The sequence below is a fragment of the Zingiber officinale genome, chromosome 6B, assembly GCF_018446385.1.
Source record: "Zingiber officinale cultivar Zhangliang chromosome 6B, Zo_v1.1, whole genome shotgun sequence".
Lineage (NCBI taxonomy): Eukaryota > Viridiplantae > Streptophyta > Magnoliopsida > Zingiberales > Zingiberaceae > Zingiber > Zingiber officinale.
Window position 1 is genome coordinate 20,693,394 of NC_055996.1, and position 70,693 is coordinate 20,764,086.

The 70,693-nt window shown below is 39.2% G+C and overlaps 5 protein-coding genes across 11 annotated transcripts; 2 read left to right on the forward strand and 3 right to left on the reverse strand.

Annotated features, from left to right (window-relative positions):
* Positions 1-4,509: 4,509 nt before the first annotated feature.
* Positions 4,510-6,100, reverse strand: LOC121989984 (NAC domain-containing protein 104-like). 3 transcript variants are annotated; one of them, XM_042544273.1, is made up of 4 exons: positions 5,971-6,100; positions 5,385-5,870; positions 5,009-5,295; positions 4,510-4,919 (listed from the first exon to the last, which is right to left on the reverse strand). In XM_042544273.1, the coding sequence occupies exons 2-4, from the start codon at positions 5,533-5,535 to the stop codon at positions 4,791-4,793; spliced, it is 567 nt and encodes a 188-aa protein (XP_042400207.1). In that variant the 5' UTR covers positions 5,536-5,870; positions 5,971-6,100; the 3' UTR covers positions 4,510-4,790. The 3 variants fall into 3 exon arrangements, with proteins under 3 accessions (XP_042400207.1, XP_042400204.1, XP_042400206.1); XM_042544270.1 differs by having other exon boundaries at positions 5,385-5,856; positions 5,936-6,088; XM_042544272.1 differs by having other exon boundaries at positions 5,936-6,054.
* Positions 6,101-9,048: 2,948 nt separating this feature from the next.
* Positions 9,049-10,875, reverse strand: LOC121992204 (pentatricopeptide repeat-containing protein At1g52640, mitochondrial-like). Its single transcript, XM_042546409.1, has one exon. It carries the CDS (start codon positions 10,854-10,856, stop codon positions 9,123-9,125), a length of 1,734 nt encoding a protein of 577 aa, XP_042402343.1. The 5' UTR covers positions 10,857-10,875; the 3' UTR covers positions 9,049-9,122.
* Positions 10,876-11,207: 332 nt separating this feature from the next.
* On the forward strand, positions 11,208-21,159 carry LOC121992205. 2 transcript variants are annotated; one of them, XM_042546411.1, is made up of 10 exons: positions 11,208-11,553; positions 11,629-11,741; positions 15,649-15,856; positions 15,932-16,490; positions 16,565-16,816; positions 16,926-17,117; positions 17,201-17,275; positions 17,396-19,831; positions 20,517-20,828; positions 20,921-21,159. In XM_042546411.1, exons 1-9 carry the CDS (start codon positions 11,405-11,407, stop codon positions 20,790-20,792), a joined length of 4,260 nt encoding a protein of 1,419 aa, XP_042402345.1. In that variant the 5' UTR covers positions 11,208-11,404; the 3' UTR covers positions 20,793-20,828; positions 20,921-21,159. The 2 variants fall into 2 exon arrangements, with proteins under 2 accessions (XP_042402345.1, XP_042402346.1); XM_042546412.1 differs by lacking the exons at positions 20,517-20,828; positions 20,921-21,159 and adding an exon at positions 19,945-20,401.
* Positions 21,160-22,725: 1,566 nt separating this feature from the next.
* LOC121992206 (filament-like plant protein) lies at positions 22,726-27,053 on the forward strand. Of its 3 annotated transcripts, none has more exons than XM_042546414.1 (5): positions 22,726-22,868; positions 22,967-23,087; positions 23,804-23,924; positions 24,687-26,512; positions 26,630-27,053. In XM_042546414.1, exons 2-5 carry the CDS (start codon positions 23,043-23,045, stop codon positions 26,903-26,905), a joined length of 2,268 nt encoding a protein of 755 aa, XP_042402348.1. In that variant the 5' UTR covers positions 22,726-22,868; positions 22,967-23,042; the 3' UTR covers positions 26,906-27,053. The 3 variants fall into 3 exon arrangements, with proteins under 3 accessions (XP_042402348.1, XP_042402349.1, XP_042402347.1); XM_042546415.1 differs by having other exon boundaries at positions 22,728-22,868; positions 26,633-27,048; XM_042546413.1 differs by having other exon boundaries at positions 22,787-23,087.
* A 23,863-nt stretch (positions 27,054-50,916) lies between these two features.
* On the reverse strand, positions 50,917-59,323 carry LOC121992207. 2 transcript variants are annotated; one of them, XM_042546417.1, is made up of 11 exons: positions 58,896-59,323; positions 58,667-58,787; positions 57,467-57,552; positions 55,941-56,349; positions 55,761-55,861; positions 55,353-55,419; positions 52,925-53,152; positions 52,105-52,554; positions 51,784-51,856; positions 51,305-51,571; positions 50,917-51,210 (listed from the first exon to the last, which is right to left on the reverse strand). In XM_042546417.1, exons 1-10 carry the CDS (start codon positions 59,294-59,296, stop codon positions 51,324-51,326), a joined length of 2,184 nt encoding a protein of 727 aa, XP_042402351.1. In that variant the 5' UTR covers positions 59,297-59,323; the 3' UTR covers positions 50,917-51,210; positions 51,305-51,323. The 2 variants fall into 2 exon arrangements, with proteins under 2 accessions (XP_042402351.1, XP_042402352.1); XM_042546418.1 differs by having other exon boundaries at positions 50,917-51,224.
* Positions 59,324-70,693: the final 11,370 nt, after the last annotated feature.

Consider the following 70,693-nt stretch of genomic DNA (forward strand, 5'->3'; position numbering starts at 1 on the left):
ATCTTGATTCAGACATGGGAGCCCCGACTTTCTTCATTAGAGGTCAATATTCCATCCACATTTCTCGATTGGACCATGACTCTTGTGCACAGTAGTGGTTAGTTCTTCTAGCAGTCCGGGCTTTGATATCAATTGTTAGGACTAAAAGAATTAAGATATTTTCAAAATAGTATGATATTGTCCACTTTGGATCTAAGCTCTCATGGTTTTATTTTTTAGCTCTATCAAAAAGACCTTATACCAATAGAGATATCTTTCCCTTATAAGTCCATGATCATTTTCATGTATTTTCAATGTGAGACTTTGTTTGCAACTATTGCAACCCAACACTATGTAGGATGATCAAGTTTAAAATATCCAAATAGATATGCATGATCTTTTGGTTTATAGAAAACCTATTTTACATCTCACAAGACCATAAGATAACTTATTTGTGTATTAAGGCATATTAGACACAAGTGAGATATTAGGACGATGAACGAAATTTAAGATGCAATTGATGTATCAAAATGAGCTTTAGGTTCATCAAATCAAATAGATTTTGTGAAGGTCAATTATGGGGGTATTTATCCCATAGATCATGGTTGAAACTTAGTTTTGTCCCCTCGGATGTGTCTAGTGGCTAGCGCATGAGGTGTTGTCATCATGAGGTCTAGGGTTCGAATCTCGACAAAGCTGAGGTAAATGTCTCCTTTATGTGCTAGTCACTATTTCAAAGGCTAGTAGCTGTCCGTGATTTACCTCCTCCATGTTGACCTTGGGATGGGTTGGCGGGGGTGCTGGGGGCGAGCGTATTCACCTTTTTTGCCATCATAGTTGAAGATGAAGTCTATTTGTTGAGCTCGATATTTAATTATAAGTTCAAGATCGAATATTTTTTTTAATTATTTTTAATAAATAATTAGTATATTATATATTATATATTATTACTAACTCGTTTGGCTCGAGGAGTTACCAAGTCAGTAATAATTAGACTCGAGCTCGGCTCGATTTCTATCAAGCCGACTCGAGCTCAGCTCAAGCTCAACTTGAGTTTGGTCAACTTATAGCTTGAGTCGAATTTTGACCGAGTCATTCATGAACAACTTATGAATATTTTGATGCATTTACACCCCTATTTATCATATCTATATTTCATTATTCTTTTTTAAGCTCAAAATTTGTCAAATATATTTTATTTTTTTCTTAATGAAATGAGATAAAATATATTTAGCCTGTCACAAGTAAAACATGCATTCTCATCGTGAAGAAAAAACATAGGTATCTAAATCTTACCATTATTAATTCTGAGATAGACTAGTTAAACCGTGTATTCTGCCACCAAGTAAATTCAAGTTTGGGCACATTCAGTGTCATTGACATGTTAGTGATTGCAAGTTTTGATTCATAAATTAATTGGATGACTCTTTCATTAATCAATTATGATTGAAAAATTAATGTGCTTTTGTAAAAGAGTAATATATTAGAGCCAATCTGATAGGGAAGTGTGATAGTTAAGGTATTGGATGTTGTTATATGAAGTTTTGGAGTCGAAATGTAATGTCTTTGAGTATGTTCTCCCTTAAATATTAGCTACTTGCATTAATGACTAGTAGTCACCCCTGATTTACCTCCTCCATATTAGCGTAGGGACGGATTGGTGGGGGCAAGCGAATCATCTTTTACCGTATGATATAAAATTAGTCTCCGAGGTTATGTTACTACAGTAAGATATTCAGATTATCACTCAGTCATCCGTGGTTTAATTCTTAGCTATGACATATTTGTAAGAATTTATCCTTCAAATGGGGAGCGCAATCAAAGGATACTGAATTTCTGGGCTGACTGTCATGCGCATTTCTCAATTTACCCTAGTGGTCGATGGAAAACTTATAAAGTCACATTGATCATCAAGGGATAGTTAATGAGGCTAATTGAGTTTTATTATTTTTTAATATAAAATTAAATTCTACTCCAATAATATAAAGTTAAATTTATTGTGATAATTTTATTATAATATAAAAAGATTAAAATAATTCTTATTTTTATTTATTAGCCAGTAAATTACCTTAATAAAAAGGTTTTAATATTGTATCCACTGAGTGGTCATTTGGGCTGGGCCAAGACCTGATATCCTCGTTAAGGACTGCTCCTAGGTGCGGCCCAATGTTTTGAGTTTTCGTTTTAATTAATTAAAGTGGATTAATTAAAATACAAAGATAACCCAATCCATGAAATTTCCATCAATATTAAATCTTAATAAAGATTAAATCACATTGAGTCAATTATATATAATCTCAACACTTTACATTTTACAAGAAATTATTTTCATGATTCTAACTGGTGACCTCAAATTTACATGCAGTAACTTTATCTTAATGCTCCTCTTCATTAATTAAAATGCATTGAGTCAAATTTAAAAATTATAGAGTTAAAGGGAAAAATTGATCTTATCTAATGAGATAAGACTTGATTGTTGTAGAATTACAAGGAAAAATTTTAAGAATGAAATTATAACTGGAGTGCAAAAGAGTGATATTGCTTAGGGGGTGAAATTAAATATTTTGATAAATTCAGGGGACAAGTGCAAAAGTGAATTTATAGAAATTGGAAACTTTAATTTAACAATTCAAAATTGATAAATGAAATGACCTTGTAAACTTTGCAGTGTAATCATGAAATTCTCCATGATTATACCAAACTTTCATCAATAACACCTAATTAAAAGCATGTAAGCACAAATTAATTAGCATATTTAAGCCCAAAGAAAGGAGTGATTTAGCTCGTAAGGTGGCATCATCATGTCTACGTACAAAAGTAAATGATTAGGAGTTAGACAAGAGTTACCAATCAATTAAGAAATAATCCACTATTTTTCAAAAAAAAGATGCATGCAAGTAATTTTAAATTATTTTTACAATGATTAGATGTGGACTTTATAAGTTAGGCCTAAGCCAAAGCAAAGATGAAGACTTTAACAAGTTTGGCACAAGTCACTTCCATAAACATGCCAATGAATAAGAGGGGAGTCACTTCGATTGTGATATCACAACACATTTTGTGGAGGAGAAATGATATTGACAACAACAATAGTAGGCTTTAATTAAATTGTTTATTTCCTAAGGCCATTTTGTTTCAATTTTAATTTGTTTCTCAATTTAATTCTTGAAGATAAGAACAATGTATGTTCTTATGATGATACCTTAGCTTCTCAAATATTGAGAAAAAAAGGCAAAATTTGAAAATAAATGATCTCACTTTTATATATATATATATATATATATATATATATATATATATATATATATATATATATATATATATATACTTACCTGAAAATAAACATTCTAATTAAAAAATATTAATGCGGTGATGGTGAGAGGTTCCATCCCGCTGTCATGGCGGAGGTTAAATTCAAGACGATCAACAGGTGGACGGTGTTGACCGGTCGGACGAGGCATACTCCGACCGGGGCTCAAGCACCAACCCATCGTCTTCGACACAGAATAATCAAACCGACGCTCAAGGGACGCACAGAAGTCGAGCCGAGCAGTTCCTCCGCTCGGCCTAGCTGCAGACTCGACATCAGCTGAGCACGCAGACAGTGAACTACCCGCCGAGCGGCTATCCCGCTCGGCCCAACAATCGAGCATGTGGACAGTGGACTTCCTACCGAGCGGCTATCCCGCTCGGCCCGGCAACAGACAACACTTGGATAGTGGGCTTCCAACCGAGCGGCTATCCCGCTCAGCGCGACAGTGGACTTTCTTAGTGTAATACCAGAATTCCGACCGAGCTGTCATTCTGCTCGGCCAAGCAACAGACACAGCAAAATATCTTTCGACATCCTTTTAGGAGCTAGTGCCGCTGACAGGCGACATGATCAGGCAGAAGATCGTACGACGGAAGCTTCCACTATCACTTCAGAGATATACTCAGCCCGTTAAGATACTGTATCAAAGATACTTTACTGACATGTCTTTTCAGAAAAAGCTTTGAGATACGTGCTCGTCTTGGGAAGCGTGCACGCGCACTTCCGGAGCTCTATATAAAAGGGGTCTAAACATCGGCGGAGGTATGCCTTACACGTGATTTCTATTATTGCGCTACAGTTCTCGTCACTTCTTGTTTCTTCTTACTTTGCGGGAGACTGACTTGAGCGTCGGAGGACCATCGTCGAGAACCCCTTCCCTGACTCGACACTAACGCTGCTTGTGTTGCAGGTGAGAGTGAAGTTCACAGGAGATCAGCAAGAGCGTCACGTCCCAACATCCGTCTCATCGACTTTCGGACAGGATCAAATATTAATATAAATATTAATTATTAAATGATAAAATATTTTATCAGGAATGCACAAAATCATCTTAATTTTTTTTTCCCCAAAACAAAACTATTGCTTTTTTTTTTAAAGACTATTTGTTTCCTCACAACTCATTTTTATTTTCTAATAATTATAATAGCCAATTTAATTGACAACCAATTCATTATCATGACTTAATTGTAATTGTAATATAATTAATCACGTAGTGCTTAAGAAATAATAATCACGTTTAAACTGCACCTTTAAGACAATACTGAAAGCAGAACAAAATTACTTCATATATAAATATATTTATAATATAGTACATTTAAATTGTTCTAGCTATCTTTAATTAAACCTTATTCTAATTCAAACAACTGTCATACGATCGATAGCTTTACACCCCTACAATTACAAATTCAAAAGACCATCTGCAAATTCTTGATTTCTTCGCCACGAGTGTTCAGTTCTTGGTGTTCTAGTAATGAACAAGATTGATCGACAACTCATCCTACTTGGGCATGCTGATTTCTTCCAGATCGTCCAACGATAAGAACACCTCGTCCAAGCACGAAAGCTCGTTCTCCTCCACATGGAAGAAGCTCGCCTCGTACACTCGACAGACCACCAAGTTGAGATCCTATAATACATAACAAACACAAGCATCAGTACTATCGCTAGTTCGATCAGCCCATGGATTGCTAAAACCAAAAAATTTCCTTAGCTTACTCTTCTCTTCTTGCTTCCTCTCTTCATGGATGAGCTGCTCTTGCCGTTGGGCGCGGTGGCGCCATCTATCAGTTGGTATTCATCCATCAACCAATTGGTTTTTATGCCCTCGGGGACTCGGCCTGCGTAGAAGACGAGAGTAGTCTTCATGCCCACAGCCCTGCCTCCACTGGTTACCGTCTCTTTGGCTCCGACCGGCATCCAATACCCGCTCGGAGAGATCCGATTCGGGGCCGCTGCATGGCTGAAGAAGTACCATTGGCAATTACCTCCTTGCAGGGCTTTACCTGAAGAGACATGTATATATATGGTCACAATCGCGAATTGTGAGTTATGACCAGAAGAATTTATTTTAAGAATGAGATGGAGGGCACACCATTTAGTTCCCATGGATCGAAGAGGCGTCGATCGAGGTTGGGAATGATGTCAGGGTGGCACGGGAGGCATGAGGCCTTGCGATGGAGGAAGTGGACGACGAGCTCTTCATCAGTGGGGAAGAACCGGAAACCGGGAGGGAGATCACTCATATCTCTCTAGCTAGCTCTAAGCAAGGAAAGATATCAATGAATGCAAATGCAAAGTATAGTAATGCTGTTGTGGACTCATGAGTTTATATATAATGCAAACTAGGATTATATGGTGCTGCTAGCAGACGTGATACACAAGGCTGCTGATGATCGAAAATGGAGGAGTCAGGCCTCAATGCAAAGTTGGAGGTGGTGGAGGGGGCCGAGGCCGATCGACATGGGCAAGTAAGAGGAGTTGGCAATGGTTTTGTGGGCCAATTATACGCCTAAAGCTAATCACAAATCCATCGCTTTCCAGATCCCATGCTACTTTGACTGCCGCTGCAATTGTGAACCTATTAAACAATTAGGGGAGAGTTGTTGCATTTGTTAGTTGAGAGTCGAGAGAAAAAGTAGCAACCTCGGGCCTTATCCATGACTACGCCAGTTGCTCACCTCCCTTCTCTATCCAAATCTCCGTGAAGTAATTCTTTATCCGCCATTTCTCTCCACCTTCGCCTGTCCACCTTTCTTGTGGGTGGACGAGTGCAGTTCCACTCGATCTGCACATTAAAAATAGCCATTCGGATACAGTAGTCACACCACAAGTAGTATTGTAGTATAGATGCCGAGATGATTTAACAAATTGCCTGTTGATTTCGTGTGCGAGATCAATAATTGCGAGGCTTGTTAAAGTGGAAGGAAGCAGCATGGTCTATTAAGTAACCGTGGATCTAGAGCAAAAGGTGCAAAGTAATGAAATGACAGCAATGCTTTACTCTTTTCTGAGTAATGTCCCATCGTACATGATAGGACAGAGAGCATCAAAGAGGGCTCCTTCTAATCCTAGATGTTCACTATGTGAAAAGCAAATTCATGTTTAACGTAACAAAGCAAATCAGAAGACCACCTACGGTTTTTATACTGACAGACAGTAACCATGTCGGCTATCATCAGCATACCTCATGTCAATGTAATAAGGACGTCAGCCGTGATGCCTTTGCTCCCTGATATATTATAGAATGGCCACGAAGGCTCCCAGAAAAAAGGGTTGGTGGTGACAAACTTGAACGGGAAGCCATGATGCAGAATATGATAGTCTTGCCTTCTGCTGGTGTCAAACCAGGGGAATCATTGCTGCAGCTAATAGTCATCAAACGTAGAAATGGATACACTTTTGGAGGGTCACCTGCAAATTGACATGGTGACAAAAGTGAAGAAAAAACTATGGGCATCGAGGCATTCTTGTGAGAAATGGGAAAAAAAAGAAGAAGCATACTGTGGGCATCCTGCGAAGGGGAAGCTGTTCCTCCACTGATCTGTTGACGTAAGTCTGATGCAAGGAACCAAAGTCCACTGTTGTTGAGCCTTGGCAGGCTCAGGACCACCCTCTCTCTATGGAATGAATGTCTGTTCTTCTTTTCATCAAATGTGAACAATTTTTCCCTGCAGGTTCCATATGCACGTCATACCATTAATCATTTAACCCAAAATGGGCAAATATGGGAGACATACAGATTGAAGGTTGACTCAGAACTAGTGCTACAGGTTGACACTAATATGCTTGATCAGGTTCTTGGGCTGTAGTGTCAAAATGATGAGAGATTCTTCACCGAAAACTTAAAACCAATGGGCTGCTTTCTCATAAACCTCATGCTACTAATAGATAAGGCAACTAACCAACGTTTTATAAAGAGTATAACAATTTAATACTTAATGAATCATTCAATAGCAAAGATTGGTCCAGACAAGTAGATGTCTTTATTAGTTTCTGAGAAAGCATTTGAAAAATTCTATCTATATGGAATCCAAGGAATTAGTTCGGTTGTAGCATCTACAGAGAATTTGAGATTAGTACAATTCTACTGTATCATCATAATGGAAATTAGTATATGTAGAGCACATTGTTTAGTACTCCTCAAGCTAAGCACAAATATTATCTATATCTAGTTTCTTACATAAACAAAGATTAAACTCAGCACAATAATAATAAAATGAGAATAACATATTCACATGACAAAGAAAAAACAAGTTGAGTTAACAAGGAACCATATCTTAGAGTTGGCATCAGCCAACAGTCAACAATGTCTTCGACCTCAAATCAACACATTGAAAAAAAGGAGAGGATATATAGAGAAAGATAGATAGCACTACTTGACGTGTTACTAGATAGACGTATGTGAGTATATATAGACTCATGGAACTAATCACATAGGATTAACCCACCACAATCTAATAACTAACCCAATACTTTTTTAACATTTTAGAACCTAAATTTTGTTGATTGACACTAATATTTGCTAAGATTTTAAAATTCGCTAAGCGTTAGTCGGACATCAAAGCGTCTAGCGCCTAAGCGTCACTAGGCGGATTTCACGGTATCAACATATATGACATAATAAATAACATTCTATAACTCCAACACAATAACATCAAATTTAAAATGAGTTCAAAATTATACAACTAATAAAATATTACAAATTTATTCTACTTGTCCATAATTTTCAACGATTTGTTTTTAATCGGATACAAACTCAATATTATCATTGTGATCCTTCTCTTCTTCTTTAGATGCAAAATCATCCACTTGAAGTTCTCTCGCTCTAGAGCTTTTTCGATATTGTATGATGAAATGACTTTTTCAAAGGATGAGGCTTTGACCAACCTTCAATTCAATCCCGTCCAAGTCGCGAAAAAGATCAAACAACAAATTTTTCTTCAAATCGATTTCTCTAGCCTTTTAACTCTCTGATTTCTCCAAAATGTGGGTTTCTTTGCTCTTTCTTATGAAGATGAAGTTTAGTGCAAGCCAACAAATCGATTTTCTTGTTAGGATTTATAAAACTTAAACAAAGAAATTACATTTCAATTTTTTTTTAATTGGGCTTTAAATTGAAAAGCCTAAACTAAAAAATGTTGAAAACTCTACATTATTTCCGCAATGCCTAGATGATTCAATCGATTAGTCGGTATCTAGGACCGCCTAATCCCGCCTACGCACTAAGGCCGCTTAGGCTGACCGACTAACATATTTTTGATACGGCTGGTTGGCGCCTAGCGCCTAGGCGGCGCTTAAGCGACCGCCTAGGCTAATTTTTAGAACACTTTATTATTTGCTAGTCGAAGCATTCTTTGACAAAGTCATTTCCCGTCAGTATGAAGAAGGAACTGTTGAACCATTGAGTTAATCTTTACAAAAGAAACCTCCACTAAGTTTCCATCTTATTGTAGTTAACTTAGTCCATCTTATTGTAGTTGAATCTCAAACAATTAATCCAATTAGCATAAATTGAATCTGTAATGTCTCAGCATTTTGTTTTTCTAACCAAAAACATAATATATCTAGATGAATAGAAAATTCATTCTAGCAGATGGCACCTTCTGAAACTCATGATGAGGATCATTGAAAAATTTGTCCAATAATGGATCAAAGATGCAAATAATAAGGTACAAAATCCTTAGTTTCCTAGATCACCTACTATGAGTGCAAAAACTTATCTTTAGAGCAAGCCTTGAACACGATAAGACAAATAATTAACCTTATGCTTCGTTGGCAAAGTCTTGATGCGACAATAAAGTTATTATCATGTGACCTAGAGATTGCAGGTTTAAGTCTCGAAAACAACTTCTGGTAACACATGGTAAGGCTGCGTACAATAAACCCTTTCTCGGAACCCGTATTGACGAGAGCTTCGTGCACCGGAGTGTTGCGTACAATAAACTCTTTCCCGAGATTTGTATTGACGAAAGTTTCGTGCATCGGACTGCTGCGTACAATAAACTCTTTCCTGGGACCCGTATTGGCGGGGTCTTTGTTCAACGGGTTGCCCTTTTTTTTCATTCGCAGAGTCAACTTTTGTTCTTCCCTCCATTGCAAGTGATAGTTCCTGAATCTTGCAAGAAGTGCTCCTTTTCATCTTGCAAGCAAGCACACCAACCTGTTCTCTTAACCCAATCTGCAACAATTTATCCCTAAGAATCTCACAAGTATCAGGATATGGAGGAATTCCCTCATCCACCATTTTCTCAAAAAAACGACAAGCCTCCTCAACCTTCCCCTTCTTCTTGCACAATCCATGGATCATTACGGAATATGATGGTGCTGCAGGGTAAAAACCTCTGCCCTTCATCCCATCCCAAACTTCCATTGCTCGATCTGTTTTGCCTAAGTCAATCAACATCTTCAACAACATATTGTATGTATGCCGGTCAGGCAAGCAGGCATCCTTGTCCATTCTCAGAAGCAGTCTTAGCGATTTATTGACCTCATGCAGTTCGCAATGAACGGCCAGTATTGCGTTATAACTCCAAACATCAGGCTTAGCGCCTCGCTCAATCATCTCGTCAAGCAACTCATAAGCCTCATTCATCTTCTCTTTCTCACATAGAAGTTTAATGACACAATTGTAAGTGAAGACGTTGGGCACAAGGTTATGCCTTCTCATTCTGTCAAGCACTCTGGTGGCAGTGTGCTCATCATGGGATGTACAGGCAGCACGGACGAATGCAGCATAGGTGCCTGCGTCAGGATGGAGCCCATGAGTCTTCTGCATCTCATGCAAACGCACATGTGCCTGATCGAGCTCACCTCCTTTGCAGAGGGCAGAAATCAAGGAGTTGTAAGCGGCAACGTCAACCAAGCATCCTCTCTTAAGCATTTCATCGAACAGCCGCAGGGCTTCCTTCGGGTTCCGCGAGTCTGCCCATCCGTTGATTAAAATGCTAAAAGTTTTTTGATTCACAGGGAAGCGGGACTTGAAGTGGTCGAAGAATGACTGTGCGGCTTCTACGAGGCCATTGCGGCAGAAGGGAGAGAGGAGCTGATGGAAGTCTTCGAGGTCCGGGTCGAGGCCGAAGTCAGTCATCCTTCTGAAAGCTCGGACAGCATCATCGGGGAGGCGGGCACGAGCGTAGAAGCGGAAGAGTAGCCAGAATGTTTCGGGCCGGATGAGGTCTCCGCCACGTCCGTCCTCTCGGTGCTCGGACAGCAGGGACCACAGGATAGGGAACTGTCGGGCAGCGCCGAGGGCGCGGACTAGAGCATTGTGGGCGGAAGGAGCGTGGCGGAATCCAGGGAGCGCGGAGGACCAGAGGAAGAAACGGTGGACGGAGGAGGGGAGGTGGCGGCAACGCCTGAGGACCTCTTCCGCGGCTTCGGGAGTGAGGACGGACGCGAAAGGACGGAGCGCCTCATGGAGATCGTGGTGGGGGGAACGGTGGTCGCTGAGGACACGGCATAGGTCGCCGACGAGAGCTGCGACGGAGGAGAAGGCGCGGCCGCCGCACTGCAGGCGGAGAAAGGCAAGGCCTTTGGTGAGCGGAGCGACTTTCCTCACGGCCATCGTCGTTTCTCAAAACAACCTCCTCTCGTAGCCTTAAGCCCTTAACCGACAAATCTCCCCCAACGGGCCAAATGTGGGCCTTCTGCTGGGTTACGCATGGACTCGCTCATACGGCCCAACCAAGCCCAACTAACACTATGAAGGAAAACCGAAAACATTTGTTTTAAATGATTTATAATTAATTTAATAATTGGTAATTTTCTTGGATAAGGGTTTGTAGTCGGTGTTTATTTTAACGTATTAGCAATCTACATATAATATGTATTAAATAATTCAATTTTTTTATGATAATTGTTTTTTTTTTTTTGTCTAAAGTCTAAACTCGAATTTAATTTAACTGAAAGTGAATCGCACACAAAGATTTTCGATTTAATCCAATTCGTCGCTGCTCCCGTAGTTCTCGATCATCCTCCTCCGTCTCCCACACGCTTCGGAGTTCGCCGTAGCAGACCTCGGCGGAGAAGATTCCCCTCTCAAATCTCGATCCGTCTCTCTTGCTCACGCTTCCGATCCAAACCCTAGACGAGGAGCAGCAGCTGCTGGCGGGGATGGAGGGCGGCTCGGGAGACCTCCAGTGTGTCGGGAAGCTGGAGATCACGAAGCACAAGCCCGTTGGGTTCCTCTGCGGTACCCTCCCCGTCCCCACCGATTCCACCTTCCCTATCTCGCAATCCGCTCTCCTGCCGTCCCCCCAAATGTGCGCTTCTCCGCTACTCCATCTGCTATTCCTTCTTGGTTTCGATCTTGGTTAACGTTTCCTGAATGGGTGCAGAACTGGAGTTCCACGATACCAGATGCTTCCGGCCGAGACCGATCTCAATACCCTGCCTTTGTTGTCCAACCTCCCGGAGAAAGTCTTCCCTTCCTCTGGGAAGACAAGTGAAGGTGTCCCTTTCTTTACTGAATTCCTTCTTTTTGCACGAAATGCTCATTCTTTTTAGGAGATCGTAACACAAAACTTATGCATGGATGATGCTAGGCTATAAAAGAAAATTTGGTAATTGGTTTTTAAAGGTCGATGATGTCTTTAATTTTTCAATCTCGCCGTACCTAAAAATTATTTCATGAATTGCTTCCGTATGAAGGGAAAACAATGTGGATTACATTGTTATTCCAGATTTTAATTCCTTGTTCTGTTTTTAATTTGCTTTGTTAATTATGATTGTATCATACTTGTGTCCATCTTTGTCGTGACTGTGGTTTGAAAACTTAGTAGTAGAATAATTTATTTATTGGATATTGGCTATACCTCTTCTTAGTTCTAACTTATAGTTCCTAAGCAGTGGAACATGACAGAATTCTATATCTTATGGTAATTTACCACAGATGTTAACACTATGAATGAATACAATCCAATTATCAGAAAGATACGAGTCTACAATTGTTTTTTTTTTGTCTTTTAGATTCATAGTGCTACTTTGTTAATGCATTTCGAAGGGCCTTCATTGTTTCTTTGAGCTTCAATTCTATTGATTTGGAAACTTCAATCTGTTATAAAACTCCGCCCAACCAATCATGGCCGGTTTCAAGCCCAGATAAAGGAGGGTTGTGTTAGGTTATCGGCCAGCATTAAAACTATGAGAAATGTTTAATGAATGAATCTATTAAACTATTATGCTAATTCTAGGTTGTTCTCTAGAAAAAACGCGTTGCAGGGTCTAACTGTAATGTCTTGGCAAGGACAGTTACATCTCCAGAACTCATGTGTAGTGCTAAATATGCAAGAGTTCGCATTGTAGGGTCCAACTGTAACATATCGGCAAGGACTGCTACATCTCCATGAGAACTTGGGTGTAGTGTTAAATATAGGTTGGATAAGAACAAATATGATAGAAAAACTAATAGTCTAAGATTTAGAATATGGAAGAACTCTCACTTGTAAATCAATGAAGGTAGTAAATATGATGGTTAGGAGAAGAATTAATATTTTATATGTACAAGAGATAAAATAGGTAGGCGAGAAGGTAAAGATGATAGAGAACTCGGATTTTAAGTTATGGTACACAAGAAAGAGTAAAGCAAGAAATGGAGTGGGTATTATTGTAGATATTCGTTAAAGGACGAAGTTGTTGGAGTAGTTAGAAAAGGGAATCGAATTATAGCCCTTAAGATAATAGTAGCGAAAGAAACTATGAATATAATTAGCGTATATGCATCGCAAGTAAGATTAGATGAAGTTACTAAATCAAGGTTTTGAGACGACTTAGATAGTATTACAAAACATTCCGCCAAATGAAATGATTTTGATAGAAGGTGATATAAATAGGCATATTGGAGTGAAAAATGAGGAATATGAGAGAGTACATGGGGTTATGAGTTTGGAACAAGAAATAAAGAAGGGAAAACTATATTAGATTTTGCGATAGTAGATGACCTTATATTAGCTAATATATTTTTTTTTTTAAAAAAAAGAACACTTAGTCATGTTCAAAAGTGGGAATAATAATTCGCAAATTGACTTTCTTATACTTAGGAAGGAGGATAGAAAGATGTGTAAAGATTACAAGGTCATCCCTAGAGAAAGCTTAACTACAACATAGGTTAGTAGTGTTGGATATATGCCTCAAGCATAATATCAATAGAAAGAAAATATATATGACTTCTATAATTAAGTGGTGGAAGTTAAAGGATGGGAAGCAAAATAAATTTAAAAAGAAAATAGGAGTACAAGTAATATGTAAAATATATGATGACTCTAATACGACATGGGATAAGATGATATCAAAGTTGAAAATAGCAGCTAAGAGTGTCCTCGGTGAGTCAAAGGGGCATGCACCACTAAATAAGGAATCTTGGCGGTGGAATGAGAAAGTTCAAGAGGAAATGAAAGAAAATTGAACATCTTATAAGGAATTATATATTTGTAAGAATGAGGAAATTTAAAAAAAAATATACAATAGTCAAGAAAGACGATAAAAAAGTAGTGAATGAAGCAAAGAATGAAACTTTTGAACGATTATATCAAAAATTGGATAAGAATTGGATACAAAAGAAAGGGAAAGACATTTATAGAATAGTTAAAGCGAGAGAAAAGAAGACAAGAGATTTTATCCAAATAAAATATATTAAAGATGAATGTAATAGGTACTAGTAAACGACGGAGAAATAAAAAAGCGATAGAAGAAACATTTTCATCAACTATTTAATGAAGGTTTAGGTGACTAACTTAATTTAGATAATTTAAATAAGTCAAATTAGTATAGAATTTTAAATTTTATTATAGAATTCAAACTTCTAGAACAAGCTTTAAATGGGATGCACAATGGAAAAGTCATTGGACCAAATAATATTCCGATAGAGGTATGGAAGTGATTAGGGAAACAAGGTATTGCATGACTTACAAAATTAATGGAGGGTAAGTACTATAATTATCTTATATAAGCATAAGAGAGACGTATAAAATTATACAAACTATAGGGGTATTAAACTAATGCATCATACCATGAAACTTTAGGAAAAAATAATAGAAAAAAAATTAAGAAAGGATATCATGGTAACCGAAAATCAATTTGGATTCATGCCTGAAAAATCAACAATAGAAGTTATACATATTCTTAGACAATTAATTGAAAAATATTGGGAGCAAAAATAAGATCTTCATATGGTATTCATTGAATTAGAAAAAGTTTATGATAGAGTCTTAAGAGAAAATATATGGAGAATTCTAGAAAAGAAAGGTGTTATTGAACTAATTAAGGATATGTACATGGATGTAACGACCAGAGTAAAGGCTTTAGGCGGAGTAACTGAAGCATTTTCAATTAAGATAGGGTTGCATCAAGGATCAACCCTAAGTCTCTATCTTTTTACACTAATTATAGACAAACTTACTGCACACATTCAAGACACAGTATCGTAGCGCATGTTATTTGCAGATGATATTGTTTTAGTTGAAGAAACACGTGAAGGAGTAAATGCTAAATTAGAATCTTGGTGAGAAACACTAGAGGGGAAAGGTTTTAAGCTTAATAGAATAAAGATAGAATAGAATAAGTAGAATGATTGAAATGGAGGAGAGCGTTGGGTGTTTTATGTAACTGTCAAGTACCTTTAAAACTTAAAGGAAAGTTCTATAAAACTGCAGTTAGATTTGCTATGCTATATGAAGCTGAATGTTAGGCTATGAGTCGAGCACATGAATAGAAGATGAGAGTTGTAGAAATGAGGATGTTAAGGTGAATGTGTGGACATACGAGGATGCACAGAATAAGAAATGAGGACATTAGAGAGTTGCATTTATTGAGGGAAAACTCCGACGGACACGTTTAAGATGGTACGGGCATGTATTTAGACGACCAATACATGCTTTAGTTAGGCGATGTGAAACTATAATAAATGCACATATCAAACGAGGAAGAGGAAAACCAACAAAGACTTGGTTAGCAACAATAAAACAAGATAAAATTCATTTAAGTATAGATAATGATAAAGAGGAGATAGAGCTCAATGGCGTAAAAGAATCCATATAGCCGACTCCACCTAATAGGATAAGGCTTGGTTGTTGTAATATGTTCTAAACTAGCTGCTAATGAGCTTTGGTCATTTTCTACTGCAATTCTCTTTTTTCCTTGCCTGCAATTGTGATTATATTCTGATCCACAAAGCTGGAGTTCTTTTATGAACATAAATATGGTCCTTGTAATTGACCTAAAGATGCTGCATGTTGTGGATCGCCGATAGGCCAATTGCTTTCTTATAGTGTGTATGCATTCTCCTATTCATTCTCCTATTTGACCATGCAACTTGAAAATTTGAAAAATTGAACTTCGTTTCTTTTTTTTTACGCTTTCAGGATTTCATATGGAGAGCATCCCAATTATCCAAAATTTATCTCAGAAGTGTGAGGCTCTTGCTGTATCTGGTCTGACTGAGTATGGTGATGAAATAGATGTGGTAACTCCTGCTGACATCCTTAAGCAGATTTTTAAAATACCATACTCCAAGGCTCAGTTATCGGTCACTGTTCAACGTATTGGAAACACACTCATCCTTAATACTGGGTAAGCTTTTAAATTAGTCTCTAATAATTCACTTTTTTTTTAACTTTCATAATGTTCAACTTTTTCTCTCAATAGCCCTGATTTTGAGGAAGGAGAAAAGGTTTTCATAAGACAGAGCAATCAATCTAGAAGTTCTGATCCTTCAATTTTCTTAAACTTTGCTATGCACTCTGTTAGAGTTGAGGCATGTGACTGCCCACCTAGTCACCAGCCGTCCTCTGCAGAGCAATCGGATTCTACCATCTTACCAGGACATTTTGGACAACGAGAGGTTCCTTTGGTTTCTTCTGCAGATGCTCATGCTAGTAAATCTCAATATCTCAATCAAAATGCCAGTGGCAGTCGAAAGCCTTCTCATGGGAATCGAGATGCATATTTCTGGGATAGAAAGCAGAACAAGCCAAAGACTAGAAGAAGACCAGATCCTGTTAAAAATTCTTCAGAAATTGGCGAGAAGCCCAGATTGCCAATGCAAGACTCTGATAAGTTTAAGAGACTGGGAAATAGTGGCTTTCTGAGGGTCTTATTTTGGCAATTTCACAATTTTAGAATGCTTTTGGGTTCTGATTTGCTTCTGTTTAGCAATGAGAAATATGTCGCAGTAAGTCTGCATCTTTGGGATGTCTCTAGACAGGTGATGCACAAGCCTCTGTGTGTTTTTTTGAACTTGATTTTTTGGCTTGTCCTTCACTCTTTTTGTTCTGATAGGTTACTCCTTTGACATGGCTTGAAGCATGGCTTGATAATGTAATGGCTAGTGTACCTGAGTTAGCTATCTGCTACCATCAAAATGGTGTTGTTCAAGGCTATGAACTTTTAAAGACTGATGATATCTTCCTCCTTAAGGGCATCTCTCCAGATGGAACTCCTGCTTTTCATCCAGAAGTTGTCCAAAAAAATGGGCTTTCAGTGCTTAGGTTTCTTCAGGATAACTGCAAACAAGATCCTGGTGCTTATTGGGTAAATATTATGAAAATTCAGGATATCCTAAATTTTTGTTTTTAATCTATTGTTCACTTGTTTTATGGCATCATGATATTTGCTTAATGTCATTGAATTTCACTGTCAGCTCTATAAGGGTGCAGGAGAAGATGTAATTCAACTGTTTGATCTCTCTGTCTTACCTAAAAAACATTCAGATGATGGTCATGATAAAAGTTGTAGTTCTTTGTCATCATTGATGAGCAAGGGAAGAAGAGATTCGTTGTTTTCTCTTGGCAAACTTCTGTATCGTGTTGCTCACAGATTGTCACTTTCAAAGGTAACTGGCCTACAGTTTTTTAGTTTTTGTTTGTTTTTGCTAATTATTTTTCTAAACAGTTTATTTTACTTGGTTTTCTTTAGGCATCTGATAACAAAGTGAAGTGTGCACAATTCTTCAAGAAATGCTTGGATTTTCTTAGTGAGCAGGATCATCTAGTATGTTGCTTGGTTTTTGCATTACAAGCTTTATTTCTGTCTTCAGTTCACTTTGATTTATTTTGATTTGCTGCAGTAACATAATCTTGTAGTTGGTTAATCATGCAATTTACATGCCAGGTTGTCCGTGCATATGCTCATGAACAATTTGCAAGACTAATTTTGAAATGCTATGAGGAACTTGAATTTACATCAGAATATTTTCTTCCAGAGTCAGAAGTCACTGTTACTGACTTGGAGGAAGAATCTTCTGAATTTTCTCTAGAATCAAAATCCCAAAATAAGGGATTGTCTCGTGATGCTGGATGTGGCACATTGAAAGAATCTGGAATGGTAAAACTCAAAACAAATATTCAGTTATCCACAACCACTGAAATTGGAACATCAGAAATCAACGTTAGTTCTAGATCACATGATGGCTTGGTGATGTGTCAGGATGCAAGTTCATCACCTATGGTTAGAACAGTTGCTGATCCAATCTCCTCTAAGTTAGCTGCAATACACCATGTGTCCCAAGCTATCAAATCTCTCAGGTGGAAGCGTCAACTGCAGAACACTCAAGTTGAATTGATAGACCACGGGAACAAAATTCATGACCGATCATCCTCTGTCAGTTTCTCTTTATGTGCTTGTGGTGATGCTGACTGTATTGAAATTTGTGATATCCGTGAATGGCTTCCAAAATCTCGAATTGATCGCAAAATGTGGAAACTTATTCTTTTGCTGGGAGAATCATATCTATCTCTAGGGGAGGCTTATAAGGAGGATGGGCAATTGCATCAGACTCTCAAAGTTATAGAATTAGCTTGTTTGCTTTATGGTTCAATGCCTAAACATCTGGAGGATGCACAATTTGTCTCATCTATCGCAAGTAGCTCGGCATGTGAGTTCAAGTTTGACAGAGATAGTTCATATATAGTAACAGATGCAGTAGCAGATTTGAACACAATGCTCAATGAGGATGCCCGTTTCAGTAGTCAACTTTCTCCTACCAGCTTATTCTGGGCTAAAGTATGGACACTTGTTGGGGATGTATATGTGGAATATGATAGAATAAATGGTAGAGATATATCAGTTCAAGCTAAAAATGACGCATTGAGAAGTGAAGCGCGAATGCCAAATGAAGTTGTAAAGGAGGTTAAACGCATGAAGAAGAAGCTGGGACGGTATAATCAAAACTGCAGTACTTGTTCATTGATGAACTGTAGCTGCCAGAGTGATAGGGTGAGCAGTGGAAACAGTGCAAGCAGTAGTTCTGGAGATTCTTCCTCATTTTTCTATAGAAAACAGAGCAGAAAATTACCTTTGAGAAACTTTTCATATTCTTTTTCTGAACAAACTCAAGTTAATAAAAATCCATATAAGGCAGGTATATCAATATCGAATGTTTCTGAATCCAATGATTTTCAGGATAATAAATATAATGATGCACCTGCTACTGGGTTAAAAGGAGAGGAACTGAAAGAAGGGTTTCTACAAACAAGTGTTGGTGGTTATAACAATGATAAGGATGCTTGCTTAGGGAATGCTGAAGAAACGGTTAATTCTGAACCGTGTAATGCAGATACTTCCAAGGCAAGGAGTGGAGGCATTTTTAAATTTCTTGAAGGTCCTAAGCTTGGAGATGTTGAGTACAATCTATCTGCAGCTGTAGATTGTTACAGTGCTGCCAGTAAAGCGATGGACGGAGCACATCCTGATTTGGTTGAATTTAGTTCTGTCCTGAAGAGGTGGGGTTGGGTGTCCAATGAACTTGGCCGATACAGACTGGAAAAGAAGAACTTAGTTGATGCTGAAGTTGCATTTGCAGATGCTATAAAGGTATTTAAACAAGTTTCTGACCATACCAATATCATATTAATTAACTGTAACTTGGGCCATGGGAGAAGAGCATTGGCTGAAGAGCTAATTGTTAAAATGGAGGAACTCAAGCGATATGACCCACTCCAAAATGCATACAAACAAGCTATGAAATCAGCTAAGTCTGAGTACATAAAATCCTTAGAACACTATAGCGCTGCTTTGGCAGAATTGACCTCTGTTCGGGAGAGGGTCGACACTTCTATGTATAATGAAGTACAAACCCAGTATGCTAACACTTATCTGAGGTATGGAATGCTTTTGGAAAAGGAAAGTGTAATAAGTGAGGGTTATGATGTTGGACACATGGATCTGCTGCTTGATGATAATAAAAATAAGGAATACCAAAAGTATGCCATTTCTGCAAGTGATGCTTTTAGGGAGGCTTTGGCAACATATGAAGCTCTTGGTGAGCTACGTAAGCAGGAGATTGCTTTTGCTCAGTTCCAGCTTGCTTGCTACTACAAGAATCTATGCTTCAAGTTCCTCGATTTGGATCACAAACTAGTCAATGATTCTAAATGTCAGGACAAAAATAAGAAAAAGGCTAAATGGTATGCTTCTTTAGCAGAGAAAAATTGGGAGAAATGTATCACTTTCTATGGTCCAAAGATATATCCTGTTATGTACCTTAATATTCTTATGGAACTATCATCACTTGAGCTGCGCCTTTCAGATTCATTACACATAAGCTCAGTATGTCACTCTAAACCTATCAATTTATTTATTTATTTATTTTGGTAACCAATAGCTGTGTGGTCTTTGAACTAGCATGACCCCTTGTCTTGGTTTCCTGTTCTAATGGTCAGAATGTCATTTGCTGTGATGGGCTCTATGTTTGGAAGATATATTTGCATTCTACTCTTCTTCAGTTTTTTTGCCCCCACGGGCATAGCCGAGTTGGTACTCGGGTAATACAATTGTCACACAAGAGAGGAGCAAGGTTCGAATCCCTTGGGTTCATTCCCTTAGGAATAAGTTCCTCCCACCTAGGAGGTTGTTCAGTTCCATGATTTATCACCCTTCCACAGGCCTTGGGGCATCGTGAAGAAGCGCTTGTGTGAGCGTTATCACCTTTTGCCACACAGAAAGCTATTTGCATTTGTCATTCTATCACAATCATGGTTCTTAAGATCCATCAAAGCCATATTTGCTTTTTGTTAATATGATTTCTGATTATTAACTAGATTATATGGCAAGAAGTTGTTAGCTATCTGATTGTACAAACAAGTTGCTTTGTGGTAACTGCGTCTGCAATTTTCTTTACGTTTTTCATTTTTTGCTGGAAGTAAGTTCAAAACCATCTTGTGTCTGAAATCAATGACAGAAACAAGATTCGTTTACTTTGCAACAAATTTATCACAAAATTTCTATGCATCAGATGATGGAAGCTGCTCTAGGCCACCTGCTTGAAGGTCGCCAAGTTGTTGATGCGGACAACAATTGTTCACCTGATGAGATTTCTGCGATCAAAGACAAGCTCTGGAATCAGTTGCAGGCCCTGCTGAAGGGCATGCTGGCCATTTCCCGCTCAGGTAATGCAAACAAATCCAGAGCAACTGGTCAGATGGGAAAGCTTAAGAAAATGTATAGAATAGCATTGAGGCCAGCCAGTCTGCATGAGTTGCACGCGATGCATAAGTTATGGGTATCGTAATAACATCATCGTTTTAATCTGTCAACATTGTGGAAGGTAAGGACGCTTGTGATACCAATTATACCTCTTTGTTACCCTTTTGGATAATTCTTCTTATTCATGCTTGCAATTTTTTTTTTTTGTTGCAGGAAATCCATCAAGATCATGACACTTCATATGGAATCAAGGTCAATCATGTTTAGATGTGGTCATTACCTTGTGTTTAGCGAATTAAGCAAGCATCATTTGAAGCGCTTTCTTCTAATCTTAGTTAAACAACATGGTTAATACCAACGTCTGGATTTTCGATATTGTTAATGAAGTGACAAGATTAGGGCTGTAAATGAACCAAGCGTTCGTGAACAAGCTTGGTGTTCGGTTTGGTAAGAGCTTGTTTATGTTCGTTCAATATACATAAAATTAATTAAACAAACAAGCTTGAACAGCTCGTTAAGCTAAACAAACAAGCTTGAACACATATGTGTTCAGCTCGTTAACGTTCGTGAACAACGTTCGTGAACAATGTTCGTGAACAACGTTCGTGAACAATGTTCACGAACCATATTTATTAATAAAACTCTTTCAATATGCTAAATAAATAATAAAATAAAATAAATAAATTTAAATTATCAATCTTAATAACTAATCAAACAATTAAAAGTTTCAAACAATCAAACAAGCTTGAATTGAGAGCTTGATAATATCTAAATGAACTAAGCTCAAGCCAAGCTCGAACCAAGCCCAAGCCAAGCTCAAGCCAAGCTTGAATTGAGAGTTTGATAACATCTAAACGAACCAAGCTCAAACCAAGCCCAAACCAAGCTCGAACCAAGTCCAAGCCAAGCTCAAGCCAAGCTTGAATTGAGAGCTTGATAACATCTAAACGAACCAAGCTCAAGCCAAGCTTCAAACAAGCTCAAGCTCATAAAAAATAAACCAAGCCAAGCTTGAACACTCATTTCAAAAGCTTGGTTCATTTTAAGCTCGGCTCGGCTCGGCTCGATTATCTTATCAAACAAGCTTGAACACCCCAAAGCTCGGCTCGGTTCAGTTCGTTTACAGCCCTAGACAAGATTATCTTCAAGTAAATCCGCACTAAGATTACTCAATGTAAGAATTTGGTTAACACAATAGAAATGATTTTGTTCGAATTGAAGTCCATGCTGGTGTCATGGGATGGCAACATATTGGATAATGCTGTGTTTTTTATTTTTTATATTCATAAAAACATAATTATGATGATCCTTCTGGGCCGGTGTCAAGCCGAAACTTTTAAAGTGATGTGGACCCATTAACACATGTTTCACGGTTCACAATTTCATCTCGTTGGGTTCGGCGTTTTCATGAATGATTTCCGATTTACCATTAATCTGGTATGGTTGCTGTGATGGTTCCGTGATTTTAATGACTTTTTTTTATCTTCAGGTCTGGATAGAATCCAAAATTATTCTAACCAATTTCTTTATCGTTCTTTTTGAAAAACTCGCTGTATTATAAGAAGCCCACAAATGTACTACGAAGTAAATTATGAGACTCTTCTATGTTTATTTTCCTTTGTTTGCCTCTTCTTTGGAGCAGTTAAGAGGCACGGCAATTATAGTAAAATATAATTATATTTATACGAGGGAAGATAAATTATAAAATCAGTGGAGGTGGAAAAAAAAAATTTTACCCGAGAGAAATTAATCTCTTATCATTATAATAAATCTGTCTTAAAGGGACAATGTATTCGACCTCCTAATGGTTTCGGATTTAACGAACGCATTTTCTGGTCGCTGAACCGTGGTCCTAACCACACAGCAACGGCCTTTTTTGGAAAAAGAGTGAGATACCCAACGCGAATTCAAAATTAAATTAGACATTTCGACTTCCCGAGTCTAGTACATCCGCTGTTAATCCGAACAGCCTACAGGAAACAACAGCCGTCTATTCGCTTCTCTTTTTCGGATTTACGATGGAGATGTGGGCTGAGCTTCGCTGTGCGATGTCTCTTTATCTGACAGCGGATTCCCTCTCACGGCATCTCCGCTGCCATGTCCCTCTCGAGGGCTCTTCGTCTTCTTCCTCGTCCTCTCGCTTTCGCCTCCTGAAACCACGGTTCGCGAATTGAGTTCCATTCCTTCTCTTCTCACTTACTTTTGCTTCTTTTAATTCGCACTCTTTGTCGATAAATGTTGGCATTCGAACGTGGGTAGGCGAGATTTTATGGGTTTGGGGGCGCATTCTTTCTACCTCGACGTTGTGTGAGGAGTTACAGAAATACTGTTGAAGATGAACTTCGAGATGAACCGTAGCGAGACGGAGAGCTCTACATCGGTGTGTTTTCTCTTTTTTTCCGTTTTTCTTTTTTTTTTTTTGTTTTAGTTTTCATCTTAGATCACTATTGTTTCAAAATCAACATTTTTGGAATAGTACTTATCTGGGCGTAGTAAAAGTATCCATTCATTTGAGTCATCTTTGGTTCCGTTTTTACCATTCCCTAATTCTTCCCTCAAATTTCCCTCTTTCTCATTCCTGCCGTATGTAGAGAAGTCATGATCTTTTTTTGCCAGGCTTCTTCAAACATATATGGTTCAGTAGTCAAGTTCAGTAGGGCAATGTGGTTTAAAAAAACTGGATTTGTTAGTTGTTACTTGCTTCTGTAAATGCAAATGTGGTGTGCTTGACAGTGCTTGAAAAAGTGTTCTGATTCTCTATGTAGCTATTCACTATCAAATTTAGAATATGGAAAATAATATACAGCTTTTGATGAGTTTTTTTGACCAATCTCCATACTTGTGTCCATTATTGAACTTGGCAAGTCAAAGTGAAGAGATGCTTACTGCATTTAGCACATTGAAGGATATGTGGCTTCTCACTTGCGATCAAAAATTTTATACTGTGACGATATAATTGCTCATGTCATAAAGTAGTGTTTCTTATCTCTTAGTGTACCCGATTGTTGAAATGGTTTATCTGGATTCAAGAAATGCGGACAGTTTTTGAATTAAACAATTTGGAAGTTGACTAAATATCTGAAAAATTAATTGCAGGTACAAGTGGATGGAATTCCTGAGAGTCTCACTGAGAGGCTATATGTTGCTCTTGAGAGTGTATCTGCTAAAGAGGAATTGGTCAAGCAGCATGCAAAAGTTGCTGAAGAAGCCCTTTCAGGTAATTTGTTTTCATTTATTTAAGTGCCTTAATGCGCAATCAATTGTGACATTGCATCTAAAACTTGTTTATCTATTTGCACCAATCATGTGAAGTGGATAATCTGGGACTGGAGTAAAGTATGGTTGCGGATTACCATATCATCTCTTTCCTTGTATCACCTCCCAGTTCACATGTAATGTCCATGCTTATTAGCATGGAACGAAAGTCAACAATCAGAATTGCTCGACTCTGGTTTCTTACATAATCTGACCTGAATGGGCATCGCAATTTTAGTCAGCTTTTCATGTTCTTACATATCACGAAAGACATGATGTGTGGAAGTTGTTTTATTCATTAAAAGATGTTCTTGTTCCTTTTATGAATTCAGTTCATAGGCTGTAAATATGCTTAACTTTCTTATCTCCCCATACACAATATGATGCTTGAGGCTATAGGCTCCTGACACATTTATTTGCATCGATTAAAATTTCCTTCAAAATATAAACTCACATAAAGGATCATGCAATTTCGTGATAATTTCTCATAGATTTGAGTAATCTCCTATCTCATGTAATATGGGAAAAAAAACAAAATAACTATGTTAACATATTTATCAGGAAAATAACAGGTAAATAGATATTTCGGACCAGGAATTTTATGTATTGTTGTTCAAGTTACATACTGTAATCTGGCTTGTAATGTTCAGCATGGAAGGGTTAATTGAAACATCTATGATACACTTTGTTGCTTAGTGATGAAAATTTTCAATTATCTTGCCAGGGTGGGAGAAGTCAAAAAAGGAGGTAATATCTATAAAGCAGCAACTCAAAGCTGCAATACAGAAGAACACCTCCCTTGAGGAAAGACTTGGCCATGTTGATGACGCCCTCAAAGAATGTGTCAGGCAACTTCGACAATCAAGAGAAGCACAAGAGGAGAGAATCCAGGATGCCATCATCAAGAAAGTCTCTGAGTGGGAGTCTCAGAAATCTCAACTTGAAACCTGTCTAACTGAACTCCAAGCCCAGCTGGAAGCTAAAACCAAAAGTTGCACCTTACTCAAACATGAGCTTTGCTCGAAAATTGAGATTCTAGAAAAGGAAAATGCCTCGTTGAAAAGTGAATTAGTGTCTTTAAATGAGGATTTCCATACCCGAACACTAGATATGGAACTCAGTATCAGAGCTGCAGAAACTGCTAGTAAACAGCATTTGGAAAGCATTAAGAAGATGAGAAAGCTTGAAGTTGAGTGCCGAAGCTTACGTTCTAGAACACATAAATCATCATTGGTTAATGATTCAAAACTCATTTGCAATTCGTTGTATGGTGAGTCTCTTACAGACAGCCAGTCTGATAGTGCTGAAAGGTTGTTTAGTCTGGACAATGACTTCAGCATTCCAGATTCATGGGCGTCTGCTTTAATCACTGAGCTTGATCAGTTCAAAAATGAAAAGAAAACTACCAAAAATCTTAATAGCCCTGTAGAAATTGACCTGATGGATGACTTCCTTGAGATGGAGAGGTTCGCTGCACTAACAGAAGCTGACTATGGAAGTTCTTCTTTGGAGCGCGAAGCTGATTTGGATGTTGGTAATCTTAGACAGATATTACCTAGTAATGTCAACAGTATGCTTCAGCAGATAGCGATGCTGGAAGCGAAGATTGACAAAATGGCAATTGAAAAAGAAGTATTGGAGACAACTTTAGCCGAAACCAACAACCAACTGGAGATTTCTTACGATGAGCTTGTAGTAGTCAAAAATGAATTGACTGAATTGCATGGGCAACTCAGTTGGGCCAGTGGTGAAAAGAACACTCTAGAGGTAAAACTTGAAATATTAGAGGCAAATAGAAAGAACATGGAACTTGAGCATGAGGATGCATACAAGGAAATTATGGATCTAAAACATAGAGTAGAACTATTGGAGGGAGAAGTTGAGGTAGAGAAGCCATTAATTGCAAAATTTAGCAGCGGATGTAAGAATGCTGAGGCAGTAGACTTGGAAGAGAAGAAAAATGAACTTGAAAACAAATATGCATGCTGGGTAAGTACCATGTCAGACAAGAAGAATTTGTTAGAGGAAGCTGAAGAAGTGAAGATAATGTCCGACAGATGTGCATATAAATGCCAGAAAATGGATATCTTTGAACCAAAGAAAGAGGAATTAAACTATCTGGTTAAATTAGATACAATTGGATCTCCAAAGCTTCATGATAGGTTTGATCTAACTGAAGGGAAATCTGAAAAGGCGTTTTGTGCACAGCTTGCAGCAAATCGTCCAATTAGGAAAGCCATTGATGCAAAGGCAGATTTACCATACCAAGAAGTTGAAGAGGATACATCATTGTCTGGAGAATGCAAGTCTGATACAAAATTTTCAGAGGCCAAGAAAATAGAACTTGTAGTGCAACTCGAATTAGAACACATGGAAATACGGAATCTACAAGATAAGGTGCTTATTCTGGAAAAACAAATGGAGAAAGAGAAGGCATTGACTGCAGAATTTGCATCAAGGTGTCTTACACTGGAAGAACAATTATCTCACAAAAAGCAAGCTGATTTGCAGCAGTTCAGAAACTCAAATGAACCACCAACAATCAGACAAGTAATTTACATTCATTTTATCTCGCATTTCATTATTACTGGTTGAGTTCAAAGTTATACATCTTTCAAATATGATCTTACTTCTTCATGGATTCATCTTAACTAGTTGATGGTCCAGCAGGAAAATGAGATTGCTCAGGCTGCTGGAAGGCTTGCAGAGTGCCAGAGGACCATGGCTGCCCTTAACTTGCAGCTCAAATCATTAGCCACTTTGGAGGATTTCTTGCCTGAGGCAAAGACACCAGAATCAAATGGTGAGGTAATGGAAGAACTTAATGGGGAGCCCAAGATATTAGATTTTAGCAGCCCCCTAGAACAAATAGGTGGTCAGTCGGTTCTTTGCAGTGGCACACAGGATTTATCATTGTCGCAGAGTTCATTCCCCCACAGGTGAGATAATTTCACAGAAAAACAATATTGTATTTTCCAAGGAGAGATGAACCTGAGACAATTTTGTAGGAGCTTCTGTAATTTGTTTGACAGATGCACAGTTGTAGTTTTCCAATGCAAAATCTGTGAACTTGAAATTAAAACTCTTGTTTGTATGTTTAACATGGATAGTTGCATATTAAAATTCTGAGTCATGTCATCTGCAGAGTGAAGTTTACATAGTTTGCTCATTGACTAGCATGTGAAACTTGTCGGTACAAACAATATTAGAGGTCATGGACTCTAGAGCCTTCCCCAACTTTCACAAGTTAAGGCTTTGTTCAAAAACCCTACATGGCTCGTATGAGTTGAAGGTTGCCAATAAAGACCTCTAGTGATCTTTTTAGAGTTTCCTTGAAGAGTTATCTTTGAAATGTTTCTGGTCGGTTTTCCACGAAGAGTGGTGTCGGTATTGTTGGGTCACTTCGGAGCTAGAGGGGGGTTGAATAGCTTCTTGTACTTTGTTGATGATGATGTGCAGTGGATAAACTCGACGCAAAGCTCTTCAATGCTAACAAGATAGATTTACTTAGTATCCACCTCAAAAAGAGGTAACTAATCCAAGGATCCGGTCCTCATACAGACTCTCCACTATGAAACACTCCTCGGAAATAATTCGGAGGCGGAGAAACCTCGTGCAAGCTCTCAATACAAAAATACAAGAAGAAGAACAAAAGAAGATAATACTGTTGGTGCAACATCCCTCAGGTCAAGGTTGACCTGGTTAACCAAGCTGAGTCTTGGTTTGGGTTTAGATGTTTGACAATAAGATATTAATCGAAGAAGAGTCAAGTAGGTCAAGGTTGACCGGATACTTGACAGGGAAGTCCTAGTGAGTGAAGCTAGGCAGATGGAAAGTCCTAGTGAGTGAAGCTAGGCAGATGGAAGTCCTAGTGAGTGAAGCTAGGCAGATGGAAAGTCCTAGTGAGTGAAGCTAGGCAGATGGAAAGTCCTAGTGAGTGAAGCTAGGCAGATGGAAAGTCCTAGTGAGTGAAGCTAGGCAGATGGAAAGTCCTAGTGAGTGAAGCTAGGCAGATGGAAAACCCTAGTGAGTGAAGCTAGGTGAAAGTCCTGGTGAGTGAAGCCAGGCAAGGAAGGAAATCCAGATGGATCAAGGATGATCGGACATCTGGTGTTGGGAAGTCCAAGTAGGTCAAAGGATTGACTGGATACTTGGCAGAGGAAGTCCAGATGGGTCAAGGTTGACCGACATCTGGTGGAAGTCAGGTCAATGGAGTGACCGGATACTTGGCACGACGAGTAAAAGTCCAAGTGGGTCAAAGGATTGACCGGACACTTGGTGGGAGTCCTAGCAGGTCAAGGGTGACCGGATGCGAGGCATGATGTACCAACAGGTCAAGGTTGACCGGATGTTGGTTAGGAGGTTTGGGACTTGGTTTTGGGCAAAACCAAGTTCGGATCGATCCGTGGATCGATCCAGGTGGATCGATCGGTGGATCGATCCAGTCCTTCACTGGACGAACCACGGATCGATCCGTGGATCGATCCAGGTCGCTACCGTATGACGATGCTGCTTCGCGCGATAAGGGCTGGATCGATCCGTGGATCGATCCGAAGCCTCCGAAACGGTCGGATCGATCCGTGGATCGATCCAAAGCCTCCCCGATCGATTCGGAACATTCGAATCGATCGGGATCCGACCGTTGCGTCGGGTTTAAAGCCGCAGGCGAGCGTGGTCTTCGGCATCTTCGAACGAGCTCTTCTCAGATTCATTCCAGCTCCTCCACAGCTCTCTACAAGCACGTGATCGCCAGTTCTTGAAGGTTCTTGGAGGCTTTCCAAGTCAAGAGGCGGATCTATTGCAAGAGGAAGAAGTTAGGGTTAGGGTTTTTACTGCACATCTTGTAAGCTTTTGCTTAACTTGTATTTCCCTTTCTTCTTCTTGTATTGAGAGTGTTGTAGGGCTTCTCCGCCTTTGGTAGTTACCATAAAGGAGTGTTATTCATAGTGGAGGGTGTGTGCGTTGGTGTGGATCCTTGGATTAGTCACCTCTTGTGAGGTGGATACCAAGTAAACCAACTTTGTTAGCGTGTGTGATTGTTTCTGCTAATTTCCGCTGCATATTCTTGAAGAAACAAGCCACGCCGAGCGACGAGCACGCGACGAGCTATTCACCCCCCCCTCTAGCTACTTTTGATCCTAACAAGTGGTATCAAAGCGAGGCCGCTCTTCACCGGAATCATCGCCGGAAGGGTCAAGCATATCAAGAAAAGCTAGAGGGTGAAGAAGTTGGAGCAAATTCTTCAAGTTCAAGACTTTATCAAGCTCAACTTCAAGATGCAATTCCAAGATGGGCTTGGATTTGACACAAGGGTGGCTCCACCATACACTTCTACGAGTTTCGATTCTTGGAAATCAAGAATCGAAAATTTTCTTATGATGGAGATAGAGCAATGGTTTGTTCTAATGGAAGGCTTCAAGGCTCCAAGAAATTCAAAGGGCAAAGTTCTAAAGAAAAGTAAATGGAGCCCGGAGCAAGTCCAAAGGTGCGAGGCAAATGACAAAGTGACCAAGCTTTTGGTCAATTTATTGCCAAGCACCATCCTTTGCAAAATTGGAGAGTTTGAAGATGCAAAGGAGCTATGGAGCAAATTGGCCAAGCTTCATGAAGAGATCCCCTCCACTGTACAAGATCATGAAGAATCCAGAGGGTGACTCTTTGGAGCAAGACCAAGAGGAGGACTCCGAGGTTGAGAGATGCTCAACCTCCGAAGAAGAGGAAATCCAAGAAGCTTCATCCTCAAGGGAATGCAACGAAGGGAACAAGGAGGGAGCATACTCCTTGTTTCATGTTCAAGATGATGAAGCCTCCACCTCTAGGATTGAGGGGGAGCAATCCTTGGTGACGCCGGATCAAGAAGAAGGAGAAGCTTCTACATCCGGGTCAAGTGAAGAAGAAGAAGATGGTGCCACCTCCGAAATTCAAGAAATAGCAAATGGAGGAGCAAGTGTCATCCCTACACAAGAAGGTATAAATGTTTCAATTAAAAATAAAAATCATATAATATGTTTTGAGTGTAGGGAAGTGGGCACTACAAGAGCAAGTGTCCCAACTTGGCCAAGAAGAAGGGTCAAGTGACGCAAAAGGGCAAGGAGAAGCCCGAGGAGACCATTCCCGGAACAAAGAAGAGCAAGGAGCATATCATATGCTTCTCTTGCAATCAAAGGGGCATTACGAGTCAATGCCTCAAGGGGAAGAAGATGGTCAAGGCTCAAGGAGGCATTAGTCAAGGGGAGCCTCCAAGGTAAAGAAGAAGGTAACATTTATTGAGCCTACTCCTTTACATTATGGTAAAAGCATGATAGTTCTAATTTTTATCATTTGAATGCGATTTACCATAAGAATAGGAAGCATGAGGGCTTTAAGGAAAAGCATGTGGCCCTACATGCCAAAACTACTACACCTAAGGCTAGGAATGTAGGTAAAAGTCTAGGCAAGAACTCTAAGGATTGTAGCTACAAGCCTAGAAACAAAAATGCTCATGGACTTAATGGAAAACCAAAAACTAAAGACTTAGTGATGGAAAATCAAGTCTTGAGGTCAAGACTTGATAAAATGGAAAAGACCCTAAGAAGGATGGAAAATATCTTATTAGGCCAAAATGAGCATAGCCTAGGTCTAGGAGCACAAAGGTCATCCAATGGTCATAGAGGTTTGGGATACAAACCCAAAGCTAAAAAGGATGTGCCTAGTTATCATAGGGTTCCATATAGCTATGGAACAAACCCTAGGTTTAGTGGTCAAGTCAAGAATACTAGGGAAGTCATCCCTAAGAGTATTTTTGCAACCAAAGTGACTAAGACTTCTAAGAAGTCTAAGAAAGTCACTAACAAGGTCACAAGGGAGGCTATCCCTAGGGTTGACCTAGAAAATGTGACCAAGGCTTCTAAGAAGCCCAACAAGGTCACTAGGAAGGTATCTAGGGAAGTTATCCTAGTGAGTACCTAGAGCATCCAAGGAGCACCAATAGGTGTTGGGTTCCTAGGAGCATCTTCTCTACCCCATAGATGGGTTAGAGAGTGTCAACTCCAATTAGAAGGGTAGTTAACCCAACTTTGAGGAAATTGACACTCAAGGAGCATTTTCAAGGTTTTGTTAACCTTTGAAAATGAAATGGAACTATTATTTACTCCTTGAAAGAGTAAAATGTGCCTAGTGGTGAAAATTTGATTTTAATCTTAAAAGGCACATATTGGGAAATTCATAAGAGCTACCAAGTTGGGATTTTGGTATGTTCTTAGGAAATTTAAGGCAATCCGGGCCTTAACTTTAAAGTGCTACTCTTGTGGAAAAATGAAATATGTCAATATTTGAGGATATGCTTAATTTCGACTGGCATAAATTAATCAAGGGAATTAGAAATGCCAATTTGGGCTTTGACATTTTCTTGAAGCACTTTAGGGCAATCTAGGTTTAAGTTGTAAGTTTAGCTAAGGTTTTAAGGATACTTAGATAGTTAATCTAGGTATATTTTATTTATGCTAAATCTTGCCATGATTGTTTGCCCATCATATGTCATGACATCATGTCTATTTTTGCGTTCATGTTTTATTATGAAAAATCCAAAAATACCATGTCATGACATTCATACATCATGTAATTATAGGATATTTTCTTTTGAAAATTATTTCTTTTTGATGTATGTCATAACATTATCATGCATTAAGTTTAATTCCTTGTAATTAAGGACAAAAGGCATTTAACAACACTTATTAACAAGTGACATCCTAGGTGGGTGTCTAATATCTCCAAAATGCCTAGATAGATATGCATGATCCTAGATTAGGGCAAAACCAAAATCTACATCTCACAAAGACCTATAAGATGACTTGTATGTGTTTTAGTGCACATTAGATACAAGTGAGATGTTAGGATGATGAACAAAACTCAAGATCTTGATTTAGTGCATTCTTTTGAGTTTTAGTTTCATCAAAACACATAGATATGTGTTTTCCCATCATTGGGAAAGCTAATGTACAAGTCATGTGCATTAAGCCCAAGGAATATGGTGGGATATTGGTTTGAAAAAGTTTTCAAAATGATTTTGGAAAACCTTGGTGAAGGCTATCTTTTGATAGTAATCATCATTGAATAGTTGAACACAAACTTAAAGAAAACACTAAAGTTTTTGCAAGTTTTCAAGTTTGTGTCAATCTTTGAAAATATGAAGTATTTTCATAGAAAACTATTTTTCCATGATTAAGTATGCCCTAAATAATGTCTACACGAAATTTCATGATTTTTGGATTTTTGTAGAATTTTCTAGGGGTTTCTGAAGTTGACTGAAATGGAATTTCAGCAACTATCAGAACTCCGATCGATCCATGGATTGAATCGATCCATGGATCGATTCGGAAGGCAAATCTCCCGCGAGCAGAAGCTCGCTGGATCGATCAGCCGATCGATCCAGGTAGTCTGAATCGATCAGTGGATCGATTCAGAAAGGTTCAATCGATTGGAACCCAACTCCAATCGATCCAAGTTGCTGATTTTGGCTGGGAAAGCCTGATTTCAGCACTTTGAACCTATTTTTAGTCTAGGTACTCATTCCAAACCCTTAAAATACATTTGTATACATAAAAAGGGTGTTTTCGTGTTGAAAACAAGGATGGAATGGTAAAGGAAGGCTAAGTTGAAGTTTAGGTTGAGGTTTGTTTCAAATTTTGAACATTTGAACCTCAAAACTTCTAAATCTGGGTTTCCTAAAGGTTTAGGGATTCCAAGTCATTGTTGGTGCAATGACAGAAGTTACCACCATGTCTTTAGGGGGAGGGACTCTTTAAAGACATGAAAATTATTTTCATGAACCTTGGAAGGTGGTTAACCTTCTGTTGTGAACTTGCTCAAGGTTGAGCATTTAAACTTGAAATGGGGAAAAATGGGGAGTGGATATCCTCATCATTTCAAGTGGCAACTCAAGTGGTTGAAAATGCTCAAGGTTGGGTATTTGTCAACATTGAGGGAGAAGTTAAGGATAATGAAGGGTATGGGACCTTCGATATTAAGTTGATCACAATGAGTGAAATTGTGATCACGATGAGCAACTCTCCAGGGGGAGAGTCTTCAACAAATGGAGTTGTTGAAGTGTGCCCAAAATTGGAGCATAGGTTGATGTGTGTCCAAAGACGGGTTGATGTGTTTTATTAGTAGGAGGTTGATGTGTGCCAATAGGGGGAGAATGAAAGGAAGTAAGTTAGGTTTTCATTACCTAGAGGGAGTCTGCCCTCTTAGGGGGAGAATGAAAAGCTTAATTTATGGGTTCATTACCTAGTGGCATGAAGAAGGAGGCTATAGGATTAGCCTAACTTACATGTGGGATTGTAAGTGTTATTGTGGTATTGTCAAACATCAAAAAGGGGGAGATTGTTGGTGCAACATCCCTCAGGTCAAGGTTGACCTGGTTAACCAAGCTGAGTCTTGGTTTGGGTTTAGATGTTTGACAATAAGATATTGATCGAAGAAGAGTCAAGTAGGTCAAGGTTGACCGGATACTTGACAGGGAAGTCCTAGTGAGTGAAGCTAGGCAGATAGAAAGTCCTAGTGAGTGAAGCTAGGCAGATGGAAAGTCCTAGTGAGTGAAGCTAGGCAGATGGAAGTCCTAGTGAGTGAAGCTAGGCAGATGGAAGTCCTAGTGAGTGAAGCTAGGCAGATGGAAAGTCCTAGTGAGTGAAGCTAGGTGAAAGTCCTAGTGAGTGAAGCTAGGCAGATGGAAAACCCTAGTGAGTGAAGCTAGGTGAAAGTCCTGGTGAGTGAAGCCAGGCAAGGAAGGAAATCCAGATGGATCAAGGATGATCGGACATCTGGTGTTGGGAAGTCCAAGTAGGTCAAAGGATTGTTGGATACTTGGCAAGGAAGGAAGTCCGATGGGTCAGGTTGACCGGACATCGGTGGAAGTCAAGTAGGTCAATGGGTGACCGGATACTTGCACGACGAGTAAAAGTCCAAGTGGGTCAAAGGATTGACCGGACACTGGGTGGAGTCCTAGCAGGTCAAGGAAGTGACCGATGCGAGGCATGATGTACCAACAGGTCAAGGTTGACCGGATGTTGGTTAGAGGTTTGGGACTTGGTTTTGGGCAAAACCAAGTTCGATCGATCCGTGGATCGATCCAGATCGATCGGTGGATCGATCCGATTCCTTGGATCGATCCACGGATCGATCCGTGGATCGATCAGAGGTCCCGATCGATCGGCCGATCGATCGAAAGGATCTGGATCGATCCGTGGATCGATCCGTGGATCGATCGACAGCTATTGAAACGGTCGGATCGATCCGTGGATCGATCCATGGATCGATCAAAGCTCTCGATCGAACATTGAATCGATCGGGATCCGACCGTTGCGTCGGGTTTAAAGCCGCAGGCGAGCGTGGTCTTCGGCATCTCTTTACGAGCTCTTCTCAGATTCATTCCAGCTCCTCCACAGCTCTCTACAAGCACGTGATCGCCAGTTCTTGAAGGTTCTTGGAGGCTTTCCAAGTCAAGAGGCGGATCTATTGCAAGAGGAAGAAGTTAGGGTTAGGGTTTTTACTGCACATCTTGTAAGCTTTTGCTTAACTTGTATTTCCCTTTCTTCTTCTTGTATTGAGAGTGTTGTAGGGCTTCTCCGCCTTTGGTAGTTACCATAAAGGAGTGTTATTCATAGTGGAGGGTGTGTGCGTTGGTGTGGATCCTTGGATTAGTCACCTCTTGTGAGGTGGATACCAAGTAAACCAACTTTGTTAGCGTGTGTGATTGTTTCTGCTAATTTCCGCTGCATATTCTTGAAGAAACAAGCCACGCCGAGCGACGAGCACGCGACGAGCTATTCACCCCCCCCCCCCTCTAGCTACTTTTGGTCCTAACAAATACAATAATAAATCTTACAAGATTTATAACATGAAACCCCAGCTTGCCTCTTCTTTTTGTTTGGGAGCGTCTCTTGACCTTGGAAGTGCAACGGCACTTGTCTCCAAGAAGCCTCAAGAACCAGCGGTGATGTTTGTGTGAGCTCGGTGAAGAAGATCGGAGAGCGGTTGTGTTGAACAGTACACGCGAACCCTTTTATCGGGTGCACAACGACTAGTTTTCAACCTTAAGTGATTACTTTAATCGCTTAAAGGTTCTTAATCGATTAGCCGAGTCAATTAAGAGCCTTTCTGTTCATGCGAGAACAGACCGTAAGCGATTAAACTTCTTGAATAATCGCTTATCGCAGCTTCTATTTCACACAGAGAACTTCTCAAGTGATTGCCCTAATCGCTTAAGATGTGCCTAATCGATTAGGCACCTCTCTGTACACTCGCGAAGATGAGCTTAAGCGATTACCCTAATCGCTTAAGCTATGGCAATTGATTAGCTCAATCGATTACCAAACCCTAACTTCCAAAACAAAGTATAGGTTCCCTTACCCAATATCCAGTCAATATTGACCTGTTGGTGTTAGGGTCGAAATGTGCTTAGGGGGGGGCGGGGGGGATAGTCACGCTTGTTGATGTACTTCTTTGATAATGTGCAGCGGAATAAACAACATGAAACACACTCTACAATGCTAACACAAGGATTTACTTAGTATCCACCTCAAGAAGAGGTAACTAATCCAAGGATCTACACACATGAGCACTCTCCACTAAGAAAACACTCATTTACGGTAACTACCGAAGACGGAGAAGCCTATACAAACTCACAATACAACAAGAAGGAAAGACAAGCTTATACAAATAAAATCTTACAAGATTTACAAAACCCTAGCTTGCTTCTTCTTGCTTGAATACACCTCTTGACTTGCTTGGAAGTGCACCAACACTTCTCTCTAAGCCTCCAAGATCTAGTGTGTGTCTGTGAGCTCTGTGGAGAAGATCGCTGTGGAGATCGGAGAAGAATCGGGCGAAGAAGTAGAAGTCGTGTAGAAGAAATCGCTCGCCAACGGCTATAACCTGCGCAACGGTCGGATCCCAATCGATTGAATGACTCTCAATCGATTGGGGAGGCTTTGAATCGATCGGTCAATCGATTCAAAGCACCTCTGTGCTCTCTGAAAATTGCCTAAATCGATCGACCGATCGATTCAGCTCAATCGTGCGATTTCTAGTTCCCCAATCGATCGGTCGATCGATTGGAGTTCTAATCTATCGGCCGATCGATTGGAGGTTCCCAATCAATCGATTGATCGATTGGGAGAGGTTCTGTGCGTGTCATTTAAGCTCCCAATCGATCGGGCGATCGATTGGGACATCTGCTTGTCGCGGCGCACATCCAATCGATCAACTGATTGATTGGACTTCGGTTCAATTGATCGGTTGATCGATTGACCCACCTTTGACTTGCCTAAACTCAAGTCCAAGGTCTCCAATTCTAACATTCGGTCAACCGTGACCTGTTGGAACATTATACCTAGCATCCGGTCAACTTTGACTTGCTAGGACTTCTTCACCAAGTGTCCGATCAATCCCTTTGATTCACTTGGACTTTTCTTCTTTTGCTAAATGTCTGGTCAACTTTGACACATCTGGATTTCTTTGTACCAAGTATCCAGTTAACCCTTTGACCTACTTGGACTTTCCACACCATGTGTCCGGTCAACCTTGATCCACCTGGATTTCCTTGTGTCTAGCTTCCCTCACCAGGACTTTCACCTAGCTTCACTCACTAGGGTTTTCACCTGGCTTCACTCACCAGGATTTTCTACTGCCCGGCTTCATTCACCGAGACTTTCACCTGCGTGGCTTCACTCACCAGGACTTTCCAACTGCCTAGCTTCACTCACTAGGTCTTTCACCTGGCTTCACTTATCAGGACTTTCCAACTGCCTAGCTTCACTCACTAGGTCTTTCCCAGTCAAGTATCTGGTCCTGCTTTGATCTACTTGACTCTTCTTCACACCAAACTGATCATATCCTGACCAGAGGGGAATTGCACCAGCAATCTCCCCAATCGGATGATTGCACCTGCAATCTCCACGTATTGTCAAACATCGAAATTCAAACATCTAGACTCAGGCTTGAGCCAACTCAAGCCTAGTCAACCTGGTCAACCTTTGACCCGAGAGACATTGCACTAACAATCTCCCCCTTTTTGATGTTCGACAATACCTTCAAGTTAGGCTAATCCCATGGCCTCAACTTCTTCTCATGTTAATGCATGAATGAGGGTTTAACCCTACATTCTCCCCCAAGCCTTCCTAGAGGGACAATTAAGGCCTAACTTAAACTCTACATTCTCTCCCTATTGGCACACATTAAAAAGAACTCTCCGCCTGAAGAGTTACTCACTATTATTCACAACATCACTCGTTGTTCACAACACCACAATGAAGGCCCCATAGGGTGAGCAATAATGCTTATCCTTAAGCATTTCTCATTTCAACAATGAAGGTTCCATACCCTTCATCATATCACATGCTCACCCTTGAGCATTACGCGATGTTACGATGCTCATCCTAGAGCATCCATAACTCCACAATGAAGATATCCACTCTCCATTATTTTTCAACGCTCAACCTTGAGCATTATTTTTTTAAACGAAGGTTTAACCACCTCCAAAGGTTTCGGAAAATAATTTCCATATCCTTAAAGAGTAACTCCCCCTAACGACATGCTTCAAACTTATGTCATTGCACCAACAATGACTTGGAATCTCTAAATATTTAAGAAATCTAAAAATTTAAAGTTTTAAGGTTTAAATATCAAAATTTGAATGCAAACCACAACATAAACTTCAACTTAGTCTTCCTTAACCATTTCCCCTTGTTTTCATCATGAAAACTCTCCCTAAATGTATACAAATGTAGTTCAAGGGGTTAGGAGTGGTTACCTAGACTAAGAATGGTTTAAAATGCTGAAATCAGGCTTTCCCAGCCAAAATTAGCATTCCCAATCGATTGGAGTTGAGTCTCAATCGATTGAACTCATCTCAATCGATCCACTGATCGATTCAGGGAGGTTCTATTCGCAGAACCTTCCTCTGAATCGATTGCCCGATCAATCCAGGAGTGAATGGATCGATCGGCTGGTCGATTCCGTGAGCTACTACTTACGTGAAACACCTCTCAATCGATCGGTCGATCGATTGGGGGCCTCCAATTGATCGACTGATCGATTGGAGCGCTAATTTCCTGAAATATATTTTCAGCGAAATTCAGAAATTCTCCAAAAATTCTACAAAATTATAAACATCATGAAAATCCATGTAGACATTACTTAGGGTATATATAATCATGGAAAAATAATTTTCTATACAAATACTTTCTATTTTCAAATATTGACACAAACTTGAAAACTTGTAAAAACTTCAATGTTTTCTTCTAGTTTGTGTCTAACTTTTCAATGATGATTACTATCAAAAGATAATCTTCACCAAGGTTTTCCAAAGTACATTTAAAATCATTTTCAAAACCAATATCCAACCATGTTCTTTGGGCTTAATGCACATGACTTGTACATTAGCTTTTCCCAATGATTGGAAAATACATAACTATGTGTTTTGATGAACTTAAAACCCAAAAAGAATGCACTAAATCAATATCTTGAGCTTTGTGATAGGATGTATACTAAAAGCCTAGCTTTTGGTATAAATATTTATCTAGAAATAAGAATCACATTGGTCAAATGTCTACATTTATGATAAATATAGTTGTTCAATTAATTTATATTGTAGATAACATGGTGTATGGAGTCACACACAGAGGATCATGTTATCAGTACCTTATAAATTATAAACAGTAGCTCACGACCAAGATGGAAAGGAACAAACCATTGGAAGGTCGTAGTGTAATTAGGTATTAGTTTATCTTAACTATATAATTACACTAGTACACTTAGAGTGTATTGAGTAGGCCTATTAGAGGTCGTTTCTTTTTATACTGACTTTATAAAGGAACAAAGACCTCAGTTATTATGGAAGTGTGTGTGCTCTTAATCCTAATATAATAACAAGCACATATATTTGATATTTATTTCTTTAATTTATCAATGGGTGAGATTTAGTTCGATAAATCAATAAGCCCGATAAGTTGGGAAATGATATTACTTATAGTGTGTGTTGTTGATTATAGAAGGAAACTGTGTCCTAATAATCTAGGTTGAGAATGACCCCAAGAGGAGCTCATAAGGATTGTCATGTTAAACCCTGCAGGTGGACTTAGTCCGACATGATGATAAGGTTGAGTGGTACTACTCTTGGACTAAGATATTAATTAAGTGAGTTGTCAGTAACTCATTTAATTAGTGGTCATTTGACATCTTAAACACAGGGAGACTAACACACTCATAATAAGAAGGAGCCCAAAATATAATTTGGTATTGGTGCGGTAGTTCAATAATAATTCTTTAGTGGTATGAGTTATTATTGATGAAGTTAAGTTGTGTGTTCGGGGCGAACACGGGAAGCTTAATTTCATCGGGAGACCAAAACCAATTCCTCCTCTCGGTCCCTATCGTAGCCTCTTGTATATAGAGATTTATACCCACCTATACCCATCTTAAGGTGACCGGTCAAGCTAGCTTGGAGCCCAAGCTAGGGTCGGCCAAAGCTATTGGTGGAGCCAATTATAGGTGGCCGGCCAAAGCTTGGGTCCCAAGCTTAGGTGGTCGACCACTAGAAAATAAAAAGGGATTTTTATTAAAATTATTTCTTATATGGATATCATGGTTTTAAAAAAGAGTTTGAAATTTAAATCTTTCCTTTTATAGCTTTCTACAAAAGATTAAGAAAAGATTTGAAATATTTCCTTATTTGTAGATTGAAAGGTGGATTTTAATTTTAAGAAAACTTTCCTTTTTTAACCATGTTCATGATTTAAAAGAGAGTTTAAAAATTAAATATCTCTTTTATAAGTTTCTACAAAAGATTTGATATCTTTCTTTATTTGTAGATTGAAAGGAGATTTTAATTTTTAGAGATAACTTTCCTTTTTGAATATTATCCACATGTTTAAAAGAAAGATTTTAATTTATAAAATTTCCTTTTTATAATCCACCATGAAGGGAAAAATTATTGGAGAAATTTTTTATAAAATTTCTGGAAACAAATAAGGAAGTTTTAATTTGTGTTTAAAATTTTATTTGCTTGGAGATTTGGTTGTGGCCGACCATTATAATAATGAAAAGGGAATTGATTTTTAATTAAAATAAATTTTCTTTTTCATGGCAAAAGAATTAAGGAAGTTTTTATTAAATTTCCTTATTTGCCAAGACCAAGGATTATAAAAGAGGGGGTAGAGGTGCCTTCAAGGCTAATGGCTCTATTCTTTTTCTTCCTCTCTTTTTCTCCTTGGTGTGGCCGGCCCTAGAGGTTCTCCTTCTCCTCTTCTCTTCTTTTTAGTGGCCGGTTTCATCTTCTCTTGGAGCTCTTGTTGATGGCCAGTTCTAGCTAGGAGAAGAAGGAGAGAAAGGAGGCTTTGTTTCTAGCATCCCTTGGAGCTTGGTGGTGGTGGCCGGACCTCTATTTCTCTTGGAGAATTATGGTGGCCGAATCTTGCTTGGAGAAGAAGGTGGCTTAGGTGGATTCTCATCTCGGTAGATCGTTGCTCACACAACATCCGGGATAAGAAAAGGAATACGGTAGAAGATCAAGAGATTATTTGCTTACAAAGAAAGGTATAACTAGTAATTGTTTTCCGCATCATACTAGTTTTCTTTGTATAGTTATTTTTGGAAATACCAAACACAAGAGGCATATGATTCTAGAGTTTTCGGATTTGTTTCGAAGTTGTGTTTCTTTTCTTTTATTTTTCGAATTTGTGATTCGATTGTTCTTTTTGGTTAACCTAGAGTTATTTAAGGAAATTAAATATTAACTTTCCTTAAAAGGCTTTGTCTAGGCGGTGGTGGTTGCTCCCATATCCAAGAAGGTCATGTGCCTCGCCATGCAGTTCTGGAAGTCAATTCTGGAAATTAATATTTAATGAAATTAATATTGGTGGATTTGAATCAATAGTATTAAGTTTCGCTTGCGATTCAAATCTAAATCATTAAGAACAGATAAGTTAAATTTGGAATCAATGATGTTAAGTTCCGTCTGCGATTCCTAATTTAACTTCTAAAGAACACACTAGGTTATTTAAGGAAATGTTCGATATTTGTACAAAAATTTTGTACAGTGGAGCCGGTACGGTTTTCCTAGGACTAACCAACACTTTGTTCATTATCCTAACATCTCACTTGTATCTAATGTATACTAAAACACATACAAGTCACCTTATAGTTCTTTATGAGATGTAAAGTTTAGTTTTGCCCTAAGTTAGGAATCATGCATATCTATTTAGGCATTTTGAATTATGAACATCTATCTAGGATGTTACTTGTTAGTGAATGTCATTAGTCCTTAATTGCAAGGAAATTAAACTAATGCATGATGATTTATGGCATACATCAAGATGAATAATTGTTAAAAGAATATTTGCTATAACTATATGATATATGTATGACATAACATGGTATTTTTTTGTTTTTCATAATAAAGCATGAATGCAAAATATGATGTCATGGCATATGATGGGCAAACAATCATAGTAAATTTGCATAAATAAAATATACCTAGATTACATATCTAAATATCCTTAAACCTTAGCTAATTTAAAATTAACTCTTAGATTGCCCACTTTTTCCCAAGAGAATGTCAAAACACAACTTGGCATTTCTTTTGTTCTTTCCTTTTTGTGCCAATGAAAATTAAGTTAAATTCCTCAAATTTTGGCACATTCTACTCTTCCAAAGAATAAATGATAATCTACTTCATTTTCAAAGGTTAATAGTAATCTTGAAAATACTCTCCGAGTGTCAATTTCATCAAGGTTGGGTTAACTATCCTTCCAATTAGAGTTGACACTCTCTAACCCATCTAAGGGATAGAGAAAATGCTCATAGGAACCCAAAATCTATTTGTGCTCCTTTGATGCTCTAGGTATTCACTAGGGATGACTTCCCTAGATACCTTCATAGTGATCTTGTTAGGCTTCTTAGAACCTTGATCACTTTCTCTAGGTCAACTCTAGATATAGCTTCCCTTGTGACCTTCTTCTTAGACTTCTTAGAAGTCTTAGTCACATTTGTTGTTGCAAAGATACTCCTAGGGATAACTTCCCTTGTATTCTTGACTTGACTCCTAGACCTAGGATTGGTTCCATAGCTATATGGAACCCTATGATAAGATATTGCATCCTTCTTAGCCTTAGGTTTATATCCCAAACCTCTATGGCCATTGGATGACCTTTGATGTCCTAAATCTAGGTTATGCTCATTTTGCCCTTTTAGGATATCTTTCATCTTTTTTAGGGTCTTTTTCATTTTATCAAGCTTTGACCTCAAGACTTGATTTTCTTTCCATAAATCCTTAGTTTTGGATTTTTCATTTTATCCTTGAGCATTTTTATTTTTGGGCTTGTATCTATTATCATTAGTATTTTTGCCCAAGTTGTTATCTACCTTCCTAACTTTAAGTGTGGTAAACCTAGCATGAAAAGCAACATGTTTTTCCTTAATGCTATCATGCTTTCTATTTTTATGGTAAATAACATTAAAATGAAATAAATTAGAGCTAGCATGCTTTTTACCATTATTTAAAAGGGTATGTTTAATAAATGATACCTTGGGTTTTACTTTGGAAGCTCCCCTTGACTTGTGCTTCCACCCTTGGCTTTGACTGATTTCTTCCCCTTAGTACATTGACTCCAGTAATGTCCTTTTTGATTGCACAAGAAGCACACTATGTGCTCCTTACTCTTCTTTGTTATAGGGGCAGTCTCCTTGGGCTTCTCCTTGCCATTTGGTGCCACTTGGCCCTTCTTCTTGCCTAATTTGGGACGCTTGTTCTTGTAGTGCTCATGTTCCCTACACTCAAAACATATAATATGATTTTTATTTTTAATTGAATTAGTTATACCTTCACGCGTAGGGATGACACTTAATCCTCCATTTGATTTTTCTTGTGTTGTGGAGGTTGCCCCATCTTCTTCTTCACTTGACCCGGAAGTAGAAGTTTCTTCTTCTTCTTGGTCCGGTGTCAGCAAATGTCTCTCCTCCTCAATCCTAGAGGTAGAGGCTTCTTCATCTTCATCTTGTACATGGAACAAAGAGTATGCTCCCTCTTTGCCTTTTTCGTTGCATTTCGTTGAAGATAAAGCTTCTTGGTCCTCTTCTTCAGAAGTTGAGCATCGCTCAACTTCGAAGTCCTCTTCCTCTTGGCTTTGATCTAATAAGTCATCCTCTTTGGATTCTTCTTGATTTGGTACAGTGGAGGGGACTTCATGAATCTTTGCCAATTTGTTCCAAAGATCCTTGGCATCCTTGAATTCTCCAACTTGAGCCAAAATATTGCTTGGCAATAAATTGACCAATAGCTTGGTCACTTTATCATTTGCCTCGCTCCTTTGAATTTGTTCTTGGCTCCACTTGCTCCTCTTGAGAGTTTTTCCCTTTGAGTTTGTTAGAGCTTCAAAACATTTCATTAGAGCAAACCATTGCTCTATCTCCATTATAAAAAAAAATTCGATCCTTGCTTTCCAAAAATCGAAGCTTGTGGATACAAATGGCGGAGACACCTTTGTGTCAAATCCAAGTACATCTTGGAATTTCATCTTGAAGTTGAGCTCTTGATGAATTCTTTGACTTGATGAATTTTGCTCCAACTTCTTCACCCTCTAGCCTTGTTGCTCCTTCCGGTGATAATTCTGGTGAAGAGCGATCTTGCTCTGATACCACTTGTTAGGGTCAAAATGTGCTAGAGGGGGAAGGGGTGAATAGCTCGTTGCGCTTGTTGATGTGCTTCTTCGATAATGTGCAGCGGAATAAATAACACGAAACACACTCTACAATGCTAACACAAGGATTTACTTGGTATCCACCTCAAGAAGAGATGACTAATCCAAGGATCCATACACACAAGCACTCTCCATTAAGAAAACACTCCTTTACGGTAGTATAAACTCACAATACAACAAAAAGGAAAGACAAGCTTATACAAATAAAATCTTACAAGATTTACAAAACCCTAGCTTGCTTCTTCTTGCTTGAATACACCTCTTGATTTGCTTGAAAGTGCACCAACACTTCTCTCTAAGCCTCCTAGATCTGGTGTGTGTTATTGAGCTCTGTGGAGAAGATAGCTGTGGAGATCGGAGAAGAATCGGGCGAAGAAGTAGAAGTCGTGTCGAAGAAATCGCTCGCCAACGGCTATAACCTGCGCAACGGTCAGATCCCAATCGATTGAATGACTCTCAATCGATTGGCGAGGCTTTGAATCGATCGGTCAATCGATTCAGAGTGCCTCTGTACTCTCTGGAAATTTCCTGAATCGATCGACCGATCGATTCAGCTCAATCGTGTGATTTCTAGTTCCCCAATCGATCGGTCGATCGATTGGAGGTTCCCAATCGATCGACTGATCAATTGGGAAAGGTTCTGTGCGTGCGATTTAAGCTCCCAATCGATCGGGCGATCGATTGGGACATTTGCTTGTCGCGGCGCACATCCAATCGATCAACTGATCGATTGGATTTCGGTTCAATCGATCGGTTAATCGATTGACCCGCCTTTGATTTGCCTAAACTCAAGTCCAAGGTCTCCAATTCCAACATCCGGTCAATCGTGACCTGTTGGAACATTATACCTAGCATCCGGTCAACCTTGACTTGCTAGGACTTCTTCACCAAGTGTCCGATCAATCTCTTTAACCCACGTGGACTTTTCTGTTAAGACCTTCGGATGCGGATAGAGAGGGGGGGTGTGAATAGCCGACCTCAAATTATCGTTTCTTCCTACAATTTAGGTTAGCGCAGCGGAAATACAACGTAGAAACGAAAGTGGAGAAGATCAAACCTCAAACATGATGATATAACGAGGTTCGGAGATGATACTCCTACTCCTCGGCGTGTCCGTAAGGTGGACAAATCCTATCAATCCGTTGGTGGATGAGACCCCGGAGAACCGGCTAATAAAAACTCCTTCTGGGTGGAGAAACCTCGCCACAATCTCTTTTGCAACAGCAATAAAGGAGTACAAGAAATAAAGCAAGAAACAATGGATAATATGAATGTAAATACACTCTACCAAGTTTGCTTGCCTTCTTCTCGTCGACTGGAGTCCGTTGATGAAGCAGCAACTTCACGGATGATGCCAACAGCAGCTGATCAACCAGTCGAGGGAAACTCACATGAAGCTTCAGCAAAGAGGAGCTCAGCAAAGCTCAAATCGCAGTAAGGAGGAAGAGCAAGAACTGTTACTGTAGAGGCCCTCGACCTCGATATATATCCTGCACCTGCTGCTGCACCTGTGAAGAAGACAAAGAGCAACACAGAAATCTAGCCGTTGTGTCGCAACGGCTAGGCCTGGACATCGGTCTGGGAGTCTCCTGATCGGTCTGTGGACCGATCAGGCCCTAGGCTGATCGGTCCCCAGACCGATCAACCAACTCTCTGTGAGAGTTGGCTTCGAAGCCTGATCGGTCTGTGGACCAATCAGGCTATAGGTGGATCGGTCCACAGACCGATCCCCCTACCTTTTTCTGCCTCCTGATCGTTTCCTGATCGGTCTGGTGACCGATCAGATACCTTACAGTGAGCCACTGTTTGGTTACTGATCGGTCACCAGACCGATCAGATAACCCATAATATCACTGGATCAGTCTGCAGACCGATCCAATTTCTCAGCCTTAAACCTAAAGCCTTCCCGGTCTAGAGAACGAGCTACCGAGCCCTCTCTGACCTAGTCCGGAGAACGAGCTATCGAGCCCTCTCCAACTCTGTCTGGTCCAGAGAACGAGCTCCTGAGCCCTCTCTGACCTAGTCCGGAGAACGAGCTACCGAGCCCTCTCCGACTTCGTCCGGTCCAGAGAACGAGCTCCCGAGCCCTCTCTGACCTAGTCCGGAGAACGAGCTACCGAGCCCTCTCCGACTCCATCCAGTTCAGAGAACGAGCTCCCGAGCCCTCTCTGACCTAGTCCGGAGAACGAGCTGCCGAGCCCTCTCTGACTTCCCATGCCCAAGCTTCCATACTTGGACTTCTCCCGTGCCAAGCTCCCTGCTTTGACTTTTCCGTGCCAAGTCTCCATACTTGAACTTTTCCCGTGCCAAGCTCCCTGCTTGGACTTTTCCGTGCCAAGTCTCCATACTTGGACTTTTCCCCGTGCCAAACTCCCTGCTTGGACTTTTCTGTGTCAAGTCTCCATACTTGGACTTTTCCCGTGCCAAGTCTCCATACTTGGACTTTACCGAATCAAGTCAACTCAAGTCGGGTCAACCAGGTCAACCTTGACCGAAGGTTGCACCCACAATCTCCCAAGTTTGTATTCTTGTCAAACATCAAGATACAACTTTTCTATTCTCGTCAAACATCAAAATACACCTCGAGTCAGGTCAACTCGAGTTGGGTCAACCAGGTCAACCTTGACCTAAGGTTGCACCAACATTTTCTTCTTGTGCCAAATGTCCGGTCAACCTTGACCCATCTGAATTTCTTTGTGCCAAGTATCCAGTCAACCCTTTAATCTACTTAGACTTTCCACACCATGTGTCCGGTCAACCTTGATCCACCTGGATTTCCTTGTGTCTAGCTTCCCTCACCAGGACTTTCACCTAGCTTCACTCACTAGGGTTTTCACCTGGCTTCACTCACCAGGATTTTCTACTGCCCGGCTTCATTCACCGAGACTTTCACCTGCGTGGCTTCACTCACCAGGACTTTCCAACTGCCTAGCTTCACTCACTAGGTCTTTCACCTGGCTTCACTTATCAGGACTTTCCAACTGCCTAGCTTCACTCACTAGGTCTTTCCCAGTCAAGTATCTGGTCCTGCTTTGATCTACTTGACTCTTCTTCACACCAAACTGATCATATCCTGACCAGAGGGAAATTGCACCAGCAATCTCCCCAATCGGATGATTGCACCTGCAATTTTCACGTATTGTCAAACATTGAAACCCAAACATCTAGACTCATACTTGAGCCAACTCAAGCCTAGTCAATCTGGTCAACCTTTGACCCAGGGATATTGCACCAACAGTTAGAACTCCTCTTTGCCTAGCATCTAATTAACCTTGACTTGCTGAGACTTCTTTATCAAGTGTCTGGTCAATCCTTTGACCCACTTGGACTTTTCTTCTTGTACCAAGTATCCAGTCACTTTCTTGACCTACTTGGACTTCCAATCACAAGGTGTCCGATCAATCTTTACCCACCTAGATTTCCATGTGTCTGGTTTCACTCACCAAAACTTTCTCACCGTCTAGCTTCACTCATTAGGGTTTTTCACCTGGCTTCACTCACCAGGACTTCTCATCTGCTTGGTTCACTTACCAGGACTTCTCATCTGCCTAGCTTTACTCACTAGGACTTTTCACCTGGCTTCACTCACTAGGATTTTCCAACTAACTAGCTTCACTCACTAAGGCTTTTCATCTGCCTAACTTCACTCACTAAGGCTTTTCACCTAGTTTCACTCATCAGAACTTTCCACACCAAGTGTCCGGTTAACACTGACCCACTTAGATTTTCTTCTTCTATCAACTTTCCTGTTGGACTTCTCCTTGTTTAACCTCCAGTTAGGACTTCCCAGTCAAGTATCCGGTCAACCTTGACATACTTGACTCTTCTTCACATCAAACTGATCAAAATTGCACCAACAATCTCCCAAAATGAACAATTATACCTGCAATCTCCATACATTGTCAAACATCGAAACTTAAATATCATGACTCAAGCTTGAGTTAATTGCACCAACAATCTCCCCGTTTTTGATGTTTGACAATATGTTTAAGTTAGGTTAATCTCATAGTCTCAACTTCTTCTTCATGTCAAAGCATGAATAAGTGTTTCCCTCATTCTCCTCCTTTCTAAGAGGATAGCCTCCCCTTTGGGTAATAAAGGTTTCCTAACTTATGAATGAGGGTTTCTTTCATTCTCCCCCTTTTCAAGAAGATAGCCTCCCCCTTTGGGTAATGAAGGTTTCCTAACTTAAATCTTACATTCTTCCCCTTTTGACACACATCAAAAATTATCCCCCCCTGAAGAGTTATCTATACGTTATTCACAACCTCACTTGTTGTTCACAACACTACAATGAAGGTCTCATACCCTTTATTGCATCCACATGCTCTTCCTAGAGCATTAACCCATTATAATAAAGATTTCCAATCTTACATTGTGTTCCTATGCTTAACCTTGAGCCAGTATAACAATGAAGATGTCCACCTTCCATTATTTCATTGTTTACGATTAAAAGTAAACCATGTTTTCAAGGAGTAGTTTCCCCTCAAAACATCCTCCAAACATTTGTCATTGCACCAACAATGACTTAGAATTTCTAAACCTTTAGAAAATTCAAAGTTTGAAATTTTGAGATTCAATAATCAAATTTGAATGCAAACCTCATCTTAAACTTCAACTTAGTCTCTCTTAATCATTTCAATCTTATTTTCATCATGAAAACTACCCTTAAATATTTACAAATGAATTACTTAGGGTTAAAGATGGCTAGTACGACTAAACACGGCTTATTCAACTTAAATAAATTTATTTAAGCTGAAAACAGGATCTTAAGCGCTTAAACCAAGCCCTTAGTCTCTTAAGACCAACCATAATTGATTGAAGTTGGGATTTAATCGATTCCCGAGTGTTAATCGATTGTTGTGATCGATTAAGACCTTTAATCGATTGCAGTAATCGATTCCGTGAGCTACTATGCTAATGAGAATTCGCCTAATCGATTGACCTGATCAATTAGGATGTGGTAATTGACTAGCCTAGTCAATTACCATTTCTGATTTCTGAAATTGATTTCAGTCAAATTTCATAAATGCCCCCAAAATTTTACAAAATTCTAAAAATCGTGAAAATTCTTGTAGACATTATTTAAGACATATACTATCATGGAAAAATAGTTTTATAAGAAAATACATCTTTTTTTCAAAGATTGATACGAAATTGGAAAACTCTTGAAAAACTTCAATGTTTCTTTCAAGTTTGTGTCCAACTCTTCAATGGTGATTGCTATCAAAAGATAGACTTCACCAAGGTTTTTCAAACATTTTGAAATGATTTTCAAAACAAATTTCTAACCATGTTCTTTGGGCTAAATGCACGTGACTCGTACATTAGCTTTTCCAATGATTTGATAACACATAACTATGTGTTTTGATAAAACTAAAACTCAAAAGATATACTAAATCAACATCTTGAGCTTTGTTCATCATTCTAACATTTCACTTATGTCTAATGTGCACTAAAACACATACAAGTCAACTTATAATCCTAGTGAGATGTAGATCTTGGTTTTGATTTAAACTAAGGAATCATGCATTTTTATCTAAGCATTTTAATATTTGATCATCAACCTAGGATGCCACTTTTTGATAAATATCATTGTCCTTAATTACAAAAAACAATAATACATTATGGCATACATCAAAATGAATAAGTTTCAAAAGAAAACTTATTGTAACTATATGATGTATGTATGACATGACATAGTATTTTTATTTTTCATAATAAATATGAATGCAAAATATGATGATATAGCATATAATGAGAAAACAATCATAGTAATTTAGCATAAATATATCTACCTAAATTATCTATCTAAGTATCCCTAATTAATTTGCTAAGCTAAAAATTAATCCTAAGTTGCCCTCATTATTAAGGAAAATGTCAAAAATCTCAACTTGACATTTCTTTCCCCTTTTCCTATTTATGTCAATTTAAATTAATCACAATTTATCAAATTTTGGTGCATTTTTCTCTTCTGAAAGATTAAACACTTAAATCATTTTCATTTTTAAGGAGTACAACTACCTTGAAAATGTCCTCCAAGTGTCAACTTCTTCAAGGTTAGGTTAACTAACATTCCAATTGAAGTTGACACTAGCTCTCTAAACTCATCTAGGGTGTAGAGAACACACCCCTAGGAACCCAAAATTGATTGTTACTCCTTGGATGTTCTAGGTATTCACTAGGAATAACTTCCCTTGATACCTTCCTAATGACCTTCCTAGATTTCTCAGAAACCTTGGTCATGCTAGATTCCTCTTGGTCAACTCTAGGGATAACTTTCCTTGTGACCTTCTTAGTGACTTTCTTAGGCTTCTTAGAAGTCTTAGTCACGTTGGTCTTCTCAAGGTTAACTCTAAGGATGACCTTCCTTGTAACTTTGACTTGACCCCTAGACCCCTAGACCTAGGATTGATTCCATAATTATATAGAACCCTATGATATGATGTCACATCTTTCTTGACTTTAGATTTGTATCTCAAATATTACGATTCAAGTTTGAGTCAACTCAAATTTAATTAAATTGATAACTTTGACTAGAAAAATTGTATGATGAGCAATTTTTATGGATGTTGATGCATGGCATCCATAGGCATGATGCGACCGGAGCTCGTGATGAAGTCGACAATTCTTGTATCATGGTCGGACTTCTGTGGATTTACAGCCTCAGCATTGTCATGATCGTAAGCACCAGGATCAGGGCCAAGTCATACTACCTTTGCACATCTCTCTTCTGACCTGGATTATGGCCTTGCGGGACTTTCAGCCGGTATGGTCATTGGCGCCGTCGGAGATGGAATCAGGTTAGGTCCTCTTTAACATCCTTCTAGCTTCCACAGTGCTGAATTGATCAACTGCTCCTATGTCAGATGTTATATCTTCCCATTTTTAGCATAAGATTGATCAACTGCTCATTGTTTTGATCAACAATGGGCGAGCATTTTATAACATCTCTCAAAGTTCTTATGGAGTTAATTAGATTGAGAACGATGGGGATTGTCTCAATAAGATAAGAAATTGTGGCCAAACACACTGATTTCTTCCTTATCGTTTTGTTTAGTTGTGGCAAAACACTGAAAACACTAAACTCTATTGCTGAGCCAACCAACCGCATCTGAAGCTGCTTGTAGGTATGATTCTCACACTCATCTTTGTGGAAGCTCTCGCCCTCCGCGACCTCATCATTGGCATTATCGTTTTTGAACAAAATCTGGTTGGACCTGGCTCTGAAACGGTTTATGTTACAAATCTAAGACTACTGTACAATTATACTATTCAAAAGTTACAGTTTTCCTGACTATTCAGGAACCTTTGTCACCCATTCTATCTATGGACAAAGCCTGCCATTGAGCATACATTACTCGAACTCCAATAGACATCCAACACTAGTGACGATTTAATCTCTGGCATATTTCTAAGTTTGCGTAGAGTGATGATATTCGAGTATTCGTATTCAACACGAACACAACGGAGATTGAGAGTTCACGTATCAAAACTTTTAATGGATCTGTCTATCTGCAAATAGTTAACTGGGCAATGATCAAACTAACAATCAGTAAAAATGCCTTGTGTGGAACAAGAAAACTGCAAAGATGCAAGAAGGCATTACCACACCAAGTGTAGTAGTGCTACTCCACCCAGTTAATGTCCAGATCTTTTAGTTTCATGAGCCATTTTTGTGTATCTTGAGCAATTAGTGGCTTGCTTGACCTCTTTTCTTGGGTGGTCAGTTCCCTGGATGCTGAGATATTGTTCTGCTCGTCTTGCTCGACGACAACTGATCTTCTCCTAGGGTATCTCAGTTCGAGTGACAGGAGGCGGGAAACCTCCTGAAGCCCTCCCCATTTTTCTAGAGCTCGAGTTATGTCATAGCGTCCTACCAAAAGAAATGAGCGAGCGTATGGAAATATCAGTCCATTATCTTCTCAGTTAGAACAGTAGATGAATAAAATATTCGTTTATAGAATTGACACAATTGTTTATGTTCATTTGTTATGCAAAAAAATTATTAATTAACCACATTGATCAAATACTCAGGTAAGTATCAGTAGGAATCTATGAAAAGGATGAATGTTCTTTGTTGCTAACCTGCACGCTCCAAAGACCTCCTACTGGGCATGTAAGCAGGATCCATCCCCCAGTTTTTCTGGAACCGACTGATCTGTATCACAAAAGCAAGTAATTTTACCAATAATCAGTAACCAACATGGTTTGCTGGAGATGATTAAATCCAATATACAATAAATTGTAGAAGAAAGATTCAGCATGGTTCCCTTGATGATGATCGAGCTTCTTATGGTATGCACAAGGAGAAAAGAGTGGCAATGATCTACTACTATCTAGCTTTAACTGGAAAATGGGGAAAAGGAAAAAAGATAACTAAAACTGCTTGAGGAATTTCCATTTTACCTCCTCTTGTAGATTTTCCAAGTTATCCCAGTAACCCCTGGGTTTTCGATGTTTATAGGCAAGGGACAAGTTCATCAAGTCTGCAATCCTCCTAAATCCGCCCATGCGAGTTATCGCCTTCTCAATATCCACTCTTCTGTGCATACGAAGCTGCTTTCTCATTGGCATAAACCCAGCTTGACCATATCTTAAAATAAATGCTGTAAGCTCTGTCTTAAGAATTTCAATATCGCCCTGTAAACCAGGGACTTTTGGTCTTTGCCGAACACCATGCAAAGAATTACCATTAAGGGCAGGCTGATCCAATGCACCCTCACTTGCATACAAGGAACTATCATCTGGATCAACATGGTCGTCAGAATGATTCTCTTGTTCACTATTTACAGATACTTTTTTTTCAACAAAATCACGGATGGAACATAAATTTGATGGTAGATCTTCATAAATAACCTGAAAAATTAGATATCTTTATTATTATTCATCAAAGACAACAAAATAAGCACTTGCAAAAGGCCAACTAAATTACTGCAATTTGTAATACCAGATTAACAGATCACAATATGTATAGCCATTTGACAGTAATTACTTCAACAACTTGAGATTTAGTAATACCTAAAATGCCCAATATGATTGATATCGTTATTCTGCTGATAAATATACCTTGTTTGTGGAAGAAAAAAAAAGCCAAGTATTCAAAGAGTCATTTGGCGGATTTTCAATATCTAGGATCATGATCATGAAGGTACAAATATAGCATCATTGCTTCCTTCCATAAGTTGTAAAATAACTATCACAATGAAAGTATCGGAAATGCATAGACCTCCTCCAAGATAGCTTCTGAGAGGAAGGTATCTTTGTGCATTCTTGATTCTACAATATACTTCAATAAAGTATGCTGATCACCCAGCTGCTCCAGAATCCAATTCCCCCGGAATGAATCAAAGTCTCCTTCAACTTGCTCAAATTTGATTTTGTGCTCATAATCTTCACATAAATCTAAAATCACGCGTGCATGAAGCACCATATACAACAGGCCTTTGCAACCCTCCTGCAAACATAATTTACTGAAATCTTAAGAATGTAAAAATTACAAAGCTGCCAAAACATTTCAAGACAACTAATTTCCATGAAGACAAAAGACTATGGTTTAATCAGAAATCTTTCATCAACAATCAAAGCACTACTACAACATAATATGTTGGGTTTTTCGGGATACTAAACATATGTTTTACAATAAAACACGCAGCAGTGGAGGCGAAAACAAGTTTCTAAAATTTATTACATGCATCCCAAAATGACAAGATCACAATTGACATGTGTAGACATAGACATAAATCAAAATAGTTGTTTAGATGTTATACCTTTCTTATGACGCTTAGAGAAAAAAGCATCAACGAGCAAACCTTACAAGATTTGCCTCTATTAGCATCCACGACGAATAGTCTACAAGACGACTTTGCAAACCACAAGTTGTCTCTCCATTTGATACTAGCCAAAATAAAGAGACGACACAAAAGAGAAGAGAGAGGGCCAGCGGTAAGGAGGGGTCTGGCCAAACCATTTGGCCGGTGGCACACAAAGGAAGGTCGGCAATCATTGGCCGGCACAAGAGGAAGGGGGCACCAAGGGGGAGCCAGTGATACACAAGGCCGGTGACACAAGGTGGCGGTGGCACAAAGTGGGTGGCTCCTCTAGGGTGGGCGGCACAACAAGAGGAGAAGAATAATACCCTCAATTCATTAATTCTTCTCTTATTCTATGGAGAGGTATTTATATAGCTCTTCATTAAGACTTGTGTAGCAAGTCAAAACCAAGCCCAAGCCCAAGCCCAAGCCCAAGCCTAAGCCCACATCATATGTGTTGGCTTAACTCACCTACAAGAGATGTGAACTAAAACCAAATCCATGTCTCATGAGTAGGCCCAACCCACCTACAAGAGGCGTAGCCCGTAAGCGCTTCTGACGCGGCAAATACTTTCCATATTTACCTTTGACGGGTTCAACTAAACTTAATCTCTTTCTCTCTTAAGACATACTCGTAGTACATGTGACCCAATAGGTTCCCGTTATGTTGGTCATGTATAATTAACCATTAATTATGAATTAGTGGCACCTATTAGTACATCATGATCCCCAATTGACCAAAAAATCATAGTTGATTTCAAAACATCTTCTGAACTTTTCAGCAACTACAGTTATTAATGCATTTGTTCCTTTCACTCATCTTATACCCACTTGGTTCGATACATGGTCCAAGTTATAGTTCCTTGTCCTATAGATTCAAATTAGATCATCCTCTTGACGTGTTTGCTTTGGCCAAAGACTTATGAGTAATAATCCTGACAAGAGGTCATAGGATATACGTCTCCTTATAAAAGGAGTGATGAATCCTTTGTGGATTATTCAAACACCTTCGGCATATTGACTTATACCCAATTATCGCAGATTAACACCTCCTATGAGATGTCCTACTAGTATATGACCAAGATGACTTGAAGACCTCAAGTCTAGAAACTTGCACTCGAGTTGTAATGAGATCTTCATTGTCATGTATAGAACCACATAAAATCTTATAGCAGGTCATATCCAATGAACTAGTTACCCTTAACCAATATCCAAATATTAACTCTCAATATCCCAATATTTCCAGGCAGTGAGGACTGACTGTTTGGCTAAACCAAGAAGCATAACATATGTTAGTCTTATAGAATTGATGATATTCAATCTCATCAATTCATCGATTAGGGAATATTTCAATACATACATAATTACACATGGAGAGATACCAACTAATTAAGATCCGATCACAATTTCTCTCATGCTATGCATTGTATTGAGGACTTCATTAATTAAGTTTAAGATCAATATCATATACATATAAAATACACACTCAAATCAAGAATTTTATTTATCCAATAAATAATACAAATATCTTAGACATTATTTCCAGGCTATGTCATATTGCCGACACATTTAACTTTTAGAACACATAATCTCAGTATTGCTCTTGAAGCTCCAAATCATAAAGATAGACAAAAAAGATAATTGGAGTTCTTAACCTTCCTTTTGAAAAGATCACAGTGTTAACCGCTAAGAAGGTCAGTGAACAAACAATTAGATTTAGCATCACTGTATCTAAGAAGTGAACATGTAAGATTGTCAAGAACAATGTTTAACCTTAAATCATAATACTAAAAACTCAATGTGGTAGCACATGACAACAAAAGCTGCAAGACTGTTTGTTTCTACCTGTAGAATGCGAACCTTGTTCTTATCTCTATATAGAATTTTGCTAATTGCCAAATTCGGAACAATCCTGTAATAAAAGGTTTAATTAAGTGCAAGATAAAGAAACAAAAGTGACATAAATGAACTAATAGAATAAGAGATTGTGTAAACAGAGGTTGGGGAGAAAAAGAAAAACCAGTTGTTGATCACTACTAAAAATAAATAAGTACGAGAGAAGCATCACAATATATGTTAAGTTTGTCACTTGACATTCAGAAATGCATGGTAGCATATAAATTCTCTTCTGACATCTCAGAATGGACATTGGAAAAAGCCTATTAAAAAAATAGTTTTTCTACATTGAAGGGGAAAACACTTATGGAGAACATTTCATAGCAACCAATGAAAGTAGAAGATAAAGACCCTCACTCAGGTAACGTCTCGTACGCAGTTAAGACACTCCAAACTTCTTGAACTGGTGCCTTGATGGTAACACTAGCCATAACACATCGATGAGCCCCTCCATTTTCCTTCATACATAGTCATTAAGTAAACTAAGATGTGAATCAATATGTAATAAAAGCATACAAGTTTAAGGTAAATGATTACCAACAGGCCGTCAATTCTACGAAGATGAATTTCATCGACCATGCATTGCCTATCAAGTCTGCATGCGTTTCCATAAACACCCCACTTTGCACTTGGCTCAGTCGAGGGTGAAGAAAGCACAGAACCTAAAGGCTTCACAGGTTTCTTTAAGCTATTAGGCAGTCTCTGAGTCTTGGATGCAGAACCAAACCTACCCAAGGATGATGAATATAAATCACTTAAAGTTGTATTCATTCCATTCGTAGATATGATTTCCTTCTGAATTTCTTCAAATATTCGCTCAGCTCTCCAAGCAATTGCTCGTAGATTTACTGGAAGATCAGATCTGATAATTCTCTCAAGAAAAATTGTTGGAAAGTTAAATCTAGGCACAACCGTCACTTCATAGGATAAAGTTGCCATTGAAGACCTGTAAGACAATGAATTAAATCATAGCTGCAGGATATAAATTCTTTGAACAATACATATCAGCAGATGAAGACAGAAACATTGCTAATCTTTTTACATTGAAATGTGTAAAAAAAAATCAGATAATATTTCCATCAAATAATGCACAAAGCAAACAATGTCATAGTAATAGTTCATCCATCCCCATTAACAAAAAGTGTTGTGTATCCAATTAAGCAACCAAGCGTTATAGTTCATACATTATCATCAGATCTTTTGTTGCATGTCCATTGTCTAAGCCCTTCTTACGACTTAGGTAGCTGTCAAACAGATAAATTTTTATCATTAAAAGCAAAGGAAAAAAGTTGTAACACATGGAAGGCATGACATGAACCAACATGACAACTTTGGGATAGTTTGCTGATTTGATCATCAGTTCTAAATCTTTTGGAATGTTGCCAAGATCCGAGGAATGTTAGCATTGAGGAAAGGGCTCAGTGCAAGACATTTGACTCTACAATTGGTTTCAACTAAAAAAATCAAATATATAGTTGATGGTTCACAAGTGTAACCAACAGAGACAGAGAGTTGCTACCAAACTACCCTGAAAATTCATGAGTCTATACAACTACCCAAATTTAGAGCATAATTCATTGTCATTGGATTAAGGAACCCACGTAAGGGAATTCCAATCTACATATACCAAGCAAAGTGAACTTCTTGAATGTGATTGTTGACAATTCAATGAGCAAAATATAATTGTTAAAACTTATTTTAGATTATAATCATGTGAACTGATTAAAAATTCAAAAATGGTTGCAACTTTCATAAGCAAGTTAATAGATAGACAAAAAAAAAAAAAACAGTTCAATGCATGAAGCTCCCGCCATGCAGGGTCCCGGGGAAGGATCCATTGTACGCAATCTTACCCTGCTTTTTGTAAGAGGTTGTTTCTAGGATTTGAACCCGTGACCTTTTGGCCACAAAACAACAACTTTACCGTTGCGTCAAGGCTCCCCTTCTAAGTTAATAGATAGACAACTCATAAAAATGAGCAGAAAGAGGGAAAAAAATGATTAATTGCTTTGCAGGAGTGGCATCAATTGGAGTCAGAAGAAAATGGTGCTAATCAAACATACCTTGGGCCTGCTTTCACAGTCCATTTCCCTTCAAACTTATTAAAATCTCCATCAACCATTGAGAAGTGAAGCTCACTCCCATTAGCCTATGCCAAAAAAATACAAATAGAATCGTGGTATTTATGTTGATTACTAATTCAACAAATTTAAGAAAGTAAAATGGGATCAGCTGTCAAACTGACAAGCCAAATTAATATATTCTTAGTGGAAAAGAGAAAGAGTCATGCTACCATACAAAGGAATATTTGTACTTGCATTGCATGAGAGGCAGTTGCCATAGTCGAAAAAAAACGGAAGCATAACTCACATTTTCTGACTAAAATGGATATATGCAACAAACGGACCCTTCTTGATTGTATAACACCTTTTTGTCATTCTTTGACTTTTTAATGAAACTATATCCGCCAAACAAAATGTATAACTACACAATGCATCAAAGACTTTCATTGAAAAGAAATAAATGACTTTCTGGATATAAAGATGCTGTGTCGGTATCTTTTTTCAGTTTTCTGACAACGTTTTTGCTCATATGAAAGGTTCCTGACAACTTTTGATGACCATGTAAATTAATTTTTTTTCAGTGACTGTCATTACAGAACACTTACAAACAGTGTCCACACATCAATATATAGAATCCCAGTTTATGGAGTTGGATCAGACCTGATTTTTTTTACTGTTTCATCAAACAGAAAACTTATGTTTGGCGAGTATCTAACAAACCTTGAGAATTGAGATTACTTGGAAAGGAAAACTCATCTCAACTTACACAACCATCAGCTGCTGGATAAACAGGTAATGACAAACTGTCATGTACCATCTTCATTTCTTGACTAATATCGTTACACAGAATTACTCTTTGGCAAATCATAGGATAGTGCAATTATTAGTTTCTTCCTTGTGATTAGTGATAATCACGGTTTGATGAATGCATTTAAATTAGAAAGTGTGATCTAACAATTTGGATCTTAAGTGTGCATCTAAGGTAATCTGTAGATCTTACTCTGCATGATGAAATAGGGAGACCAGATATGGATTTGGAATTGAGCAGAGCTAAGTGGAGCTGTCGTTCAATGTGCCAAGGTGTCGATCACAAAAAGTCAATAAAGCATTGAAGACCATGCGGCCATTGCCTAATTTAAACTAGAAAAATGAAAGAAAAAAAAACTCCAAACTTGTTACTTTTGTTGATAATGCACATACCGAGTTTGGAAATTCCTGGAGGTCCAAGACAACCCGAGCCTCAATGTGCCAATAGAGCGCACGCTGCAACCCTCTCTGCTCCAACCATATACGCCCCTTGTGTGGACAAGGAATCCTCTCACTACACCGCATTTTTTTTTTGTATTATTAAAAAAACAAACAAAGCGCCAAAATAGCAACGAAAAAATTACACTTTTTAACCTAACCATCTCAGGAGAACAATGAATACCTATAGATGAGATTGGGGATGAAATCAGCGAGCCGCTCATAATCCGTGAGGACGCTCCACACCGACTCGACGTCGGCATTGACGAGGATCCACGCCTGAACCCGCCTCTCCCGCCAAGAGACAACGTCGACCTCACAGTGCACTTCCTCCGTGCCTCCTCCACCTCCTCCTCCAGATCTTTCCCCTCTTCTCGCACCTTGCTCTTTCTTCTTCCCCTTGTGGGGCTGGTTCTTGGGGCCGGGATCGGCTCCGTCGAGCGATCTGGAGAAGAAGGCCCTGCAATCGGGGAGGGAACTCGGAGGATGAGAGCAGAGGATGCCTGGGCTTCTCCCAGCGGAGAGGTACGGGGAGTGGAGGCGGCGGACGGTAACGGGTGGGTGCGATAAGGCAGAGGCTTTCATGGGAGTGAAGCCGCGAGCAGCGCCAGTGCCGGTGTGAACTAAAAACAATCGAGATTACTCATTTAATATTTTTAAAAATATATTTTTTTAAAAAAAACTATTTATTTATTGTGTGGCTGAGATGGATTGAGCCAGGAACCAACGCTTACAGCCACTCGTGGCCCTGGCTGGAAGTATCATTTCATAACGCACTTAGTAAAGGACACTGAGTAAATTAAAAAAAAATCAACAATCATAATTTTAATTTACATGCAGTCTTTGTGTTAAAAAAAAAAATTTATTTTCATTTTTTACATGTAAAATTTCATTTACTTTAATTTTTTCATACAAATATCATTATCTAATTACCCTTCAAATTTTATAGGTACAAAAAAAAAAATCCAAAAATGAATATAATTCCTCTTAAATTCAGCACTTTAAACTAGAATCTAATATATTTCTATCAAAATTTAGCACTTTAAACTAGCATCCAGTATATTTCTATCAAAATTAGCCCCTCATATCTTTTTTAGGTATAAAAAATCTAAAAATAAGTATAATTCCTTTTAAATTCGGCACTTTAAATTAGATTTTAGTATATTTTCTATCAAATTGAACATGACTTTTGTCCTACTTAATATAATTTCTTCTAAATTCAGCACAATTCAAAGAAAATCTAATATATTTTCTATCCAATTGAGTATCATTTAAAGAAAATCTAATATATTTTTCATCTAATTGAAGTAGAAAAAGAATCGTGCTCAATTTGATAGAAAATATACTGAATTCTAGTTTAATAGGCTGGATTTAAGAAAAATTATACTCATTTTTAAAATTTTTATACCTGAAAATATCAAGGGCGATTAGGTAAATTAATATCTATTATATTTGACTAGGGAGTGGAAACAAAGATTTTTGGTCAATGGGGATTGCATGCAAAGTTGAGTTTATGATTGGGGACTACATGCAAATTTACCCACCAACACTCACACAAAAAGGACTGTGAGTACCAAGAATATCTTGTAGGTCGCATTATGATTCTATCATGCCTCTCCCAATCTATTATTACTCGAAAAGAAAAAAGGAATCGGTTGTCACCGATTCAATGATGATCACTGTTCGATATAAGAGATGTGAATAAAGAAGAGGTGAAAGAAAAATAAGGTTCTATTATGAATGAGACTTTAGTTTCACACAAAAAATTTCAAGGTAAATAGGTTAGTTTATATTGATTCACATGTATTAAGGATATGAACAAATATATGGGGAGAGGCTCTCTCTTACGCGTGGGTGCACAGGGAGTGCAAATCTAAAGCTTGGATTGCACTGAACCATGTTAAATCGTGTGCGGACACGACTTGCACGTGCCGAACCAGTCTGGCAAATATATTTTTGCTACATGCAAAAAGAGTAATGCATTAAAGAAAGATTAATGCAGTCGAGTGAAACAGATGCATTAAAGAAAGATTAATACAGCCGAGTGAAACGTTGTCGTTACATAGCTGGTAAATAATGATCATTAAACGATCATTAACATTGTCATTGGTATGAGCTTCTATATACTATATAAGGAGACTGCGACCACAAGCAAAAAGTTACACATATAGAAAAGCAACATAAGCTCTCCACCTACGTTCCCTCCTCCTCTGTCGTGCAAATTTTGCTCGATGAAGTGTCCGTGATAGTTCGGGTACCACTCAATTCGCCGTGACCACCAGTGCTTAGTGGAATCACGATTCACCATTGTATCTTGAGAAACAGACGTCCCAAGAAAGCCTTGAAGCACAACAGAAGGTGGGGCAAATCTGTTTCAAGGAAACTGCGTTTATCAAAGACCTTGGTTCGCTCAACTCTAGATCAGTCACTTCGCTCAGTTGTTCGCCTGCCCGATAGCTTGGAAGCGTGCTCGTTCGATCACTTTCTAGTTTTCACCCGACCGAACCCCAGCTCGCTCGACCTCTTTGCACGGTAGGCCCTCCAACTCGCTCGACCTCTTTGCCCGGTCGGCCTCCAGCTCACTCGGCTTCTTCGTCCAACCGATCTCCAATTCGCTTGGTCGCTCGCCCTTTCGCTCAGTTGGTCACTCTATTGCTCTGGCCGACCAACCACTTGGCTGCTTCACTCGGTCTATCTACCCATCCGACCTTGATCTCGCTCGGCACTCGATCGCCAAGCTCGCTCAGCTAAGCTGCCCGGTCGACCTTCAACTCGCTCGGTCTCTCTGCTCACCCGACCGACTGTAAGCTCGTTCGATCACTACGCTCGGCGAGTCTCAAGCTTGCTCGGGAGCTAGCCCGCTCGGCACTGTGCAGGCTTTGTTAGGCACTTGACAGATACTAGTCCCTGTTGGCAGCCTGAGATTATCAACTCAGGTCATTTAACAGATAAGTGAATTTAATTCGATGCATTTAAATTCATCTAATATCTCATAAATCTTTGACAGTAGATTGTTTTGTCTAACAGCCACAACAAGCTCGCAGAGCATAAGAGCAGCGGAAGCAGCCATTTCCCTGTGGATGCTCTTCCCAACAATCCACTGCAAATTAGTTGGTTGAAGTGGTAGGTGCAGACTCTCTGCCTCCGCTTCTGGATGATGCGATGAGCAAGTTATGAGTATTAGAGAGAAAACTTTCACCTTACAATCTAATTGATTCGATGATTCAAGAAAACCTTTTGGAGCAAAAAGACATAGTGTAATCGGCGCCGGTGCATGTATGCTTGTCGGATCGTCGTATGTGTAGCTGTAGGCGGCGGGGCACGCCTTCTTGAAAAGCTTGGAGAGGTCGTGGGCTGGCAGGAATTCGGGAGGCCGAAGGCGCCTCGGCAGCAATACTTATCGGCGTTAAACACGTCGCATGCGCTCCGACAGGCCACCTTATGGTCGTCCGCCTTCACCGCAAGTTCCAACGAGCAACTGTCGGGTGGTCGCCGTCGCAGCCGACCGTGCTACAGTTGCCCCCATCTTGTGCGTTCACTGGCGTCACCGTCACGGGCAGGTTGAAGCTATCGACAAGGCTATTGGATATATAATGTGGCTGGAGGTTTTAGAAGTTGAAATCAAATCATAGAGTCAGGTTGACATGGCAGACTTTAGATGTTCTAGAGGTTCAAAGTCAGCTGTAACATGAATAAACTGAATATGTCCTTGACTGAGTTGCTCCAAAATGGTGAAAGTATTCTTAAAACTAAAAGTGGTGGTGTATTTGTTGTTGCTTCCACCGGGTCATCTTTTTCCAAGCCAAAAGGTAAGAGTGGAAATAAGAGGAAGAAGCCCAACAAGAAGGGTTCACAACAAAATGTAAAGAATGTCAAGGTAGATGGCAAGCCTGAGGAAAAGTGTTTTCATTGTGGAGAGAAGGGTCATTAGAAGAGGAACTACAGGGAATACCTAGCTTCCAAAACGCAAGGTGGTGGTGAGTTGTCTTTATTTAGTCTTGTTTAGTGGTTGATTCTACTAATACTTAAATTGTAGATTATGGAGCCACTAATCATATATGCAATACATTGCAGGGGTTCCAAGCAACCAGTAAGTTCAATAAAGAGGAACATACTCTTAGAGTTGGCACCGGAACTGTGGTGTCTGCAAGAGTTGTTGGAGTTGTTTATCTTTATTTTTTGAATAATAAACATTTATTTTTAAGACATTGTTATTATGTTCTAGAGATTAGTAGAAATTTGATTTATGTTGTTTCATTGTTTAGACAAAAGGATATTATGTCCATTTTTCACAAATGGTGGTTGATATTACCTTGAATAAAGCTCTTATATGCAAGGTGTTGGTTCAATTTTCCTAGGTCAAGGTTGACCAATTTGACTAAGTTTGAGTTAACTCAAGTTTGAGTCTTGATGTTTGAGTTTTGATATTTGACAATATATGGAGATTATAGGTGCAATCGTCCATTTGAAGAGATTATTGGTATAATTCCTCTCTAGTCAAGATTTGACCAATTTGATGTGAAGAAGAGTTAAGTAGGTCGATTGACCGGATACTTGACTATGAAGTCCTAAGTGGAGGCTAGACAAAGGCAAGACCAACATATGATTGGTAGAAGAAGAAGAATCAAGTAGATCAAGGTTGATCGAATATTTGACTAGAAAGTTCTGGTGAGTAAAGTCAGACAGTTGGGAAGTGTTGGTCCCTTTGGCGGCCGATTAGAGGGGATCAATAGCCCTGTAAAAAATAAAATCAGCCTTCCACGGACTTTATAACTCAATTATAATCAACACTTGCATAAAATGAATAAATGGCTAAAAGAAAGAAGAGAAGAGGCACAACGATTTACTTGGTTACAACCAGAAAAATTGTTAATCCAAGGATGATGAAAAGCTTAATAATTTCTCCTTCGAGCGGAGAAGCCCCTTACAACAATTAAAGCTCACAATCACAAAGTTAAACAGAAAATGAAGTGACTATTACAAGTGTTGTTTCTCTCTTTTTCAGTATTGTCTGTAGCTTCTGGGACCAGGGTTGTATTTATAGCCCTGGTCCCAAAAACCTGGAAGTGTTTCAGGCACTTGGAGGGGGATAAAATTTTATCCCCGTCGTAACAGATCGCGTTTGACGCGTTCCAGATAAACATCCTGGCCCGGGCGCTCGGATTTAAGCGAGTTCGGGCACTCAGACCAATTAGAAAGTCAACATTCGGTCTCGGTCTTCTGCTCTGATTTCACTCGCCTTGGTCCGGGTCTTCCGCTCCGGCTTTGCTTACTTGGGTGATCTCGGCTATCCGGAATAGGGCTCACCTAAACCCAACTTCCGGCCTTCGAGCAATCTTTCGCTCCTGGCTTCTCGTCCCTCGAAATCACTGCGTGCTTCCTTCTTGTCCGTCGGCGTACTCTTCCGCAACGCCTTATCCCGTGGATGCACCGAGCTCGTCGGCTCTCTCCCGTGTCATACTTCTCGCTAGCTGCGTCTTTTGCTCGTCTCCTCGAGCAATCTTTCGCTCCGACTTCTCGTCCCTCATAAACACCGCGCGCCTCCTTATCGTCCGCCCGCATACTCTTCCGCAGCACCTCGTGCCTCATATGTACCAAGCCTGTCGGCTATCTCCTGTGTCGTCCTTCTTGCTGGCTGCATCTTTCGCTTGACTTCCCGTGCTCTTGAGTTCCTGCACACTTAGTGTTAGACTTTCAAGCCGTAAAAATCACTTTTTGCGTTGCGGAAACCCCGAAGCTAGCCACGGATCCGTGCGAAGATAAATAAAAATATTCATGTACATGTTTGTCTACACTAGATCTACCTTAGATCTACATGAAAAAAAAGTATTACCCTTGTAGCGATGCCCTTCGCTTATCCCGCTCGTCCAAATGGTTGTCGGATCTCGTAGAGTGTCAAGTGTACACTCTTCTACACGTATCTACACGGACAAAAGGTGGAGAGAACCACTTAGAGTGTGCTAGCACTCTTGAGAGGTTTCGGCAATGGAGGAGAGGGAGAGAACAAGAAGAGAGGAGGAAAAAGAAGACTTGAATGAGCGCACAATTGCATCACACTAATGTGGTCGACCACTTAATGGTGCTTTAATACCTCCATGTAATACCAAGAGTCATGACTCTTGGTCTTCCTCATGAGATGACACACAATGATGTAGCCTTGATGATGTGGAACATCATCATTGATCGACCCATGCCAAGTCACAATGAGGTAGCATTTGGTCAAGTCAAACTTGACCATTCATCTTCCCTCTCAAGTCAAGTCAAACTTGACCTCTTATCTCCCATGGTTGATCAAATCTACCCTTTGACTCAAATCAATTTAATTCAATGAATCTCTATTCATTGATTTAAATTGACTCAATGAATCATAGTTTAAACTAGACTCATTCGACACATGAATCAAATTGAGTCCAACTCAATTAGTCTAATTTGGATTACTCTTAATCCAATTTGGTTCAACACATGAACCTAATCCTCTTGATCCATCATATGAACCTAATCTCCATCTAACTGCCCTTTGTGTGTGACCCTATAGGTTCTTGTAACGTTGGCAATGCTCCTAAACTCATTTAGAAACATAAGTAATGAGCGGTATCTAGCAACACATCATTACTACCCAAGTTACAAGAATATTGAGATCCAACATCACCATTGTGACTACTAATTGTGACTCTCACAATATGTGACAACGTCCTTCTATCCTTGACATCTAAATTGATCAATTGAGGCATAGACCGTGTCATCCTCTAATCAATTTATGTCTTGAACTCCAAGTAGACTCACTCTAATCAAATGAGCTCAATATCTCATATTGACCTATTTGGGCATGGCCATGCACTTAGTGGTCTCACTCTATCAAGAATCATGATGTCACTCCCGTCATATAGGAGGGATAGATCTCATCTACATTACTCACATTCCTCCCCATAATTTGTTACATACCCAGTAGTCGCCTTTATAGTCTACCCATTTATGGGTGGCGTTTGACGAAGCCAAAGTATGCAACTCCTTATGTAGGGAACCATGGTGACTTCAGGTCTAAGGACTGATAGTCATACTAATAGTCACATGAGAAAGTATATGACACTCATATAACGATCCATGATACTTTCTCATGGCGGGTCATTCAGTATACATTCTCCAATGCATATCATGTGTCAACTTGATATCTAATATCCATGACTTGTGAGATCAAGTCATCGAGTTGACCTACATGCTAGTCTCATTGCATTAACATTGTCCCTGAATGTTAATACTTGACTAGGAATGATTAAGAGTAGTGTCCTCTATATCATCTCATTATCAATTCAACCAATCGATTGATATAGATAAGAACCTTCTACTCAAGGACGCTATTATACTCAGTTATTTGGCACCAATACAAGTAAGTATAATAACCATAAAAAATGCCTTTATAAATATATATAGGAATATGATATATCGAGTCCATACAACAATCATCACATGATCGGCTCTAGGGCTCTCACTAACACTTAGACACAGGATTAAAAACTAACAGGGTCTAACATGACTTGGTTGATCACATTAAAACTATCTTGGGGTACTAACAATCTCCCCCTTTTTGATGTGATCAAACCCAAGTTAAGTTAAAGTAAACCATAAACAAATAGTAGTACAAAAAATTAGTTAATTTTTTACAAGTACAAAAATTAAATACACTTTTTTTAAAAAATATACTATCCTCCTCCTAAACTTAATATTTACTACTCCTCCTTTTGATAACATTAAAAATAGGGTACCACAAGAGAAATTCTACTTAACAATGATAAAAAGTCTAAGGGATAAAAAAAAAATTAACATATTTAAGGTAGAAAAAAAATTTCATATACAGTTGAAATTGTTGTTAAAAAAAAGTTTCTAAAAAAATTTAACTTTTAAATAATTTCTAAAAATTTAACAAACATTTTAAAGCATTTTTATAACCGCTTATTACTTAATAGTAAGTTAATTAAATATTCAATTTAGTATTTGACTTCTAGGCTGTGGTGAGGCACTAGACCTTCTTGGTTATTGGATCATCAACCACTTATAGACAAAGTCTCTTAAAAAATTTCAACATTTAATTTTTCTTTCTGAAAGTCCTAAGTCCATAAACAATCAAGTTAAGCATGTTTTTGGAACCCAATATAGGTTTCTTCCAACTGGGTTAATTAAAATTTTTTTAGGAATATACTTTCTAAACAATTTTATAATTTTGCCTTTGTAATATTTAAATTACCAATTGAGTCCATTATAATTTCTAAAGTTTGAAGCAGAGCAATTTGAACCTATATAAATTTTTAGATTATGTATTTATTTCTTTTTATTTTCTATTTTTATCTTGTCGAAATCTTCTAGTCGACAAAATGTTGCTAAGGTCAATTTTAATTCTTCATTTTCTTTTAATAATTTTTTATTCTCTATCTCTAATTTGCAAGAACTCTTTGATAGTATTTTTATAAATTTAAATAATTGGTCAAGAGGTAGGGACCGTACCTGATTTACCTTGTCGATTTCTGATGCTCCCCCTGTAGTGATGCTTTCCTCTGATGATGCTCCCTCTTGATCGATGTTCATTGAGGATGAGCTTGCTTCATCTTCTAGTAGGTACTCGGCTATTAAAGTCGTTCCAACGATTTCCTCTGTTTTAGATTCTTCTGATGATGACTTGGTGCCCATCGAGGAGTTGGATTCGACTTCTTTTGGTTCTTCATGGAGCTTCAAGAACTTTCCCAGAGTTCTTTTGTATTTTGGTAGTCGTCGATTCTGTCGAGATCTTCAACTAGTAGTATGCTTAAAAAAATGAAATTCAGCCTTACCGTTTGACGTAAAATCGTCACGCTGCTTTTTGGTCAAAAGGTGTTTTTCGAGTTCTTCTCCATTTGTGTTCTTTGGTACTTCATAACCATATTTTATTATTAATAAACTATTAAAATCTATTATAAGAAATACCTCCATGTGTTGCTTCCAAAACGCAAACTCCCCCTCGAATGTTGTGTTGGTGCAATCGACCTCCAAGGTTTTAATGTCCGACAAATATGTTTAAGTATGTTTAAGTATGGAGCTTGACCAAGGGAAGTCCTAGTTGTAGGTTAGGCAAGGGAAGGGAAATCTCGGTATATCGTGGAAGCCAGGTGGATAGGTCTGGAGGATCTGATCCCTGGGTAGCCGAATCCTGAGTCCTAGTTGTAGGCTAGGGAAGGGAAATCTCGGTATATCGTGGAAGCTAGGTGGATAGGTTTAGAGGACCTAATCCCTGGGTAGTCGAATACTGAGTCCTGGTGAGTGAAGCCAGGTTGAGAAAACCCTAGGGGGTGGTAACCTTAGGTAACGGGAAGTCTTGGAGGAATGAACTCCAAGCAATGTTGATCAGATGGTTTCCGGTCGACCACGCGCGGTCGACCGGACCAGCGGATCTCGGTAAATCTAAGTTTAGGTTTACCATTGTATTCTGTAATATTATTATTGTTGTTGGCTAATATAGTATTGTAGGAAAAGTCTTAGTGGATCATGCGATCAGACACTGAGTGGGCAAAAATCCAAACAAGTCTGGAGGACCAATGTTTGGCAGGTAAGTTGAGGTATGCAACTGGAGGAGCGACAGTGAGGTTGGGTTCCTGAAGGGAATAACCTAAGGTCGTTGATCCAACTGAAGAAACCTGGAAGGTTTCCAAGTTGAGATCAAGACAGTTCTACTGTCTTTATATTACTCGTGCATTATAATATTGTTACTACACTAACATCTATTTTGCAGGATTCTTTTCTGCCTAACACTGTTTTGTAGGTCCGACTGGATCGGTCGACTGAACAAGGAAAAATCAATATAGTATTCAAATCAGACCAGAACAGAGTCTGAGTTCAATTAAACATTGATCGGTCGACCGAACCGTAAGATCAGTCGACCGAACCAATCAGCATTAAAGGTGCATTAACTGTTGATCTCGACAAATCATGACGAACAGGGAAGGAACCTGTTTGGTCGATCGAAAAATGGGATCGGTCGACCGAACCCTTAATGAGCATTGATTGCCAGAGATCGAGCCAGCGTCAGACTCCAGCAAGGAAGGAAGGGAGCTGGTTCGGTAGACCGAACAGAGGGATTGGTCGACCGAACGTCCAGTACACCTATAAAAGGAGGCTCAAAGTCTGCGGTTGTACAATACTTCTTCTGATCATCTAAAAAGCTCTTCTTTGCGTACGGATCGTGCTACACGTCTTTATCAGCTCAACAAGCCACTCCGTCCGGAAGTACCGACCAAGCTACATTCTATGCGTACTACTGTCGGTATAATTTTTGTATTGCACTTAATTTTAAATAAGATAGTAAGGTTGTTACTATCTTATACTTCTTGTATCTGTACGATCTGCTTTTTTCCGAAGGTTTCGGAAAGAAGGGTCATAGTGATTGCCCATCGGTGTGGTCAAGGACCACTAGCCTTCGAGTAGGAGTCGAGCTAGGCTCCGAACGAAATAAATGAACCTGTCTCCCTTTTTACTTTCCGCTGCAGGATTCTAATTTAAAAGAAAAAGAAAAGTTTTAAAGAGTGTGATATTCACCCCCCCCTATCTCTCTCATCCGATCTATCATATTGGCGGGTAGATGCTAGCTCCGATCATTTCTTGTTTGCTTCAGTCAGTAGTTAGTCCTTTTGAGGCGACCTCGCTCTAATACTAATTGTTGACCCCTTTGACGGTCAGTTAGAGGGGGTGAATAGCCCTACAAAAAATAAAACCAACCTTCCTCGAACTTTATAGCTCAATTACAATCAACACTTGCATCAAATGAATAAATGACTAAAAGAAAGAAGAGAAGAGGCACAACAATTTACTTAGTTACAACTAGGAAGGTTAAACTAAGGATGATGAAAAGCTCAATAATTTCTCCTTCGGGCGGAAAAGCCTCTTACAACAATCAAAGCTCACAATGATAAAGCTAAACAGAAAATGAAGTGACTATTACAAGTGTTATTTCTCTCTTTTTCAGTGTTATCTATAGCTTCTGAGACTAGGGTTGTATTTATAGCCCTGGTTGGGGCGTCTAGAAGGGTTAAAGTGCCTTGAGGGGAATAAAACTTTATCTCCATCGCAACAGATCATGTTTGATACATTTCGAATAAACATCCTAGTTCGGGTGCCCGAAAGGGTTCTGGGTGTAGGATCAAAAGCGCTAGAGGGGGGGTGAATAGCGCTCGTGGCTTTCACTATTCATTTTCGGAAATCGTTCATGTAAATGCAGCGGAAAAGAAAGGAAATAACACAAACACAGAAGACACAGTCGTTTACTTGGTTCGGAGCCTGTGGCGACTCCTACTCTAAGGCTCACGCTCGTTGAGCGTTTACGTTGGACAACAACTATAATATCGAAAAAGGTGATTACAATATGAATTACAATTAAGTGCAATAAAAGAAACTATACCAACGAAAAGGAAAACAATGAACTTTTGGAGCTTTAATTCGTTAGAGCAGTAGGGCGTTGTTGAAGAGCACAGGGCAGCACACAGGAGCACAGGTTGTTCTATTTGAGCGTTGATCTTCGAAGCTGCACCTCTAGGCCTCCTTTTATAGCTCTGCAAGGTTTGATCCAGATCCCCAAGCTTCAGGATTAAGTTTGACCCGAAGCGGATCGATCGACCGATCCCCTGTTCGGTCGACTGATCAGGCAATCTCTTCTTATCTGATCCACCCGATCCTCTTGCTCCGCTTTATTCTGGTCAAACTTCATCCGAGGTTCGGTCGACCGATAAATAGGTTCGGTCGACCGATAAACTGTTCTGACTCAGCTCAGTCAGCCTGATCCAGTCGACACCCAACCCAGGTTCGGTCGACCGATCCCAAGGTTCGGTCGACCGATCCCATGGTCGAGCCCGGTCCAACCTCTGGAGATCTGATCTGCTGGCTTGTGGGTTCGGTCTACTGATCCCAAGGTTCGATTGACCGATCCCGATCACTTCTAACTCTGCACAAAAACGTTAGTCTCCTGCA

What these genes read in the sequence shown, in the direction of transcription:
- LOC121989984 (XM_042544273.1), bottom strand. Translation starts at nt 5,535, where the DNA reads ATGAGTGATCTCCCTCCCGGTTTCCGGTTCTTCCCCACTGATGAAGAG. An exon ending in CGATCCATGGGAACTAAATG is followed by an intron (nt 5,296 to 5,384) that starts GTGTGCCCTCCA and finishes ATGTCTCTTCAG; the next exon opens with GTAAAGCCCTGCAAGGAGGT. An exon ending in GAGGAAGCAAGAAGAGAAGA is followed by an intron (nt 4,920 to 5,008) that starts GTAAGCTAAGGA and finishes TATGTATTATAG; the next exon opens with GATCTCAACTTGGTGGTCTG.
- LOC121992206 (XM_042546414.1), top strand. Translation starts at nt 23,043, where the DNA reads ATGAACTTCGAGATGAACCGTAGCGAGACGGAGAGCTCTACATCG. An exon ending in AGACGGAGAGCTCTACATCG is followed by an intron (nt 23,088 to 23,803) that starts GTGTGTTTTCTC and finishes AATTAATTGCAG; the next exon opens with GTACAAGTGGATGGAATTCC. An exon ending in TGCTGAAGAAGCCCTTTCAG is followed by an intron (nt 23,925 to 24,686) that starts GTAATTTGTTTT and finishes TTATCTTGCCAG; the next exon opens with GGTGGGAGAAGTCAAAAAAG.
- LOC121992204 (XM_042546409.1), bottom strand. Translation starts at nt 10,856, where the DNA reads ATGGCCGTGAGGAAAGTCGCTCCGCTCACCAAAGGCCTTGCCTTTCTC.
- LOC121992207 (XM_042546417.1), bottom strand. Translation starts at nt 59,296, where the DNA reads ATGAAAGCCTCTGCCTTATCGCACCCACCCGTTACCGTCCGCCGCCTC. An exon ending in GTAGAATTGACGGCCTGTTG is followed by an intron (nt 55,862 to 55,940) that starts GTAATCATTTAC and finishes CTATGTATGAAG; the next exon opens with GAAAATGGAGGGGCTCATCG. An exon ending in TGGAAAATCTACAAGAGGAG is followed by an intron (nt 51,857 to 52,104) that starts GTAAAATGGAAA and finishes TTTGTGATACAG; the next exon opens with ATCAGTCGGTTCCAGAAAAA.
- LOC121992205 (XM_042546411.1), top strand. Translation starts at nt 11,405, where the DNA reads ATGGAGGGCGGCTCGGGAGACCTCCAGTGTGTCGGGAAGCTGGAGATC. An exon ending in TTTGGGATGTCTCTAGACAG is followed by an intron (nt 16,491 to 16,564) that starts GTGATGCACAAG and finishes TTGTTCTGATAG; the next exon opens with GTTACTCCTTTGACATGGCT. An exon ending in TTAGTGAGCAGGATCATCTA is followed by an intron (nt 17,276 to 17,395) that starts GTATGTTGCTTG and finishes TTTACATGCCAG; the next exon opens with GTTGTCCGTGCATATGCTCA.